Genomic DNA, 72,089 nt, shown 5'->3' on the forward strand with positions numbered 1-72,089 from the left:
GAGGATTAAGTGCCTTTGCACTAGCGCACAGACAGATTTTTCACCTTGTCTGCTCAGCTACCTTTTGGTTACTTGCTCAAAGCTCTAACCTCAATTATAGTACACATAAAAATGAGGGACAGCCAGGCACATGACATAAATATGCCACTGTGATACTAACACAGGGCTTCTTCCGATAAAAATTAACTGAGTAAAATAAAAATGGTGGCACAATACAGAATATGAACACAGGAATTGATGCCATTTTAGCTCCAGGTTGAGGAGTGGATAAGATGTATTGTAGACAAGTGTGTGGCTGACTGGAGCAGCACAAGCCATACTGGCAGCCCAGAGAAGGGGCAGCTACCAGTAATGATGTGCTGCTAACGCCAGACACACTGGGGGAGAGGAAGAGACCAGCATGCTGACTAAAGGAGAGCCCAACAGCCACACTTGGAGAGGACAGAGAGGGGATGCCAGCCAGGTCGACCACCCGGCCTTAGTCTGGAGAGCCCACCAGGCAGACTGACAGGCCTCTGTCACTGCATTGGAAGGACCACCAGGCAGACCAAAACCCCTTGGTCTCTCCTACAGTATGCCTGGCTACAGACTGCCGGCCAGCAGGACCATCAGGCTCCTCTGGCTGACGCCAAAGGCCTCGCTCCAACATTAGGAAGAGACGCCCGTCTGGACTGGCGTCAACACTGATGAAGGGCTTGCAACAACTGAAAGTTATGTCTTTATAGTCATTTTATGGCACCATATTTTAACATGTTCCCCCTCCAGTAATATATTCAAAGGAAGCTAGTAACTATGAAACAAACCGAAAGCTTCAGAAAGTATTCACACCACTTTACTTTTTCCACATTTTGTTGCGTTACAGCCTGAATTAAAAATGTATCAAATTGGCCAACACACAAATTCACTGCTAGACAGAGGCCTTACAGATAATTTTATGTGTGGGGTACAGAGATGAGGTAGTCATTAAAAATCACGTTAAACACTTATTGCACACAGGGAGTCCATGCAATGTCAAAGTGGAATTCTGTTTTTAGAAATTAAAAATGAAAAGCTGAAATGTCTTGAGTCAATAAGTATTCAAACCCTTTGCTATGGCAAGCCTAAATAAGTTCAGGAGTAAAAATGTGCTTAACAAGTCACGAGTTGCATGGACTCACCGAGTGTAATAATTGTGTTAATGTGATTTTTTTATGACTAAATAAATGTAAGGTCCCCCAGTCGAGCGGTGAATTTCAAACACAGATTCAACCACAAAGACCAGGGAGGTTTTACAATGCTTCGCAAAGGAAGCGCACCTATTGTTGGTAGATGGGCAAAAAACATTTTAAGCAGACAATATCCCTTTGAGCATCATGAAGTTATTCATTACACTTTCAATGGTGTAGCGATACACCCAGTCACTACAAAGATACAGGCGTCCTTCCTAACTCAGTTGCCGGAAAGAAAGGAAACCACTCATGGATTTCACCGTGAGGCCAATTGTGACTTTAAAACCGTTACAGAGCATAATGGCTGTGATAGGTGAAAACTGAGAATGATCAACAACATTGTAGTTACTCCACAGTACTAACCTAAATAACAAGAGTGAAAAGAAGGAAGCCTGTACAGAAAAAATATTCCAAAACATGTAATATTTACATCATTTAGCGAACGCTCTTATCCAGAATGACTTACAGTAGTGAGTGCATATATTTTCGTACTGGTCCCCCCCGTGGGAATCGAACCCACAACCCTGGCGTTGCAAGTGCCATGCTCTACCAACTAAGCCACATGTTTTGACATGCTTGTCATTGGCAAGGGAGTTTTCTTTTGTTGATAAAAAGAAACAGAGCTAAGCACAGGCAAAACCTGGAAAATAGGAAAACCTGGTTCAGTCTTCTTTCCAACAGACACTGGGAGACAAATTCACATTTCAGCAAGACAATAACCTAAAACACAAGGCCAAATATATACTGGAGTTGCTTACCAAGATGACATTGAATGTTCCTGAGTGGCCTAGTTACAGTTTTGACCTCAATCGGCTTGGAAATCTATGGCAAAACTTGAAAATGACTGTCTAGTAAAGATCAACAACCAACTTGAGAGCTTTGACAGAACATTTCTTAAAAGAATAATGTGCAAATATTGTACAATCCAGGTGTGCAAAGCTTTTAGAGACTTACCCAGAAAGACTGACTGCTGTAATCGCTGCAAAAGGTGATTCTAACACGTATTTCTGTATTTCATGTTCACTAAATGTGCTACAATTTCTAAAAACATGTTTTCACTTTGTCATTATGGGGTATTGTGTGTAGATGTGTGAGAAAATCAATTGAATTCATTTTTAATTCAGGCTGTAACAACAAAATGTGGAATAAGTCAAGGGGTATGAATACTTTCTGAAGGCACTGTAAAAGGGGCAGAAAACATGACAGTGTGATAAGTGATAAGATGACAACATTACAGGTTATACAAACACTGACAACTGCAAGTGCAGATAAGGACAGTCCTCCTTCGGAATGGAACATTGATAGTCAGAATTGGAATGGCAGAACTGTTCTTTTGGAATTGCCGTGATTCCAAGGGCTCCCAGCGGCAGCACATAATGATTTGGAGTTGCTTTTAGATACCTTCAAAACATGATGTGCTGCTAAAGGGTACCCCGGAGAGATGGCGAGAGAGAGGATTCTTCATGGTATAGAGCTGTGGAGATGAAGAAGAAAACAGATAATTAACATAAGTCTGACAAGATTCTCTCTCTCATACTTCAGTGCAAGAGATTCTTGTAGAACTTTCTTTCAATAACACCAAACCAAGATATTACATATAGGCCTATAACATATTTTAAAGATATGTAGTTTTTACACTCTGGTGGCAAATTGCTTCTAGAGTTTTAGAAACATGAGTTGTGAGTAGTAGAACAATAGTTATGCTTTCTTAAGAAAACAATAAGAGACAGATGGTGAAATGATTTTCTTGGCAAATGCAATACCAAGTCAATTCTATGTAATTCATAGGAATTTAAATTAAACTGCAATTATAATACAACTTTATATACTTCAAGTATTTGAGACCACAAAATGGACGGTGGGCAAGTGGACAAAATGGTGGATGAAGATGAAAAAAGAGAAGAGAAGTTGAGGAAGAGAGAGAGGACACTTTCTGAACAGTTCACTAACTACACCAAAATACACCAGGTGCATAAATGTATCTATTCAAATACACATTTTAAATCGGAATGTTAGAAACAAAGTCTGTAAAAAATATACTTAATAAAAAAATCACTATTTGTATAATATATAGTCTTAATATTTAAAGCCTTGCCTTTTTGCCTGTTTGACCCTTTTTCTAGGTTTTACAGAGGTGGAATACTGATATGCTACATGCAGAAGAAAAATGTATACAAAAGAGCCAAACAGGACAACATCCTCATACATTGAAAATAATTCTGATGATTTTATCATGGTTTTTGGTTACTAAATAAAATATACATGTTAATTTCCCCTTTGCCTACAATACACCCCCCCCCCACCCACCCCACCTCACTGAAACAAAGACCTTATGTCCTGCAGATTGCCAAACAGATTCCCAAAAATTATGTGATGAAAAGAACACAATTAACTCGATATGTAGAATAATAGTTATAAATTGTGCCATTTTGAAAACAGTGCCCATTCTAAACCATAGAGCATGAGGAGTCAGTTATTCTCATCAAGACAACCTCCCCACATCTAAAACTCTATCCCAATAGTAAAAACAGGAATACGAGAGTTCATTTTAAAAAGATTTGACAGAACAGAAAAAAGGCCAGTTAAAACTAATAATAATTTATATCATTATACTCTAAATCATAGAAATTACAGACATCACCACAATAATCACCCTATATGCAGCAGAGACCAATCGAACGTTTGGGACTTGTTGGACCTCACCGTCTTCAAAACAAGATTATCTTCAAACATGACTGTGCGGGTGTGTGTGTGAGTTTGTGAAAGGAAAATTAGGGAAAAGAGGGAGAGAGAATGGAAAAGGAGGGACAAAAAAGAGAAGAGAGGAAAAGGAGGGAGAAATAGTAGAGGAAAAGGAGGGCAAAAGAGAGAAAGAGCCCCCATAGAAGGTGTGACCTTGACATTCACGAGCAGCAATGCACCTGAGCTCCAGCTAATGTAGCAACCACAAGACACACACACCCCTCAGAGAGAGGGAGGGAGAGAGGGATGAAAATAGGGGGAAGAGGCACAAGAGACCTCTTGACTGTGTGACTACAACAAGGGGTCAGTTCTTGGCACTAGCAGTTGAAATAGAACTGATGTGGCCCTCGAATAAGGCTAATCGTACACACAAGGTGTTCAGTTGAATATCCATTTGATCCAAGTAATACATGAACGACAGTACATTTTTTGTGTTATCAAGATACAGAAGAGTCACTTAACCATTTAAATAGAACTGATGTGGCCCTCAAATCTGTCTAAGCGAACACGATTCCAGTTGCAGAACACAGATAAGAGACACCTCATACATAAATTACAATAGGTTTTTAGTTTTATTAACACACGCATATTTGGAATTTGTTTTGTGATCTGTCTAAAAAAAGTAGAGACAAAAAAAGTCTAGGAACAGACAGTGAAGCAAAAATATGCAAAAATCTGTAAAAATTTAGAAAAACTATTACATAAGTAGTGATTTAAAAAATGAATCGTAATTGAAGTGATCGCTGTTGTGTCAAGTAAGAACAATATGTTTTTTTTAGGAGGGGCTGATCTTGCTTAAACTTTTTAGACATAGAAAAGTTGGATTTCCAAGGCATAAAGTCGACCGAAATGAAACTTTTCACCAATATACTATTGATATGAATTCATATTAACCGAATGAACACCAATTGGCCATACTTTAAGACTTTAAACAAAATCACCACCACTTTAACCCTACAATGTGGAAGAGAAAAAAAACACTTCAATGTCAAATAGCATTTGTCCTAGTACGGCCAGACTAAAACCAAGACAGTATTAATTAATGCCAAACTAATTCACAACATTCATGCAATTAGAACTATGGAGACTAGAAGATAATGACATAGCCTATTAGCCTATTTCAGACTAGTGCCAAACGACCACATTGATATTATTATTCATTCAGGAAAAGCAGGATGACATTATGAGTAGCTTATTAGAGATTTTAAAAAGCCAGTGATCACGTCAGAACTCAGGCAGCAAGCATTTGTTCTCTCTCTCTCATTGCCAGATAGGCTCATTCAAAATGAGTGTGGAGGGAGAGAGGGAGGGGTGCAAGAGAGAGAACGAACGAGAAAGAGCGAGGCAGAAAGAGTGGTTGCAGAGGGACAGAAAGAGTGAGGGAGGGTAGGGGAGAGAGAACGAGAAAATGTGAGGCAGGGAGAGCGACAGACGTACGAGGTAGTATAAAATCATTTTCAGTCTTTCTCTCTGGCCTAGGCTTGTCTCTCTCCATTCAAACCAGAGGCCATTTTAAAAGACCTGAAACAGAGAGGAGAAAAGGAAGTCGAAAGAGAAGGGATTCACTTACCTTGGGTTCTTGTTCAAAATAATGGGAAAAAAGGGGAATGGTTGGGGGCCAATAACATCATCTAAACGCCCTCTTCAAATTAAATCTAGCTCACACCTTGTGTAGTAGCCTATTTCTCCTTATATTGATGCACCTCTGAAGGCCAATGAACTCTCTACACCCTCTCTCTCTACACACACAAACTTCAACTTCACCCATAACTCAGAAAATACATAAAAAATGAGGGAAAAAAATACATAAATTACTCAAGGAAATGATCACTTGGGGGAATAACACAACATAGCCTAATTTAAGAAGAACAACAAAAAATGTCAAAGAAGCTTTGGGGGCTCCCTTTCCTAAATGGGGAGGTTTTCTGAACCAAATCCTAAAATTTGCCCAAAAAACCTTTTGTCCCCCTAGTACCCCAATACCCCCTGTCTCTCCATACACCCCCCTCCTAAACTCAGGTCTCCCTTGTAAAAAGAGGTATTCTGACCTCAATGGGACTTTTTTGGATAAAGGTTAAATAAATACAATTAAATGCCCCCTACTACACCCCAAGCCATAGTCACAGTTACCCGCCCTCCCCCCTATTCACCTCCACCAGGCCCCAAGGCAGGCTCCTGTGCTGTGCTGTGTGGTGTGTGCAGTCTCTCTCGGCTCTACGCTGAAGCTAGTGAGGAGGCTTGGGGAACTTAGTAGGCATAAAAAGGCAAGGGGAGCTGTTACTCTTTTTCCCTCAGAATCACTTTCTACAATAAAAATTGTCATTTTCGGAGGGTGCGAAAAATCAGGAAAAAAATCAGGGGGTCGTCAAGGTATCGGGGGTGATGGGTGTGAAATTTGGGGCTTGTGGAGGTAAAGACCCGGCGGGAAAAAATTAATTTGCAAGGGTACGTTTGTCTAGTCTGGGCTGCACCAGTGCAAGCAGCAGCAGCCGCCACTCGCTTCGATTTTTTGTTGTCTTGCCAAGGCAGGGAGAAAGAGAGCGGGGGGGGGGGGGGGGGGGGGGGCAAAAGAAGGAACAGGCTAGACTGCGGAAAAGCACAGAGAGAGCGAGGGAAATAAAAATTAAGGAAAGTGTTGTTGCGAGTTTGTGTGGTGTTTTTTGCCACAGCGACAATTCTGAGTTTTCGCAGCAAAAAGTCATCAGCCACAAACCACAAATTAATGTCCCCGAGCTGAACAAAAAAATAAGACACGACTACTTTCCAAGCTTGGACCCAGTTCCATTACGCATTTAACAGAGAAGAAAAGGACGAGCAGGCGGGGGAAAAATACAAAAAATTGCATATCCGAGTCTCACCGACCCTTTGGGGTCTCTGGCCAACATCATCGTTCGAACAGAAAAGCAGCAATTAAATTATTTGACTGGGTTCAGTGTGAGGAGTGGAAGGAAGAGAGCAAGCACACAAAGTAGAGAAAATTGAGTTCTGGATCTACAGATAGATTTACCAGGGACAGAAGGCCTCAACCATCCACACACACACACAAATGAGTGCATGTACAAACACGTTCGCGCACACACAATACGAAAATAAAGACAAAGAGCTAGAATGCCATCATCATAAATAGAATGTTTAGACTTAACACATAATTCTGAAATTCTGATTCTAAAGTAAAACATCTCATAGTTGACATGGCAAAGCCCAACTACCTCTGAATAGGCACTGTCTGTCTGGTTATTCTGGTAAATGTAGACAACCCAGTACAAAAGCTTAATCATTACATTATAGCAGTGTTTCCCAAACTCTGTCCTCTGGGCCCCAGGTTTTTGCCCTAGCACTACACAGCTGATTCAAATAATCAACTAATCATTAAGCTTGGATACTTTTAATAAGCTGTGTTGTGCTAGGGCAAAAACAAAAAAACCTGCACCCCTTGGGGTCCCGAGGACCGAGTTTGGGAAACACTGCATTAGAGTCTAAAAGAATACCACACATTTAACTGGCAAGCACAAATGAATCCAGTCACATAAAATCATTATTAGCCTACCGGTATATGCCACAGGGTGTAAGCTAAGTGGATAATAGCCACTATATCCAACCTCAGAAAAAGTATAAAATCCTACCCTCAGCATGCCAAGCACACAACCAAAATCCACTCAAACATGAAAATAGCTTCAAATATGATACACACAAACCTCACAAAATGTACTGTGACAGATGCTTCAGAGAAAGACACTACAACTATTCAGACAGTCACCGGGGAATAACGTGCATGGGCCATGATACAGCAATGCTCTCTGTCTTAAATTAGGCCATGTTAAAATATGAGATATATTCATCCATTTATAGAATGTTTTATGCATTTAAATCAACCTTCATTTGAAAGGACACCTGTTTCATAGCAGTGCCATATGATAGACTGATTATATTGTGGTTTATTAGCAGACATCAAAAGACTGAGCAGACTCAGATTGTATATTTCTGTAGGTTTTGTGCTAAAATGACACCCACACACACATGCACTAGATAGAAGATACTGGTAAGATGGCAGATGTTTTAGCTATAGTACACAGGAATCTGATCTTCACTTTACAAATACTACTGATCAGACACCAGATTGTAGATCATGCCTTATATATGCATGAATAGAGTTTAGATTAAAATATTTGGTAGGGTCAGGGTGTCATTCCGCAAAATCGGTGGCATATTGTGAAGTAAAGTAAATGCTTATTCAAAACCTAGGCGCCTTGTTTGGGGTCACTATAGTATTACTTATTTTTTTATTAATTGGCATGTATACATTTTTCTTTACCATAAATCGCACCAGAAAATACATTGACAGTACATGAATGATTTGCTCCACACAATATGAATCTATACTAGAAAGCAGTTGAATGAATGGGACTATATGATGTTCTGAAAAGGAGCAAAGGACATTTTTATTGTACAGTGGCAAGTACAGTACGTGGCATCAACTATGACGCAGTTACAAATGCAAGGTTCGATATGGTGGTCTCTCGTTTTCACTAGTAACAATTCAATTAATATTTTTACATTGACCTATTCAACATCTCTTCCTATGCATTATTCTAAATATTTTGGAGACATTTCATGAAACAAAATCAACTGAATGTATCTATCAACCAACAAATGAAAAATATTGAGAACGTGAACTTATGGCAAGAATAGAGTGAGAAATGTTGAAATTGTAAAATTATACACCGATTTAAACATTATTTACGGTTTTAACTAAAACTTGATGGTTGAACGGCAGTTTATCAGAGCAATCTTAGCTAAAAGTAACGAGATGGCTATCAACTTTGGAAACATAGCTAAAGGGCAATGAGCCAGACAGGCAACAGTCGTCAGCTACAGGGAACTTTAAGTTAGATTGCTACTTAGTATAAATTGCACATCAAAGAAAGTAACAATGTTGCAAGTTAGCTAATTCAAACGAACATATGTTAGTTACAATCGAATCAAGGCAACTTTGTAACGACGTTGGAAAAAACATCGACAAATGTTCTGTCTATCCAAATGAAGTATAGTGTTTAGCTTGATGGCAAAGTACGGGGGTTGGGTCGACAAGAAAAATGCTGATTCAGATAATGTCGTTGCGATTTCCCACACACAGTTGACCGTTTATTCTACAGATGTAATTAATTTGAACGTTTTATTCAACCTTTTGCTAACATTTTGTAACTTTACGAATCCGTTTTATAATTATTTCCTAGTTTAGCGAATATTTGATTTGAACATATGGGGGTGGAGTAGATTCTCGAGGGGGGGTTGCATGAGCGGATTTTGGGGAGGGGTTCGCGAAGTAAACCTATGGCACTCACACTGAAACGGGGGTGTGACACCGACGTAGCAAAACTCTGTCCTATCGAAATAAAACAATTTACTAGTTAGCTACCAGTAACTTTGAATCAACTTACTTCAGCAACTAGCTAACTACATCGACCTTGTTTAAGGTACTTTGCTAATGTTAAAAGATATTCACTTGCAAGTCGCCTCAATCTTACTGTAGTGTAAAACAAACTGCCATAAAGCTTTCAAACGAGCTAGCAACGTCAGCTAAACGTGGCTATTCAACCAAAGAAACTTACTAACTAGCTAGCCATCCTATATAGTTAGTAATCTATCTTGAGATTGAGTGAAAAGGTGTTTTGAAATACACGACGAAGGTTGAACTCGCTGAAAATGTAGCTAGCTATATTTCCTGGCTAACGAACAAAGCTAGCTACCGGTCCACAAAACTTAGTTGAAAACGTAGCTAGCTAACGTTTGCTAACTTTCATGTTTCTTTTTAGCTACCATTAGCTAAATGAAACTAACGTTAGCTAGCCTGCTAAACAAGGCAGGCTAAAATGCTTACCTTGAGAAAATAGGTCCTCGTCCCATGAAGAAACGACCATTAATGCAACAAAATCCCCGTGTAGATGCAATTCAGAAAATATAAATTAATTCGTTAAATATATTTTTTCAACCAAGACATTCATTCTCTTGCAGCAGAAGTTTGAAAATGGCGCCAACACCTCGCCTCGGCAGCTCTACACACACTGGTGACACGAAGAAAAAGGGGAAAAAAAATAAATATAAATTTAAACGGTCGAATTATAATTTTTAACTAAATGCATGAGGTGTGTGATCGTTAGCCTAATTCATATTGCTATTCACTTTTGCTTAAAATTGCTCCTATGATTTTATTTTATTTTTTTTGTTCAATTTTAATAACCGTCAAAGATTGTTCTAGTCGTAGTGCAGCACGGGAAATTACATAATCGGTTTTGTTTTGAATTTCTAAGCCGGGAAAGGGTGAAATGGGAGGATTTGTCGCCCCCTTGAGTTCACCAATGTATGCCTATGCATTTCACTCCTCAACTAGGCCAGAAGATATAGTAGGTCTAGACCCTAGAGGACATAAAACATATTTGACTAGTATGGTAAACTATTTGTTTAACCACCATGTAATATGCATTAGATATATTTTCAGATAAGAATACGCTGTCTTAAAAATGTGTAAGCTACTGACATTACGTAGTTTCTCTCTCTCTGTGTGTGTGTACATAGATGGAACTAAGCCCTTCAGTTGGCACCCTGCCTGCTACATTCTGCTACATTCTCCTGTTTCTTAGATACCTCGTTCAAATGATGGACAATAAATAGCTCTTCATCCAATGTTGATACTTTTTTTTCAGGAACAGAGAGTGGAGGGGGGGGGGGGGAGACGGAAAGAGAGGGCGAGACAGAGAGAGAGAGATAGTTGCACTGTTGGGAGTTTATTTTAGGAGCAATGAAAACATAAATGTCATAAAAACATGTCTGATAAATCTATATATGCTCCTGTACAAGACCTCTAACAGTCCCGTATGTTAGGCCCCTGTAATGAGTCAAATGACAATAAGATTATCTGTTTCAAAGAGATGGAATAGGGGTTGTGAATTTGTGACCATAGTGGATCGAGGGGATAGATAGTCAGCAACATAGGTAATTCCATAGGGAAATAGTATGTTATTAAAAATATGTTTACACAAGTAGGTTTCCATCCATACAGCAGATTCTATGTACTTACACAACCCAAATGACAGCTTAATAATTTACCCAGAGCTCAGAACTAAAGGCAACAACAATCTTAGGTCTTTACGGTCCATCAGTCTCACCTCACTGTCATTTGAGCAAACGGAAGGACAGAGTAGAGTAGGTTGCAGGATCCATAGTTCCTGACAAGTGCTTGTGACATCACAATAGTCTAGATTCTAGAATGTACAACCCCATTCCATGTTAAGTCAAGTGGGTTGTTTTTGTGAATGAGTGGAGAGTATTTCTCAGATTTTAGGGTGTTGTACACCTTTTTCTCTCTCTCTCTGTGTGTGTTTAAACACTCAGCACTACATTAGTTAGGTTGACCTTTGGGTTGTGTTCAGGTGAATAGGGAGATTATTAACATTATTGCTAATCCAATTTGTTTACAAAGGCATGACCATTCTTTTACTATTTTCTCTCCCTTTCACACGCATTTTGTTCTTCTATCCTTGTGGGGACCTAAAATGAATTTCCATTCAAAATCCTATTTTCCCTAAACATAAACCTAGCCCTTACCCTAACCTTAAACTTAACCCTAACTTTAACATGTATCCCTAACCCAAAACCTAAACCTAACTCCTTACTCTAACCCTAATTCTAACTTTAACCCTAATTGTAACTCTAACCCTAAACCTAACCCCTAAGCTTAAAATAGCCTTTGTCCTCATGGGGATATGGGAAATGTCCCCACGTGGGAGAATTTTCCTTGTTTTACTATCCTTGTGGGCACACACACACACACACACAATTCAACAACACAATCTCATTGGACAGTAGGATTACATTAAACATGTTTAATTCAGTCATATTTTACACATTTTCAAAATGTCCGACACAAGATATAACAGGAAATAGTCCGATACAATTGTCATCAAGGGCTGTCATCAAAAGATACAATAACAGATACCAAGTCTGTCTCTGAGTTTTGTTTTCCTGAGGTATAACTTCCTTCAACTCAACAAATTTATAAAAACAAAAAAATTTAACAAAACAACTATATAACAGAGTCCATCATTGTTTTTTTATGGTACAGTATCATAATCATCATCCAGATCTACTCATCAACATTTGAATACTGCCAATGATAGTAAGATCATCTCTAATGATCATCTCTAATGTCCTTTGTGTCTCCAAACCGTTCTTTTCACATCCTGAATTCTGCACCCAACCATTTATACTGTTCACAAGGGTATGCTTCTGAATGAAACACATGGAATGCAGAAGACTTCCACCACCAACAACAACTCATCCTATGCCTGCCAGCATTGATCCCCTCGGGATGAATAAAGTCTATCGAACTTAATTGAACTTATTCCACAGTATATCTCACTTTGGATTTGGTCATCCCTCTGAATAAATGTACAGGCGTTTTATTAGTCTCTTTGTTGTTACCCTTGTTATTGACCACGCCCCCCTCCTCGCCCCTGTTGCCCCCCTCCTCCTCGTCTCCTGCTCTTCCCAGCTTCCTCAGTGGCCAGAGGAGCCCGTGCTGCTGGTTGGCTGCGGTAGTGTCTGGCGGGGGGCAACAGCGGGCGCCACCCCCTTTCTCCTTGGTGAGGAAGTAGAGGAGTGCGTTGAGCCAGGCGTTGAAAGACGCCAGCGGCCGGGTGATCTTATAACACATGGATACCATCGTCATGGTGTGGCACGGGACACCCTTCTTCACTTTCAGGACGAGGAAGATAGTCCTGGTGACGTGGAAGGGGAAGAAGCAGAGGGCGAAGAGGAGTGTGATGGTGATGATGGTCTTGATGGATTTACGCCGTCGGTGGGCGTATGGAGAGTGGGCGCCGAGAACTATCGACATCCCCTCTCCTCCTCCCTGAAGTGCTCCTCCTCCTCCAACTCCAGCTCCATTCCCTCTCATTCCTCCTCCACGTCCCCCACCTCCTCCTCCCTCTCCTCTGCCTCGCTGTGACTGGGGTTGGGAGCGCAGGGTCCGGAATATTGTCAGAACCACATGTGAGTAGCACCAGGCGATGATAGAGAACGGGAGAAAGAACCCTAGAAGATGTAGGATGATTCCATATGGAACATAGTCTTGGAACTCCTTATCGATGGCATCGTCCCAACAGTTCTGATACGTTTCCACCTCCCCAGTACCGTTACTACTAACGGTGCCGGTATTATTACCGTTAATCGCCATAGCCTCGCCCCCTACACCTCTCATCACGTGGCCTGTTTGGGCGAACCGGAATATGGGGCACGTAAGGGCGAAGACAACCCCCCACACCAACACACACGTCCCCTTGACCGCTCTCTTAGTCTCCAGTGTAATGGTCCTCATAGGGTAACATATCCCCAGGTAGCGATGGACAGATATACACGTCAGGAAGAATATAGAACAATACAGGTTGAAATAGAAAAGAAAACGGACCAATCGGCACATGTAGTCCCCAAAGACCCATCGGTCACGCATCACATAGCTAGCCACCAAGAAGGGGAGCGACAACCCATACATGAAGTCTGTGGAGGCTAGGTTGACCATGTAGATGAGGGAGGCGTTCCAACGCTTGGTGCGTCTGAAGGAACGCCAGAGAATGATAAAGTTGAGGGAGATAGAGAAGAGGAAGGTGAAGGAGTAGCACAGAGGGAGGAAAATGTACTTGTAGGACTCGTCGATGCTGCAGGAGGGAGGGAGCGAGGGATTGACAGAGAAGGAGTTAAGGAGGCGGTGTACTCCTTCGACAATAATGTCATCATTGAGCGCAGGGGCGTCCATCATTGTTGTTGTCATGGTGATGTTTGGGTGTTTCCGTGTCAGTTGAGATGGTGATGTCTCATCTTCCCATTCCACTGTTCCTTCTGGTTGCCTCTGTTTGATTTCTGATTATCCAATTCCCAGGTTCACTTATGTTGTCTTCACAATTCAAATTCTGTTTACCTGGAAAGAAAGAGAGAGATAATTGTTACAATCACCCATTCATTCATTGCATCTCATATCAATGAATTTTCATAGTACACTTCCCTGGACAGTGATATGATATGGATATACTGCCAAAATAATGGAAACACTTGAGCAAATGAGGGATACAAAGTACACTGAACCCAAATACAAATGCAACATGTGAAGTGTTGGTTCCATGTTTCATGAGCTGAAATAAAAGATCCCAGACATTTTTAGATGCACAATAAGCTTATTTCTCTCAAATTTTGTGCACAAATTTGTTTACTTTCTCATTAGTGAGCATTTTAGCCTTTGTCAAGATAATCCATCCACCTGACAGGTGTGGCATATCAAGAAGCTAATTAAACAGCATGAATTACACAGGTGCACCTTGTGCTGGGGACAATAAAAGGCCACTCTAAAATGTGCGGTTTTGTCACACAACACAATGCCACAGATGTCTCAAGTTTTGAGGGAGTGTGCAATTGTCACGATGAGTGCAGGAATGTCCACCAGAGCTGTTCATGTCCACCAGAGCTGTTTTCCACTACCATCAACAAAACACCAAATTATGGCATTTCTTGAGTAAGAATGGTGTGCCATCCCTCCAATAGAGTTCCAGACACTTGTAGAATCTATGCCAAGGTGCATTGAAGCTCTTCTGGTTCGTGGTGGCTCAACGCCCTATTAAGACACTTTATGTTGGTGTTTCCTTTATTTTGGCAGTTACCTGGACGTCTGGAGTTATAACTTTATAACTTTTAGCATACTCTAAACCAGGGGTATTCAACTCTTACCCTACAAGGTTCGGAGCCTGCTGGTTTTCTGTTCTACCGGATAATTAATTGCACATACCTGGTGTCCCAGGTCTAAATCAGACCCTGAATAAAGAGGAACAATGAAAAAATGCAGTGGAACTGGCTTTGAGGTCCAGATTTGAGTTTGAGGGCTCTAAACGGTAATCGTCTTCTTTTTAATTTCTTTCTTTCATTCATTCATTCAACATGCACCATGAGGTGTCTTCCCTTTGTACTCTCCCTCCCTCCTTCCTCCTTGCTGACCGGTGACTCCCCCCAGCTCCTTACACAATCGCCAGTGCTGTTTGCCCTCCTGTGTGTGTTTTGCCCTCCTGTACGACTATATGCTGCTGATTCAGTCTCTTCTCACTCCATTAACTCGACAATCAGTAACTACACTTCCCCTCGTCCTATCTGTCCATCCCTCCATTCATCTTTCGTTTCATTCCCCTCCACCCTCCAATGACTCCATATGCATCCATCCATCCATCCATCCATCCATCCATCCATCCATCCATCCATCCATCCATCCATCCATCCATCCATCCATCCATCCATCCATCCCACCTCCTTTTTGCCCTCCCTTTCATACTCTGATTCATTAACTTGTTGGTGTCATTTTCTTCCTCCTCTTGAGGCTGGTACGTCGTTCATGAACATATGTGGGTCGCTTCATATTTGTCCACTATCTACTGGACTCAAACTCATTCAAGCCCTACTATCCCATTATACTGTACCATCACCACATTGCTATCTCCTCCTGCTATCTCCCCCCCCCCCCCCCCCGACACACACACAAACACACGCAGGTGCGAATAGGCTACACATGATGTGTGTGTATGTCTGTGAGTGTGTGCAATCAGCAATAAGCATCACTTCACACATACAATATAGAGGATTTAGGTAAATAGTGTGCACCAACAGGTGCAAAAAAAGCAAAGCATCAATTAATCGGAGTTTTTAATATAATAAATCAGAGCCATGCATTTAGAGAGTTGGGCCGTTACAATAAATACGTTTGTCCTAAATATTTCAAAAACTAAAAGCATTGTATTTGGGACAAATCATTCAGTAAACCCTAAACCTCTACTAAATCTTGTAATGAGTAATGTGGAAATTGAGCATGTTGAGAAGCGTAAACTGCTTGGAGTAACCCTGGATTGTAAACTGGTCAAATTGATGCAACAGTAGCTAAAATGGAGAGAGGTCTGTCCATAATAAAGCGCTACTCTGCCTTCTTAACAACGCTATCAACAAGGCAGGTCCTACAGGCCCTAGTTTTGTCGCACCTGGACTACTGTCCGGTCGTGTGGTCAGGTGCCACAAGGAGGGATTTAGGAAAATTACAATTGGCCCAGAACAAGGCAGCACGGCTGGCCCTTGGATGTACACAGAGAGCTAACATTAATAATATGCATGTCAATCTCTCCTGGCTCAAAGTAGAGGAGAGATTGACTTCATCACTACTTGTATTTGTGATAAGTATTGACATGTTGAATGCACCAAGCTGTCTGTTTAAATTACTAGCACACAGCTCAGACACCCATGCATAACACACAAGACATGCCAACAGAGGTCTCTTCACAGTCCCAAAGTCCAGATCAGACTATGGGAGGCGCACAGTACTACATAGAGCCATGACTACATGGAACTGTATTCCACATCAAGTAACTCATGTAAGCAGTAAAATCTGATTTAAAAAAAACAGATAAAACTACACCTTATGGAACAGTGGGGACTGTGAAAGGACACACACCTAAACTGGTGACCTAAACTGGGATATGCTTAACACCCCGGCCAACCTACAATCTAAACTAGAAGCCCTCAATCTCACACAAATTATCAACGAACCTAACCTGACCAGGTACAACTCAAAATCTGTAAACATGGGCACCCTCATAGATTTCATCCTGACAAATTTACCCTCTAAATACACCTCCGCTGTCTTCAAACAGGATCTCCGCGGTCAAACGACCACCCCTCATCACTGTCAAACGCTCCCTAAAACACTTTAGCGAGCAGGCCTTTCTAATTGACCTGGCCCGGGTATCCTGGATGGATATTGACCTCATTCCATCAGTAGAAGATGCCTGGTTGTTCTTTAAAAGTGCTTTCCTCTCAATCTTAAATAAGCATGCCCCATTCAAAAAATTCAGAACTAAGAACAGATATAGCCCCTGGTTCTCCTCAGACTTGACTGCCCTTGACCAGCACAAAAACATCCTGTGGCATACTGCATTAGCAATGAACAGCCCCTGCGATATGCAACTTTTCAGGGAAGTCAGGAACCAATATACACAATCAGTTAGGAAAGCAAAGGCTAGCTTTTTCAAACAGAAATTTGCATCCTGTAGCACTAACTCCAAAAAGTTTTGGGACACTGTAGAGTCAATGGAGAATAAGAGCACCTCCTCCCAACTGCCCACTGCACTGAGGCTAGGAAACTGTCACCACCGATAAATCTACAATAATCGAGAATTTCAACAAGCATTTTGCTACGGCTGGCCATGCTTTCCACCTGGCTACCACTACCCCGGCCACCAGCTCTGCACCCTCTGCTGCAACTTGCCCATGCCCCCCCCCCCGCTTCTCCTTTACACAAATTCAAACAGCTGATGTTCTGAAAGAGCTGAAAAATCTGGCCCCCTACAAATCAGCTGGGCTAGACAATCTGGACCCTTTCTTTCTAAAATTAGCCGCCGAAATTGTCGCAACCCCTATTACTAGCCTGTTCAACCTCTCTTTCGTAACATCTGAGATCCCCAGAGATTGGAAAGCTGCCGCGGTCATCCCCTTCTTCAAAGGGAGTGACACTCTAGATCCAAACTGTTACAGACCTATATCCATCCTGCCCTGCCTATCGAAAGTTTTTGAAAGCCAAGTTAACAAACAGATCACCGACCATTTCGAATCCCACCGTACCTTCTCCGCTATACAATCCGGTTTCCGAGCTGGTCATGGGTGCACCTCAGCCACGCTCAAGGTCCTAAACGATATTATAACCGCGATCGATAAAAGACAGTACTGCGCAGCCGTCTTCATCGACCTGGCCAAGGCTTTCGACTCTGTCAACCACCGCATTCTTATTGGCAGATTAAATAGCCTTGGTTTCTCAAATGACTGCCTCGCCTGGTTCACCAACTACTTCTCAGATAGAGTTCAATGTGTAAAATCGGAGGGCCTGTTGTCTGGACTTCTGGCAGTCTCTATGGGGGTGCCACAGGGTTCAATTCTCGGGCCGACTCTATTCTCTGTGTATATCAAGGATGTTGCTCTTGCTGCTGGTGACGCTCGGATCCACCTCTATGCGGACGACACCATTTTGTATACATCTGGCCCTTCATTGGACACTGTGTTAACAAACCTCCAAACGAGCTTCAACGCCATACAACACTCCTTCCATAGCCTCCAACTGCTCTTAAACACTAGTAAAACTAAATGCATGCTCTTCAACCGAACGCTGCTTGCACCCGCCCACCCGACTAGAATCACTACTCTCGGCGGGTCTGACCTAGAGTATGTGGACAGCTACAAATACCTAGGTGTCTGGTTAGACTGTAAACTCTCCTTCCAGACTCACATTAAGCATCTCCAATCAAAAGTTAGATCTAGAATCGGCTTCCTATTTCGCAACAAAGCCTCCTTCACTCATGCTGCCAAATATGCCCCTACCGATCCTTGACTTCGGCGATGTCATTTACAAAATAGCCTCCAACACTCTACTCAGCAAATTGGATAAAGGCTATCACAGTGCCATCCGTTTTGTCACCAAAGCCCCATATACTACCCACCATTGTGACCTGTACGCTCGTTGGCTGGCCCTCACTACATATTCGTCGCCAAACCCACTGGCTCCAGGTCATCTATAAATCACTGCTAGGCAAATCCCCGTCTTATCTTAGCTCACTGGTCACCATAGCATCACCCACCCGTAGTCTGCGCTCCAGCAGGTATATCTCACTGGTCATCCCCAAAGCCAACACCTCCTTTGGCCGCCATTCCTTCCAGTTCTCTGCTGCCAATGACCGGAACGAACTGCAAAAATCTCTGAAGCTGGAGACTCTTATCTCCCTCACTAACTTTAGGCGTCAGTTGTCAGAGCAGCTTACCGATCACTGCACCTGTACACAGCCCATCTGTAATTAGCCCATCCAACTACCTCATCACCATATTGTTATTTATTTTGCTAATTTGCACCCCAGTATCTCTATTTGCACATCTATCATTCCAGTGTTAATACGAAATTGTAACTATTTTGCACTATGGCCTATGTATTGCCTTACCTCCATAATTTACTACATTCGCACACACTGTATATATATATTTTCTGTTGTATTTTTGACTTTATGTTTTGTTTACCCCATATATAAAACTCTGTGTTGTTTTTATCGCACTGCTTTGCTTTATCTTGGCCAGGTCGCAGTTGTAAATGAGAACTTGTTCTCAACTGGCTTACCTGGTTAAATAAAGATGAAATTATTTATTTATTTTTTAAACACAGACAGACACACGCATACACACACACACATAATAACATACGCACTATACACTCGTGGACATGGATTTTGTGTTGTAGATATGTGGTAGTAGAGTAGTGGCCTGAGGGGACACACTTAATGTGTTGTGAAATGTAATGTAATGTTTTTAATTGTATATAATAGCCTTAATTTTGCTAGTCCGCAGGAAGAGTAGCTGCTGCCTTGGCAGGAACTAATGGGGATCCATAATAAATACAAATAGATGGGGAACATTTAAACAATGCTATGTAAACGAAAGGTTGGTCCATCTCTCTAAATATATCTCTAGAATCATTAATCATGAGTAAATTGCAATTTCTCGGTTGTACTGTGTGTCAGGTCTGGTCGCCTGGTTGTACTGTGTGTCAGGTCTGGTCGCCTGGTTGTATTGTGTGTCAGGACTGGTCTCCTGGTTGTATTGTGTGTGTCAGGTCTGGTCTCCTGGTTGTACTGTGTGTGTCAGGTCTGGTCTCCTGGTTGTACTGTGTGTGTCAGGTCTGGTCTCCTGGTTGTACTGTGTGTGTCAGGTCTGGTCTCCTGGTTGTACTGTGTGTGTCAGGACTGGTCTCCTGGTTGTACTGTGTGTGTCAGGTCTGGTCTCCTGGTTGTACTGTGTGTGTCAGGTCTGGTCTCCTGGTTGTACTGTGTGTGTCAGGACTGGTCTCCTGGTTGTACTGTGTGTGTCAGGACTGGTCTCCTGGTTGTACTGTGTGTGTCAGGTCTGGTCTCCTGGTTGTACTGTGTGTGTCAGGTCTGGTCTCCTGGTTGTACTGTGTGTGTCAGGTCTGGTCTCCTGGTTGTACTGTGTGTGTCAGGTCTGGTCTCCTGGTTGTACTGTGTGTGTCAGGTCTGGTCTCCTGGTTGTCATAGGAAAGTATGGCACACAGAGTGGCAATAAATGTAACTGTAATAAATGTATAAATGTAAACAACATAAATACCTACATCTCTGCAATCAGTGACCTTTGTAAGCAAAATAAAGGACTTACCTGTTGAAATGATCTGCGGTTCAAAGCGCTCTTCCTCTATCCCTGTTCTCCAAGTTAGAAAAACGGAGTCCCAAAAAATTCAAGACTCTAAACTAAAAAGCCCAACTTTATTTATGTTTGAAGATACCAGTGAAGACCACAGGTAAAATGGTGAATATATAAGAACAAAATGACCAATCAAGAAACTCTGTGTTGGAAAGCCTATCTCTTTCTTGATATAATGAGTCACCTTCGGTCTGCCTCCTTTCTACCTGTTTTTGGCTCCTCTAACTCATCCCTGTCTGCCTTGTGTCTTTGGCGGTGTTACACAGTCCCTCCCTCCCCCCCCCCCCTCTCTCCTCCTGTCCCTCTATCTTTCCCTCCCTCCCCCTGTCCCCCTCTCTTCCTCCCATTCTGCTGATCTAGACATTTGGCTAAGGCAAACTCTAACCAGGGCTGGAGTCACACACACACACACACGGTAATGTATACAATTTACATCTGTGCTAAATACATGATGTAAATAGCTACTCTACATGTACACTTAATCCATCTCTAGATACAGGTACATACATACATACATACATGCATACATAGAAAGCAGCACTAGCACACCTACATACAGTATGTATCCTTGACAACCTGTTTATTCCATGTAAATGTATTGTAGAGTAGAACAACATCAAAAGTGACGTCAAACTCATGTAACCCCGCACACAATCCCAACGCTCCCTGTGTGTGTGTGTTTGTGTTGCCGTTTACTGTTTTATGACAACAGCACCAAACAGGTGAGGCTTGGTCAGGCACCTTGTCAGTCGGCTGGTAGGTACATTGTTGTCATATTACAACAGCATGCAGGTTGATATAATAATCCATTCCCTTTATGTTTCCCTCCATTTCAGTAGACCCAAGTCATTGAGTTGAGCTGTGCTCACATTACTGTGTGGGTCTGTTTGGTTAGTAATGTCCCTTTCTATTACTGACTCGTTCGACGATCATCATACATATATTCAAACATGCAGGAGAATAGAAGACATAGCTGTGTCCCGACAACATAAAATCTAAAATTAGACAATGGACATTAGAACTAGATTGATCCATGGGCAGCAATAGCAGCTTATTAATCCCTTATAATATGACAGTTATTTCCCCCCTAAAACACTACAACACAACAACATTAACAGTCCAGACATACACATTTCCCTTTATAAAAACACAAAAAACACTGAGCGCAAAACCGGTTGATATGATGTCATAATGAACGTGAAACTGGGTGTGATGACATCATTTCAACCAGTTTTGCTCACTGGGAAATAAAAACAAAACGCTGTGCAATTCAATCAAAAAAGTATTTAGGAGTGATGCAGTCTCTTCACATTGATTTGATTCGTCCATTAACTTCAAGCACCGGTGTCTGTCATTGACTGATTTTGACCTGATCTCTGACACCGGGATTCCATTTTATGTGACGATGACCATAGAACTTAGAATGATTCGAATGATTCTATGGGTGATGGGCCTTCTGATAGTGTCGTCCATAGAGTTATATAATACATAGATCTGCATAGCTCTAGATTGTGCTGATAATGGCAGCCATCTTGGTCAGGGTTCTATATGTGATTCTAAGGTGACGTCAGAGTGATGTCATATCCTGTACCTCCAGCAGCATAGCATCCTGTTCTGTCCTCAGCTGGTCCCGAGTCTGTAGGTGAACCACCAGCTCTGTGCTCAAGTCTGATGGGTGAGACACAGAGACATACACAAACAAAATGTGAGATAAAAAATGTAAGATCAAATGCAGAGTTGTACAGATCATTTGACAAAGGTGAAATAAAGGTAAAACAATAAGGTTGGTATAACTTATAAATGAAAAAGGTGAAATATAAAGTAGCCTACACCAGTGGTTCCCAACCTGGAGTCCTTAGGGGGGCGCCAGAGTTCACAGGGGGGGGCGCGTGATCTAATTTGCTTTGAGGTCAAACATGCATAAAATGTTCCACTATAATTTAATTGTAAATTTAATACATTTTAAAATGTTATTAAAAATTATATGTTTGCAATGCCAAGGCCAATCTAAAAAATAATAATAATGGCAGAGAAATGTAAAAGCGGTAGTGTACGACAATGACTCGCGCTCAATCAGTTTCAGCTAGCAGCTCGTTTTTCCTGCAGTCAGAGCATCACTATTTTATGAATAAAACAACATGTCTAAGAAACGTAAAAGTGCTGATGACTCATCATAAAAAAGAAAGTAAGGCTATATCTCGAGAGTTATCTTAACTTCGGTTTTATTGAAGGACACGACAGGACTCGGCCAGAATGTGTCATTTGTGGCGAGAAGCTAGCTAATGACATCATAAATCCAAGCAAAATGCAACGACACCAGGAAACAAAACACCAGGAGACTATTGGTGAAGGTCAGGATTTTTTTGAGAGGAAGAAGCAGTTGGCACTATCAAAAAGATCCACAGACATCAGAAAAGCATTTGAAATAGCAGGCAGTGATTTACACAGAGCTACGGAGGGGTCATTTGAGTGTTCACTATTAATTGCAAGGCTAAAACGCCGCACAATATTGGAGAGCAGCTAATCAAACCCGCCTGCCTGAAAATTGTAGAGAGGCTGTGTGGCCCACAGGTGGTGGATAAAGTGAGAACCATCCCACCCTCTGACAACACTGTCAAAGACAGAATTGATCAAATGGCTGGAGGTTGTCAAAACCAGCTGCACGAGAAGCTTAGGAATGTTCCCTTTGCCATTCAGTTGGATGAAACAACAACAGTGTCAGACGAATCGGTGCTCATCGTTTATGTGCAATATATTGGGGGGGCTCCAAGGGGCTCCAAGGAAAAAAGGTTGGGAACCACTGGCCTACACTACCTGTCAAAAGTTTTAGAACACCTACTCATCCAAGGGTTTTTCTTTATTTTTTACTATTTTCCACATTGTAGAATAATAGTGAAGACTTCAAAACTATGAAATAACACATATGGAATCATGTAGTAACCAAAAAAGTGTTAAACAACTCAAAACTTATTTTATATTTGAGATTCTTCAAATAGCCACCCTTTGCCTTGATGACAGCTTTGCACACTCTTGGCATTCTCTCAACCAGCTTCATGAGGTAGTCACCTGGAATGCATTTCAATTAACAGGTGTGCCATGTTAAAAGTTAATTTGTGGAATTTCTTTCCTTCTTAATGCGTTTGAGCCAATCAGTTGTGTTGTGACAAGGTAGGGGGGTATACAGAAGATAGCCCTATTTGGTAAAAGACCAAGTCCATATTATGGCAAGAACAGCACAAATAAGCAAAGAGAAACAACAGTCCATCATTACTTTAAGACATGAAGGTCAGTCAATACAGACAATTTTAGAACTTGAAAATTTCTTCAAGTGCAGTCGCAAAAACCATCAAGCGCTATGATGAAACTGGCTCTCATGAGGCACGCCACAGGAATGGAAGACCCAGAGTTACCTCTGCTGCAGAGGATAAGTTAATTAGAGTTACCAGCCTCAGAAATTGCAGCCCAAATAAATGCTTCACAGAGTTCAAGTAACAGACACATCTCAAAATCAACTGTTCAGAGGAGACTGTGTGAATCAGGCCTTCGTGGTCAAATTGCTGCAAAGAAACCACTACTAAAGGACACTAATAATAATAAGAGACTTGCTTGGGCTAAGAAACACGAGCAATGGACATTAGAGCGGTGGAAATGTGTCATTTGGTCTGGAGTCCAAATTGGAGATTTTTGGTTCCAACCACTGTGTCTTTGTGAGACGCGGTGTGGGTGAACGGATGATCTCCGCATGTGTATTTCCCACCGTAAAGCATGGAGGAGGAGGTGTTATGGTGTGGGGGTGTTTTGGTGGTGACACTGTCTGTGATTTAGGCTTAGTGGGACTATCATTTGTTTTTCAACAGGACAATAACCCAACACACCTCCAGGCTGTGTAAGGGCTATTTTACCAAGAAGGAAAGTGATGGAGTGCTGCATCAGATGACCTGGCCTCTACAATCCCCCGACCTCAACCAAATTGAGATGGTTTGGGATGAGTTGGACCGCAGAGTGAAGGAAAAGCAGCCAACAAGTGCTCAGCATATGTGGGAAGTCCTTCAAGACTGTTGGAAAAGCATTCCTGGTGAAGCTGGTTGAGAGAATACCAAGAGTGTGCAAAGCTGTCATCAAGGCAAAGGGTGGCTATTTGAAGAATCTCAATCTCAAATATAAAATATAAAAATAACACTTTTTTGGTTAAACCCTTGAATGAGTAGGTGTTCTAAAACTTTTGACCGATAGTGTATATCTAAACTATAAACTGAGTGTACAAAACATTAGGAATACCTTCCTAATATTAAGTTGCACCCCCTTTTGCTCTCAGAACAGCCTAAATTCGTCGGGGCATGGACTATACAAGGTGTCGAAAGCATTCCAAGCTGGCCCATGTTGCCTCCAATGCTTCCCACAGTTGTGTCAAGATGGATGTCCTTTGGGTGGTGGACCATTCTTCATACACACGGGAAACTGTTTAGCGTGAAAAACCCTGCAGCGTTGCAGTTGTTGACACACTCAAACCAGTGCGCCTGACACCTACTACCATACCCCGTTCAAAGGCACTTAAATCTTTTGTTTTGCCCATTCACCCTCTGAATGGCACACATACAGAATCTGTCTCAATTGTCTCAAGGCTTAAAAATCCTTCTTTAACCTGTCTCCTCCCCTTCATCTACACTGATTGAGGTGGATTTAACAGGTGACATCAATAAGGGATCATAGCTTTCACCTGGATTCACCTGGTCAGTCTATGTCATGGAAAGAGCAATGTTTTATACACTCAGTGTAAATATGCAATATATCCAGTGTAGTATCTGAGTGACCACTCACCTTGTATAGCCTTGTTGAGCGAGTTTTGATGGGCGTTGAGCTCTTTGAGACTGAAGGCTTGCAGGTCACTACGGTCCAGTCTTCTATTCTTCAACAGCGGATTACAACAAGCTGGGCTCTGAGACACAGGGGACAGAGTGAAGAACAGAATATAAGATAACACCTAATAACAAAACACTGTGGACCTCGAGGACAGTACTCCTTCCTAGCCACTCCTGTAGATATGACTGGGTTGTATCAGACGGCAAGGAGAAGCAAGTGCCTATCCTATACATTCAGAACTACAGGAGTGCAGAGGGGGTAGGGGCTAGGAGTTGATTTGGGATTCAGGTCCCTCCCTCCCTCACCTCCTGTTTCTGCTCGGTCCTCAGCTTGTTTCTGAGTGCGCTCAGTGCAGCCTTGAAGCCTGATGATTTGCTCTTGGCTGCAGGGGGGGCAGGGAACTGGGGCTGCTGGCGACCCTGCACACTGGGACCGTTCTTCCCAGCCATTTTGGAATTCTTGAAAGGACAGAAACAAAACAAAATGGCTTTATGATTGAGATCTGGAATACAACAAAACAAGTGTCTTTGACAATGATATGATACAGTGAGGGAAATAAGTATTTGATCCCCTGCTGATTTTGTACGTTTGCCCACTGACGAAGACATGATCAGTCTATAATTTTAATGGTACGTTTATTTGAACAGTGAGAGACAGAATAACAACAAAGAATTCCAGAAAAACGCATGTCAAAAATGTTATAAATTGATTTGCATTTTAAATGAGGGAAATAAGTATTTGACCCCTCTGCAAAACATTACTTGGTACTTGGTGGCAAAACCCTTGTTGGCAATCACAGAGGTCAGACGTTTCTTGTAGTTGGCCACCAGGTTTGCACACATCTCAGGAGGGATTTTGTTCCACTCCTCTTTGCAGATCTTCTCCAAGTCATTAAGGTTTCGAGGCTGACGTTTGGCAACTCGAACCTTCAGCTCCCTCCACAGATTTTCTATGGGATTATGGTCTGGAGACTGGCTAGGCCACTCCAGGACCTTAATGTGCTTCTTCTTGAGCCACTCCTTTGTTGCCTTGGCCGTGTGTTTTGGGTCATTGTCATGCTGGAATACCCATCCACGACCCATTTTCAATGCCCTGGCTGAGGGAAGGAGGTTCTCACCCAAGATTTGATGGTACATTGCCCCGCCCATCGTCCCGTTGATGCGGTGAAGTTGTCCTGTCCTCTTAGCAGAAAAACACCCCCTGGTCCTCTGTAGCTCAGCTGGTAGAGCACGGCGCTTGTAACGCCAAGGTAGTGGGTTCGATCCCCGGGACCACCCATACACAAAAATGTATGCACGCACGACTGTAAGTCGCTTTGGATAAAAGCGTCTGCTAAATGGCATATTATTATTATTATTATTATAATGTTTCCACCTCCATGTTTGACGGTGGGGATGGTGTTCTTGGGGTCATAGGCAGCATTCCTCCTCCTCCAAACACGGCGAGTTGAGTTGATGCCAAAGAGCTCGATTTTGGTCTCATCTGACCACAACACTTTCACCCAGCTCTCCTCTGAATAATTCAGATGTTCATTGGCAAACTTCAGACAGCCCTGAATATGTGCTTTCTTTAGCAGGGGGACCTTGTGGGCGCTGCAGGATTTCAGTCCTTCACGTCGTAGTGTGTTACCAATTGTTTTCTTGGTGACTATGGTCCCAGCTGCCTTGAGATCATTGACAAGATCCTCCCGTGTAGTTCTGGGCTGATTCCTCACCGTTCTCATGATCATTGCAACTCCACGAGGTGAGATCTTGCATGGAGCCCCAGGCCGAGGGAGATTTGACAGTTATTTTGTGTTTCTTCCATTTGCGAATAATCGCACCAACTGTTGTCACCTTCTCACCAAGCTGCTTGGCGATGGTATTGTAGCCCATTCCAGCCTTGTGTAGGTCTACAATCTTGTCCCTGACATCCTTGGAGAGCTCTTTGGTCTTGGCCATGGTGGAGAGTTTGGAATCTGATTGATTGATTGCTTCTGTGGACAGGTGTCTTTTATACAGGTAACAAACTGAGATTAGGAGCACTCCCTTTAAGAGTGTGCTCCTAATCTCAGCTCGTTACCTGTATAAAAGACACCTGGGAGCCAGAAATCTTTCTGATTGAGAGGGGGTCAAATACTTATTTCCCTCATTAAAATGCAAATAAATTTATAACATTTTTGACATGCGTTTTTCTGGATTATTTTGTTGTTATTCTGTCTCTCACTGTTCAAATAAACCTACCATTAAAATTATAGACTGATCATTTCTTTGTCAGTGGGCAAACGTACAAAATCAGCAGGGGATCAAATATTTGTTTCCCTCACTGTATATCCCTCTTTGTTTCCATTTTGATTCATAAGAGCTGTAGCACTCCATCTATGACCAGCCTTACCTTTTGAGTGTGTGTGTGCTTACCTTCACGCTAACTTTTTTGCCAGTATCCTCCTCCTCTTCTTCGCTTCCACTGTCATTGATGAAGCACAGCTGGAGGTTCATCTGATTCGAAAGACTGAGGAGGACAAAACATTTGTTGGTTAGTAAGTAGTAAAATGACCCTGGCATTGATACGCATGATTACCACTCCCCCAGGGAGCTAGCTTTCTTGGAGCTAGCTTTCTTGTAGCTAGCGTTCTTGGATTCTTTCTGGGATTATTGACCACAAGTTTGTGAGTTCGCTTCTTGCCTCGGACCTTATGCTTCTCCCTCGATTTCATTACACTGGTGCCAGAAGTGGAATTTGTTCATGATTCTATCTGTCTGGGTACTATACTATTACTACATAATTAATAACACTATCACAACATATAATGTTACGTAGACGACACCATGTTTCGTACCGAGAGGTTAGGGCTGTCACGCGGCTATTGCAGTCCTCCTCTCCTCCATCCTCCCAGCTCTCCTTATTCTTCCCTTGCTCCCTGTCTCCTGGCCGGTTCATGGACAGCGTCTTCCCTCTCTCTCTCTCCTCCGGCCGGCTCGCTGACAATTTCTTCCCTCGTTCCAGGACACTGGAAGACTGGAGATTAATCAGATATAGGTAGCACAAGTTATACAGAGCAAGTTATGGAGAGTATCTCCTGTGTGTAAGTTTTTTTTTTTTTTTATGAGCTGCCCTATTGGCCAGGTCTCCCTTGTAAAAGAGGTCTTCTGAACTCAATGGGACTTCCTGGATAAAAAAAGGTTAAAATGATAATGGATTTAAAAAAAAGTTACTATTGTATATTGTTTAGCAGTGCTGTGTAGTCTCAACACAAAACTAGCCACTGAATAGAGCAGCTGACTGACATTGCATTCATGGACACATTTCATGTTTGTTTGTACAACACTGTTTCCCTGACAGATGCACACTTCCCTCCCATAAATAGACAAATGTGTCACCTGTCTACATCCATAAGTAACAGACAGCATTCAACTATGACCCTTTACCTTCGTTCTTTCTTATCACTCCTCTCCCCTTCCCCCGCTCCTCATCTACCTCTCCTCATCCCCCTCTCCTCTCCACTACTTGTCCAAAAACACCTGTTCACAGCACTCAACTGTGACCTCTGACCTTTATTTTCTTCTCTCTCTTTTCTCTTCTTGTTTCTCCAGCTCTGCGATGCGCAGGCTCAGCGCCTCCCAATGCATTATGGGTAGGCCCAGGTCATCCTCTCCGTACGACCCCTCCTGCCACACCAACGCCGCTCCCTCCGCATCTTCATCATCCTCATCATCTTCCTCTTCAGCCTCGTCGCTCTGTTTCTCCTCTTCCTCCGTCTCGTCGCTCTCTTTCTCCTCTCCCCGCTCCCTCTCTCTCTCCTTCTCTCCCTCCATCTCTTGTGTCAGTAGGAGAGAGTGCCAGGGTGGGTAGACTTCACTCCGCTCTGGGGAGGAGGGGTTGTCTACTGGTATAAGATAAAGATTACATAGTTGTGTATTAATACTTAATAAACACGTTATAAAGAACTATAGTAACCTACTGGTTACTAAAGCTGTTATAACAACTATATTACACTACTTGGTGGTAGGCAGTGCTTAATTTGTAAATCGGGAGATGCCGAAACAAAAAGCAAGCGCGACGGGGGGTGACCTGGGGAGCTCTGAGGTGCCTTTATAATAAAGCATTGCCTGCATATCATCGCATTTGCGTAGTGGCATAGAGTAGTAGAGTAGAGGCACTTACAGAAGTTGCACACATGGGGAACATTTTAGAAGCCTAGGGTCCAGGAAAGATGTGGCCTTTTATAAACGCATTTCATGCTATTCTAAATCATTTGACATGACTGAAGACTTTGGCATAATTTTGTTTAATTCCGCACAAATGATCGAAATGACAGGCTACTTTGACACTGACAAACTGAGAATCTGAGATCAATCAAAATGACCTTAAATCCATCAATCACATAGGCCTAGGTGTGTGGAGGCTACAATATGAGGATGAAATTATAGTCCTAAAAATGCTATCCAGTTTCACTGACTCACCCAATGATGCGCAGCTCACTCGCCGGTGATGGCCAATGCGTTCGTGCCAAAAGCCTACAGTGCATTCGGAAAGTATTCAGACCCATTGACTTTTTCCACATTTTGTTACGTTACAGCCTTTTTCTAAAATTGATTGAATTATTTTTTTCCCTCAGCAATCTACACACAATACCCCATAATGACAAAGTGAAAACAGGTTTTTTGACATTTTTGCAAGTTTATTAAAAATAAAAAACTGAAATGCCTTATTTACATTATTATTCAGACCCTTAGCTATGAGATTCGAAATTGAGGTCAGGTACATCCTGTTTCCATTGACCATCCTTGAAATGTTTATACAACTTCATTGGAGTCCACCTGTGGTAAATTCAATTGATTGGACATGATTTGGAAAGGCACACACCTGTCTATATAAGGTCCCACAGTTGACAGTGCATGTCAGAGAAAAAACCAAGCCATGAGGTCGAAGGAATTGTCCGTAGAGCTCTGAGACAGGATTGTGTCGAGGCACAGATCTAGGGAAGGGTACCAAGAAATGTCTGTAGCGTTGAAGGTCCCCAAGAACACAGTGGCCTCCATCATTCTTAAATGGAAGAAGTTTGGAAACACCAAGACTCTTCCTAGAGCTGGTCACCCGGCCAAACTGAGCAATCAGGGGAGAAGGGCCTTAGTCAGGGAGGTGACCAAGAACCCGATGGTCACTCTGACAGAGCTCCAGAGTTCCTCTGTGGAGATGGGAGAAACTTCCAGAAGGACAACCATCTGGAGGAAACCTGCCACCATCCCTACGGTGAAGAATGGTGGTGGCAGCATCATGCTGTGGGGATGTTTTTCAGTGGCAGGGACTGGCAGACTAGTCAGGATTGAGGGAAAGATTAATTAAGCAAAGTACAGAGAGATCCTTGATGAAAACCTGCTCCAGAGCGCTTAGGTGAAGGTTCACCTTCCAACAGGACAATGCCCTAAGAACACAGCCAAGACAACGCAGGAGTGGTTTCAAGACAAGTCTCTGAATGTCCTTGAGTGGCCCAGCCAGAGCCCGGACTTAAACCTGATCGAACATCTCTGGAGAGACCTGAGAATATTTGTGCAGCAACGCTCCCCATCCAACCTGACAGAGCTTGAGAGGATCTGCAGAGAAGAATGGGAGAAACTCCCCAAATACAGGTGTGCCAAGCTTGTAGCTTCATACCCAAGAAGACTCGAGGTTGTAATTGCTGCCAAAGTTGCTTCAAAGTACTGAGTAAAGGGTCTGAATACTTACGTAAATGTCATATTTCCGTTTTTTATTTTATATACATTTGCAAAAAAATCTAAAAACCAGTTTTTGCTTTGTCATTATGGGGTATTGTGTGTAGACTGATGAGGGGAAAAAATTATTTAATACATTTTAGAGTCAGGCTGTAACGTAACAAAATATGGAAACAGTCAAGGGGTCTGAATACTTTCCGACTGCACTGTATATCTCACTCTTGTTATACTTTGTAAAACAATATTTGGAAGTTGATCAAACATTTTGTTAGCCTAGAGCAGACAGATTAGAGTCTTCTCTTTTCAGCAGGAGCCATTTGGTTTCCAACCTGTGTTTTCCCGCGATTGTATTTGAAAATTGCGAAAGGCCAGTTTTGTCTGCATGCTGTTCACTGACAGATTTGCCGCGCGTTCCCGACTGTAGGCTATGTCTTGTTATTGGGCTACACACAATCCACAGCTAGGCAATTTTTAAAAAGTCGCTATTGACCTATGTGGCTGAATTATGGGCATTTTCATGGTGTAGTAGTCTATTCTGAATTATTTCATTATTTTCATTGAACATACAGCAGTTATTCTATAACTTTGGCAAATGTATTTTAATTTATCAGGGGCAGTGGTGGAAAAAGTCCCCAATTGTCGTACTTTAGTAAAAGTAAAAGATACCTTAATAGAAAATGACTAAAGTAAAGGTGAAAGTCACCCTGTAAAATACTACTTGAGTAAAAGTCTAAAAGTATTTGGTTTTAAATATACTTAAGTATCAAAAGTAAATGTAATGCTAAAATATACTTAAGTATCAAAAGTAAAAGTATAAATCATTTCAAATTGCTTATATTAAGCAAACCAGACAGCACGATCTTCTTGTTTTTTTAAATGTACAGATAGCCATTTACAAATGAAGCATGTGAGTTTAGTGAGTCCGCCAGATCAGAGGCAGTAGGGATGACCAGGGACGTTCTCTTGATAAGTGTGTGAATGGACCATTTTCCTGTCCTGCTAAGCATTCAAAATGTAACGAGTACTTTTGGGTGTCAGGGAAAATGTATTGAGTAAAAAGTACATTATTTTCTTTAGGAATGTAGTGAAGTAAAAGTAAAAATTGTCAAAAATATAAATAGTAAAGAACAGATACTGCAAAAAACTACTTAAGTGGTACTTTACGCCACTGATCAGGGGTGCTGCAGCTCCTCCAGAACTCTTCACGCGGCTATGATTCTATAAATAAATAAACGATGAAGTGCAACGCTGGAGAGATACAGTGAGGGAAAAAAGTATTTGATCCCCTGCTGATTTTGTACGTTTGCCCACTGACAAAGAAATGATCCGTCTATAATTTTAATGGTAGGTTTATTTGAACAGTGAGAGACAGAATAACAATTTTTCCAAGATGGCGTAGTAGTGCAGTTCTGTTTTTGTCGTGCGTCTGTAAATAGCCTGTAAATACCCTGTTTTTTTGCATTTTTAGTACATATTTCCCTATCAGACTTTTCATCCTTCTACAAAATATACTTTCCTGCAACCCGCCTCACTCAATGTGGAACGGATTCTATTATTGACTTACCTTTATCTAGAATCTCCAGTTGAAACTAGCTAGCCAGCTAACTAGCTACTTGCTATTAGCCACAGCTAGCGGTATTTCACCCAGAACATTGGATTTTTTTTCTGCGGGATTAATTTAATCACTGGACATTAATCACCGGATATTCGGCCAGTCTGCACAGCGCGTTATCGACCCAGAACATATCAGTTTTTCCGCCGGAATCACTGAATCACTGGACGTTTAACTCCGGATTCATCGCTACCAGCTAGCTGCAACAAAATGGAGGCTGTGGTCTGGCTAATCATCCTGAGCTAGGCCCATCTCCCGGCTATCTACCTCTCTGTCAACCGGACGGGACCACCTAGTGTTGACACGGAGCCCCGCCGATCCTACACGACTGGTCTGCCGACGAAATCGTCTGATGTGGTTACGACGTTAACCACGAAGATTCCATCTGCTAGCCCCGGCCCGCTAGCACACGCTAGCCGTGGCCTCTTACTCGCTAGTGCTTTAGCAGCCTCCGAACTATCCTATTGCTGTTCACCGGACCTTATGATAACTCAGCTATACAGCTGATGTCTGCTGGACTGTTCCTTTTTACGGTACTACATCCTGTTTATGTTTAGCCTCAGCCCAAACATGGTTAGCTTATTGTTGTTTCGGTTATTTCTAATTGTACTATTTCACTGTAGACCCCCCAGCCCAGCTAAACCTGCCTTAGATAGCTCCTTTGTCCGACCCCCTATACACGCGGAGACCGACTCAATTGATGCCTCCAGCGATGCTATCTCTTTCATTGTTACCCAACGCTTAGGTTTACCTCCACTTTACTCATATCCTTCCATATCCTTGTCTGTACATAATGCCCTGAATCTTTTCTATAACACCCGGAAATCTGCCCCCTTTATTCTATGTACCCAACGCACTAGAAGACCAGTTCTTAAAGCCTTTAGCCGTATCCTTATTCTAGTCCTCCTCTGTTCCTCTGGTGATGTAGAGGCTAACCCAGGCCCTGCAGCCCTCAGTATCACTCCTACTCCCCAGGCGCTATCATTTGCTGACTTCTGTAATCGCAAAAGTCTTGGTTTCTTGCACATAAATATCAGAAGTCTACTTCCTAAGTTTGAGTTATTCACTGCGTTAGCACACTCCGCCAACCCTGATGTTCTAGCAGTGTCTGAATCCTGGCTCAGGAAGGCCACCAAAAATTCTGAAATTTCCATCCCCAACTATAACATTTTCCGTCTAGATAGAACTGCCAAAGGGGGTGGAGTTGCAATCTACTGTAGAGATAGCCTGCAGAGCTCTATCATACTATCCAGGTCTGTGCCCAAACAGTTTGAGCTTCTACTTCTAAAAATCCACCTTTCCAGAAATAAGTCTCTCACTGTTGCCGCTTGCTACAGACCCCCCTCAGCCCCCAGCTGTGCCCTGGACACCATATGTGAATTGATTGCCCCCCATTTATCCTCAGAGTTCGTACTGCTTGGTGACCTAAATTGGGATATGCTTAATACCCCAGCCATCCTACAATCTAAACTAGATGCCCTCAACCTCACGCAAATTATCAACGAACCTACCAGGTACAACCCTAAATCCGTAAACATGGGTACCCTCATAGATATCATCCTGACTAACATACCCTCTAAATACACCTCAGCTGTCTTCAACCAGGATCTCAGCGATCACTGCCTTATTGCCTGCGTCCGTAACGGGTCCGCGGTCAAACGACCACCCCTCATCACTGTCAAACGCTCCCTAAAACACTTTAGCGAGCAGGCCTTCCTAATTGACCTGGCCCAGGTATCCTGGATGGATATAGATCTCATTCCGTCAGTAGAGGATGCCTGGTTGTTCCTTAAAAGTAATTTCCTCTCAATCTTAAATAAACATGCCCCATTCAAAAAATACAGAACTAAGAACCGATATAGCCCCTGGTTCTCCTCAGACTTGACTGCCCTTGACCAGCACAAAAACATCCTGTGGCGTACAGCATTAGCATCAAATAGCCCCCGCGATATGCAACTTTTCAGGGAAGTTAGGAACCAATATACACAAGCAGTCAGGAAAGCAAAGGCTAACTTTTTCAAACAGAAATGTGCATCCTGTAGCACTAACTCCAAAAAGTTTTGGGACACTGTAAAGTCCATGGAGAATAAGAGCACTTCCTCCCAGCTGCCCACTGCACTGAGGCTAGGAAACACTATCACCACCGATAAATCTACAATAATCGAGAATTTCAACAAGCATTTTGCTACAGCTGGCCATGCTTTCCATCTGGCTACCACTACCCCGGCCACCAACTCTGCACCCTCTGCTGCAACTTGCCCATGCCCCCCCCGCTTCTCCTTCACACAAATTCAGACAGCTGATGTTTTGAAAGCGCTGCAAAATCTGGACCCCTACAAATCAGCTGGGCTAGACAATCTGGACCCTTTCTTTCTAAAACTAGCCGCCGAAATTGTCGCAACCCCTATTACTAGTCTGTTCAACCTCTCTTTCATAACGTCTGAGATCCCCAGAGATTGGAAAGCTGCCGCGGTCATCCCCCTCTTCAAAGGGGGTGACACTCTAGATCCAAACTGCTACAGACCTATATCCATCCTGCCCTGCCTTTCGAAAGTATTTGAAAGCCAAGTTAACAAACAGATCACCGACCATTTCGAATACCACCGTACCTTCTCCGCTATGCAATCCGGTTTCCGAGCTGGTCATGGGTGCACTTCAGCCACGCTCAAGGTCCTAAACGATATTATAACCGCGATTGATAATAGACAGTACTGTGCAGCCGTCTTCATCGACCTGGCCAAGGCTTTCGACTCTGTCAACCACCGCATTCTTATTGGCAGACTAAATAGCCTTGGTTTCTCAAATGACTGCCTCGCCTGGTTCACCAACTACTTCTCAGATAGAGTTCAATGTGTCAAATCGGAGGGCCTGTTGTCTGGACTTCTGGCAGTCTCTATGGGGGTGCCACAGGGTTCAATTCTTGGGCCGACACTTTTCTCCGTGTATATCAATGATGTCGCTCTTGCTGCTGGTGACTCTCAGATCCACCTCTACGCAGACGACACCATTTTGTATACATCTGGCCCTTCATTGGACACTGTGTTAACAAACCTCCAAACGAGCTTCAATGCCATACAACACTCCTTCAGTAGCCTCCAACTGCTCTTAAACACTAGTAAAACTAAATGCATGCTTTTCAATCGAACGCTGCTGGCACCCGCCCACCCGACTAGAATCACCACTCTCGACGGGTCTGACCTAGAGTATGTGGACAACTACAAATACCTAGGTGTCTGGTTAGACTGTAAACTCAACTTCCAGACTCACATAAAGAATCTCCAATCCAAAGTTAAATCTAGAATCGGCTTCCTATTTCGCAACAAAGCCTCCTTCACTCATGCTGCCAAACATGCCCTCGTAAAACTGACTATCCTACCGATCCTTGACTTCGGCGATGTCATTTACAAAATAGCCTCCAACACTCTACTCAGCAAATTGGATGTAGTCTATCACAGTGCCATCCGTTTTGTCTCCAAAGCCCCATACACTACCCACCACTGTGACCTGTACGCTCTTGTTGGCTGGTCCTCACTACATGTTCGTCGTCAAACCCACTGGCTCCAGGCCATCTATAAATCACTGCTAGGCAAATCCCCGCCTTCTCTTAGCTCATTGGTCACCATAGCAGCACCCACCCGTAGTCTGCGCTCCAGCAGGTATATCTCACTGGTCATTCCCAAAGCCAACACCTCCTTTGGCCGCCATTCCTTCCAGTTCTCTGCTGCCAATGACTGGAACGAATTGCAAAAATCTCTGAAGCTGGAGACTCTTATCTCCCTCAATAACTTTAAGCATCAGTTGTCAGAGCACCTTACCGATCACTGCACCTGTACACAGCCCATCTGAAATTAGCCCACCCAACTACCTCATCCCTATATTGTTATTTATTTTGCTCTTTTGCACCCCAGTATCTCTATTTGCACATAATCTCTTGCACATCTAGCATTCCAGTGTTAATACTATTGTAATTATTTTGCACTATAGCCTATTTATTACCTTACCTCCATAACTTGCTACATTTGCACACACTGTATATATATTTTCTGTTGTATTTTTGACTTTATGTTTTTTACCCCATATGTAACTCTGTGTTGTTTTTATTGCACTGCTTTGCTTTATCTTGGCCAGGTCGCAGTTGTAAATGAGAACATGTTCTCAACTGGCTTACCTGGTTAAATAAAGGTGAAAAAAAATTAAAATAAAATAAATAAATAAAAATAACAACAAATTCCAGAAAAACACATGTCAACAATGTTATAAATTGATTTGCATTTTAATTAGGGAAATAAGTATTTGACCCCCTCTCAATCAGAAAGATTTCTGGCTCCCAGGTGTCTTTTATACAGGTAACGAGCTGAGATTAGGAGCACACTCTTAAAGGGAGTGCTCCTAATCTCAGCTTGTTACCTGTATAAAAGACACCTGTCCACAGAAGCAATCAATCAATCAGATTCCAAACTCTCCACCATGGCCAAGACCAAAGAGCTCTCCAAGGATGTCAGGGACAAGATTGTAGACCTACACAAGGCTGGAATGGGCTACAAGACCATCGCCAAGCAGCTTGGTGAGAAGGTGACAACAGTTGGTGCGATTATTCGGAAATGGAAGAAACACAAAAGAACTGTCAATCTCCCTCGGCCTGGGGCTCCATGCAAGATCTCACCTCACCCTAGTCATAGACTGTTCTCTCTGCTACCGCATGGCAAGCGGTACCGGAGTGCCAAGTCTAGGTCCAAAAGACTTCTCAACAGCTTCTACCCCCAAGCCATAAGACTCCTGAACAGCTAATCATGGCTACCCGGACTATTTGCACTGCCCCCCCACCCCATCCTTTTTACGCTGCTGCTACTCTGTTAAGTATTTATGCATAGTCACTTTAACTCTACCCACATGTACATATTACCTCAACTACCTCAACTAGCCGGTGCCCCCGCACATTGACAATGCAACGGTACCCCCCTGTATATATAGCCTCCCTACTGTCACTTTATTTTACTTCTGCTCTTTTTTTTCTCAACACTTTTTTTTGTTGTTGTTTTATTCTTACTTTTTTTGTTTAAAATAAATGCACTGTTGGTTAAGGGCTGTAAGTAAGCATTTCACTGTAATGTATGCACCTGTTGTATTCGGCGCATGTGACCAATAAAATTTGATTTGATTTGATTTGATTTGGAGTTGCAATGATCATGAGAATGGTGAGGAATCAGCCCAGAACTACACGGGAGGATCATGTCAATGATCTCAAGGCAGTTGGGACCATAGTCACCAAGAAAACAATTGGTAACACACTACGCCGTGAAGGACTGAAATCCTGCAGCGCCTGCAATATATACAGGCCCGTCTGAAGTTTGCCAATGAACATCTGAATGATTCAGAGGAGAACTGGGTGAAAGTGTTGTGGTCAGATGAGACCAAAATCGAGCTCTTTGGCATCAACTCAATTCACCGTGTTTGGAGGAGGAGGAATGCTGCCTATGACCCCAAGAACACCATCCCCACCGTCAAACATGGAGGTGGAAAGATTATGCTTTGGGGTTGTTTTTCTGCTAAAGGGACAGGACAACTTCACCGCATCAAAGGGATGATGGACGGTGCCATGTACCATCAAATCTTGAGTGAGAACCTCCTTCCCTCAGCCAGGGCATTGAAAATGGGTCGTGGATGGGTATTCCAGCATGACAATGACCCAAAACACACGGCCAAGGCAACAAAGGAGTGGCTCAAGAAGAAGCACATTAAGGTCCTGGAGTGGCCTAGCCAGTCTCCAGACCTTAATCCCATAGAAAATCTGTGGAGGGAGCTGAAGGTTCGAGTTGCCAAACGTCAGGCTCGAAACCTTAATGACTTGGAGAAGATCTGCAAAGAGGAGTGGGACAAAATCCCTCCTGAGATGTGTGCAAACCTGGTGGCCAACTACAAGAAACGTCTGACCTCTGTGATTGCCAACAAGGGTTTTGCCACCAAGAACTGTCATGTTTTGCAGAGGGGTCAAATACTTATTTCCCTCATTAAAATGCAAATCAATTTATAACATTTTTGACATGCGTTTTTCTGGATTTTGATGTTGTTACTCTGTCTCTCACTGTTCAAATAAACCTACCATTAAAATTATAGACTGATCATGTCTTTGTAAGTGGGCAAACATACAAAATCAGCAGGGGATCAAATACTTTTTTCCCCTCACTGTAGATGAGCGTTACCGAAGAGGCAACTCGAATGAACTTTGATCGCTTTTACTTGAATTGTTATATTGCAAAAAGTTACACTTATTTTTCATGCCACAAGAGGTACCGGATCCGGCCAAATAGGTTCCGGAAAGAAACAGTCCAAAACGGAGGTGATCCTGTTACGGCAGGATCCGGCTCATATTAAACACTGGCAGGCCTACGACTTCAAAATGATATGCAGGGAGAACATTTTACTTTAAAGAATCTATCAACATTATTCAAAGGATGATATTTTAGGACGACTTGAAGTTAGAGTTCAACAGAGAGGAGAGAGTTTCAGCAAGTTAATATTTTGGTTAAATGGTAAGGAAACACATGGAATGCCTGGAAACAGAATATAGAGCGTTTCAACTTTATAATGTACCAGTGTAAGTACAGCATAAGTTACCAGTGGGTCTATCTATGTGGCTATCCAAACTGCACTCTGAAATGTGTATAGATCAACACAGACTGCAGAATATAATTGAATAAGAAATAGAAAAGAAAGAATGTTACGTAAATGCTTTTAAGGAAAAGTGTTTAAGACTGAAGTAGCCTATAGTGACAGTAGCCTATAGAGTGATTATAGGCCCAAGTGGTAGCCTAGAGAAGAAGGGAAGTCAAATAAACACATGACACGTGTCGATAGATTTAGCATATTGTTTAGTTAGTCAGTGGTCGATCGTGTAACCCAATAGCTATTTGGAATCGCTTACCAATTTCCCCGGGCAGTAGAAGTCACCGTTTCTTGCGCTGAAAAACCGGGGGAGAGGATTCTTGTGTCCACATAACTTTCTCTCTCTCTTCCTTGAGCGAAAACTCTTCCTAGTTTCCCTTTATTCTCCTTCCTTTTCCCCCTCCTTCCTGAGTTTCCACACTTTTTTCATTCCCCGGTTCCTTTATCTCAACTTCTCGCGCACTCTAACCGGAGTAGGGTGTTGAACAGCAAGACTATGGGAAGCGTGCGGCTTTGATTTAATAATTTGTTACAACCAGTGGCAAATGTACTTTAGTACCGTTAGCCTACTGTTATAGCGGGTTAATATCCGAGCATCTCCAAGAAATCCACGAATTCTTGCGCCAAAACAATCGAAACAAAAGCGTAAACCTTCAAGAATTTCACGGCTTTTCAGTAGGGACACAAAGAGAGGAGGGGTGGAGAGAGACGGGCTGAATTAGTAACGAAAATTGCCAGGTGTCATATTTCACCGTTTTCTAATAAACTACTGAAATTCAAATGGTAGAAGAAAGTAGGATTTGATTTTGTAAATTTAAATTATGATTGATAGGGAGATGATTACTAAGAGAATACAATTAATGATGTTAGTAAACTTAATTTAGGCTATGTTCCCCCTTGTCGTGTTAGTAGTATTTGGGACTAGTATTCTGCCAGCAGCACAAACAATAACGTCACTTTGTATGGTAATGAGTAATCCTTAAAAATAAAAGCCCGCATTTCTAAACCTTGCAATGTGGCTAACTCATTCAAAAGATATTACATTTGAATCAATGTCCATTTGTATTGTGCTTATAAGCAAATACAATAAATTATTTATGGAAACAATTACAAATGTGCTTCTAAAAACATTTCAAGACCACTATCAAAAAATACAATGTTCAGACTGGTATGTTCACAATATTGGGCTGTAGAGAAAAAACTATTCTATGTGCAGAGGTAAAAGTGGGGCTGGGAATACTCTGTAAGGTCTGTAGAATCTATATGGGGTTATTTATTGGGGGACTGCAGTCTAAATACCCAGCAGCACTCTACTCCACCCATTCCATTGGTCCCAATGCAATACACTGTAGGCTTATAAAAGACATATTGATTTATAGAGAAAAAAACTATTCTATATGCCAAAGTAAAAGTGGGGTTGGGATTACTCAGTAGGGTCTGTAGAATCTATGTATGGTGTTATTTCATAGGGGACTGTGGTCTAAATACCCAGCAGTACTTTCTACTCCACCCATTCCATTGGCCACAATGCAATATACTGCATTTGAAACACTGAAGACATTTTGGGCTGTAGATGAAATATTGGTCTGAAATTAGTAAAGATTAACCCTATCAACAACCCTCAGTATTTCAACTACTTAATATAAACAGTGCAGGTTAAACCACATTAATTTACTACTGTCACCAATTTCATAAAATGAGTCAGTTAATTCATGGTCTAACACACTATGATACATTCATTCATTTCAGTCCCCACTTTTCATAAAATGTTTTGGCTTAGAAATTCATGATCTGACACACTCTATGATACATTCATTCATTTCATTTCCATTAAATGTGTCAGTTAAAAATTCATGCTGGTGTGTTCTGGTGGCATGAACCTACATAACCAGTTAATACAATGGGAAGCCCATCCACAGTTGATGGCCCATCAGCAGGCAATTAAGTATGGGAAGCGCCTTGTTTTCGTTTTATTTGTATTTTTATGTATGCTAAGCAGCCTGTGAGAATGTCTGTGAGAGGTTTGCTTTGTGCATGCAGGAACAGGCATGTATGCCTTTTTACAGAATTTAAGAAGAATAAACCAATATCACGATATGCCTTTCTTATATCGATATCAAACAATACTGATATCATATCTAATTATCAATATTGGTGCCCAGCACTACATTAAATGAATAACACATTTATATTTAAATATAATTTCATTATTAAGCATATAGATTAATTTAATCAATCTGCTGTATCCTTCAAGCTTAAAACCTTAACTTCTTTCAACTAAGTAATTTCCTCTCTGATAAGTCATGTAAAACATCGTCTCGCTTGCCATTGTGAAAAAGTGTATTCACATTGCCCTTTAATAAGACTGCTTTAGAGAACAAGCACTCATAAACACCACAACTGCTACCATCTGACTGTTTTCTAAAATGGGGACACTGATGAGAAAATTCATAGCTTAGTGTCATATCCACCACAACCCCATACATTGCCAGATACTGTAGTGCCAGGTATTTCTGAATTGGAAGTAGTGTATCATTTAATTCTATTTCATACTAAAATCCATCATCTTAAGATTGAATGTAATGCAATTACTACTACGAACTTTATGTTGTATATCTATGGCTATAACTGTCCAATGTGACTTTAAGTTCACAGGCACAATCACATGCTCAAAACCCACCACTTATGAGTCGTTCTAGGCAAATTTGGCATAACCTCTTTGCGCTCAAAAAACTGACTGTAATTGCTGACTCGTAAAAGATGCAGGGATATGATTGAATGTGCTGATGGATATCTAGACCACATCCCCATGACATAGCACCATTCTACAGACCCTACTGAGTAATCCCAACCCCACTTTTACTTTAGCACATTTAATATTTGTTTCTCTATAAGCCGATATGTAATCTATTGACCTACTGTGTAGCTGTAGCAGAAAGTGATATTAGTTATTTAGACCTCAGTCCACCATGAAATAACACCATATACACTACCGTTCAAAAGTTTGGGGTCACTTAGACATTTCCTTGTTTTCGAAAAGAAAATCATTTTTTTTTGTCCATTAAAATAACATCAAATTGATCAGAAATACAATGTAGACATTGTTAATGTTGTAAATGGCTATTGTAGATGGAAACGGCTGATTTTTAATGGAATATCTACATAGGCGTACAGAGGTCCATTATCAGTAACCATCAGTCCTGTGTTCCAATGTCACGTTGTGTTTGCTAATCCAAGTTTATCATTTTAAAAGGCGAATTGATCATTAGAAAACCCTTTTGCAATTATGTTAGCACAGCTGAAAACTTGAGACTAGTTGAGTATCTGGAGCATCAGCAATTGTGGGTTCGATTACAGGCTCAAATGAAAAAATATAATAATGTATGCACTCACTAACTGTAAGTCGCTCTGGATAAGAGCGTCTGCTAAATGACTAAAATGTAAAATGTAAATGGAGCTATAGAGGGGGCGGAGTAAAAAGCCAGCAACAGGCTGTGCGACACAATCCCACTAAAAAAACAACATATTTGGTTAGTAGAGACCATACTGAGTATTTCCCATCCCACTCTAGCTGAGCCAGGTGGAAAAGTTATCTCTACAGCCCAAATTTCTCAACATACCAGTGTCAACATAGTTTTTTGTCATTATTGGTCTTCCCAAAAAAATCTTAACCATATGTTTTATTTGTTTTCATAAATTACTTATTGCCTTTTCTTGTTGACACAATAAAAGTGACCACTTATTAAAAGAACATTTATTTTCAATGAGTTATCCACATTGCAATGTTTTGAAATGCAGGCATTTATTTTTGAAGGTTTCCTCATTACCATTCAAACTTGATGTCATCATTTGTGCTGCTTGCAGAATACTAATCAAGAAGTCACGCCAGAAAGTCCTACGAGTTGATAATATATGGAAGAGGGACTCCACAACACATTCAGAAAAAAATATTGCAAGCTACAATGGCCTAGGCCTACTGTAGCCACAAAATAGTTCGACATTTTAGGTAGGCTATTTACTGTAGGCCTATTAACAATTAAATGCATTGTGAAAGTTTGCCTCCATGGAGTTCAGCGCAGACTCAAGTTTTTGAAATGAACCTCCGACTCCTTAGAGTCGCTATGCGTCGATACTTCAAAAATGTAAATTCTTAATCCCTTACCATGTACCCATGTGTGTCCCCCTGTTGTTGCATACCTTTCTTTGTTTGCTGAAAAACCATACTTTTTGATAAAACGTTAATCATTGCTTTTGCTCTAAGATGGCAACTCAGCAAATGCCCCTGTGCCAATTGAATCTCAACATGGAATCAGTCGGTGGTTGTATTTGATTAACGTTTTTTTCAAAAGTATCCCACTGGGCACAGTCCGTTCAACGTCTAGTTTTGATTTACATTCGGTTGAGTTGCCAACTAACGTGAATTCAACATGAAATCAACAACAAATGTCACCATGTCATTCAATTTAGGTTAAAAGCTGGGTGAAAGAAAGTTGAAATGCCCTTAGGTTGATTACTTTTTGCAAATCCAATCAGTTTTCCACGTTGATTCAACGTGATCGCTTAGATTTATTTGGTTGAAATGACCTGGAAACAACATTGATTCAACCAGTTTTTGCCATTTGGGATGGATTTCAGAAAACAAGGGATTAGCTAGCGACAAAATCTAATTAGCGTAATAATAATAAAAAAACATCTAAATCTGCCTGTTATATGCCGCGTTCACGTGCTAGTCAAAACTCTGAAATTTCAGGTCCTCCTGAGTGTCACAGCGATCTAAGGCACTGCATTGCAGTGCTTGAGGCATCACAACAGCCCCGGGTTCGATCACAGCCAACCGTGACCAGGAGACCCATGAGGCGGGTTAGGGGAGGGTTTGGCTGGCCGGGATTTCCTTGTCCCATTGTGCTCTAGCGACTCCTTGTGGTGGGCCGTGTGCCTGCATGCTGACTTCGGTCGCCAGTTGGAAGGTGTTTCCTCTGACACATTGGTGCGGCTGGCTTCCGGGTTAAGCGAGCAGTGTGTCAATAAGCAGTGTGGCTTGGCAGGGTCGTGTTTTGGAGGATGCATGGCTCTCGACCTTTGCCTCTCCCGAGTCCGTAGGGTAGTTGCAGCGATGGGACAAGACTGTAACTACCACTTGGGGAGAAAAAGGGGTAGAAGTACCAAAAATAAACTCTGAAATTTCCGACATGCTAACTGGTATGTGGCACGTGTATAACTACAACCAGTTAGGAAATGTTTCCTAGTTCCGACTAGCACGTGAACACGGCATAAACCAGAGATATCTGTTTTTTTGCATGGGCTGCATCTCAATCTACTGCATCTGTCAATATCGGCCTTCCGCATCTGCGGTGGAATGTGGCAGAGCTACAGCAGTGTTTGTCAGACCAGGAGACATCTCGAAAATCGGACTTCTAACGAAAACGTCTGTACAGTCAGAACGGTTTGGGCTACACACTAATATGACCCATATATGGAAAGATGAGACTCACAAACAAGATGGTGTTCTGTGTTGTTGTTTTTTTTAGAAAAATGAATGAAAGTGAATAGGGTATTTCTACGTCAAAGGTATACGGGGAGTTTCTTATATCTCTCAGATATAGGACAGACACTTCAAAACATACTTCCTTTAGATTTATTTTTGGACTATCTGTTTTTCCATATATGAATCTGTTATTCAAAGCGTTTCTATGGGCATATAGCAGTAATGCCAAATTCAATGTTTCATCAAATCAATTTGTAGATCTGTCCGCTAATACAGGACTAGTAAAGCCCCAGTGAACTACTTTTTTGAGAGAAAAAAACAAATCACTAAAAATAATTAATTGCCTGTGCTACAGACTGCTATATCGGTCAGTAATACAGTACTAGCAAAGGCCCAGTGCACGCAAAAAAACAACAACCTTAAAAAAATTATTCATATATCTTTTTACGTTCTGATATTTCAGAGCAGCACCCTCAACACCTCTACTTCCTGTGGCTATGCTAGTGGAGATGATTTACGATGATTGGTGTGTCTCTGTGTGTGTGCTTGCTTCCCCTATTTACTCACCGACACATTGCACGACAGGAACACACCCAGTGCTGCCCAGTTATAAGCCTAAAGATATGGGCAATTCCCGAAGTCATACTCCATTCTGTGTGCTTACACTCCACTCTTGTGGCCAAACCAATACACTACAACCTCCTTTGACATTTACTTGTTATTTTATTCCCCCCATAAATTATCCTCTGTAAATATATGAATAATTCAATATTATAGTTAATATAATATACATATAATATGATATGACTCTGTATGACAGGTAAGAGGGAAAGAGAGATAAAGAGAGAGAGGAGAGAGAGAGTGAAAGTAAGGAAAGGGAGAGAGAGAGAGAGAGAGAAAAGAGAGAGAGGGAGAGAGAGTGAAAGGAGAGAGAGAGAGAAGAGAGAAAGAGAGAAAAGAGACATAGAGAGAGTGAGTATTACGAATTCCCTGCATCTCACAACCCTTTCAAGTTGCACACTCCACTCTCCATCCCCCAGAAACGAAGCCTGAGATCTTAGGCCAGGGGTACCATAAACCGGCCTCTCAATCTCTCTCTGACTTGTCTGAAATTGCCCAAATTAGTTGCTGGGGCAGTTGCTAGGGCAGGTCACACACTTTTCTGTCTCCTTCAAGCAGTGGCAGAGAGAGCTGCAAGCTCCTAAACCTCTGCCCTGCCCATCACATCTGGATTCATATCTCTGGACTGGGATGGTGTGTATGGAAGCATTTTGATGCCGAAACTCAATTGGAAATGCAAATGGGAAAATCATAAATCAATAGCATGTTTGCAAATCCTTTTCCTTAATAGGTATGCATTTTTTGTGACAAAATTCTAATTGAAATAGCAAAGTGTGTTTGATATTTCATTTCCATGATACTATCCAGTACAATGCTGACATTTAAAAATATAATGTAAATGCTTAAGAACAAATCACTCCTGGTCCGTGTACTTTTTGATTTCTGAGTCAAAACGGAGAATGGAAAAAAGGAAAACTGCATTTTATTAATTTTTTCAGAATTTGAAAAACGACTTATTTTCTCATTTATTGGACATGGAATAACGGAAAACAAATAACAACAAAATGTATTCTATTTGTTTATTTTCGTTTTTTGTTTTGTTCATACCCGGAAGTACACGCCCCCTCATAGAATATTCACAGGACTAAGGAGTGTGTTTACAGCCTAGGTTGGCAGCACAAAGAAAGGGTTAGTCTGTGTGTGTGACAGGAAGATACAAATACTCATTTTAGCTAAGATGCAGAACTTATGAAGTTAGCATGCCAATAGAACAAACTCAACAACAACTGAACGAAGTTGGCTTGCTGGCTAGCACAAGCTGGCTGGCTGGCTAGCAATGTAGGTCATGTACAACTAATTATCCCATATTAGGTACTACTACTTGGATAGATAAGAGGCAGAAGTTGCAAGCATAGTTGTAGATGCTGTGTACTGTATGCTTGCGTCTTTAACAGTATTGAGTCAAGGAACAGCTTTAATGCTCAAGAAAATATGGTGTCACAGTGCTGATGGGAAAGAGCAGGCAGTGGGCTTCCTATCTCTTGTGGGGATACCCTGATGGTGCAATGACATATATGACAACCAGCAGTTTTTGTAAAGACTGATGGCCAAAGGGGTCCCTCTCGCTCCACACACAGTCACTGTGTCAAAATATATATACACTGAGTGTATAAAACTTTAGGGACACCTGCTCTTTCCATGACATAGACTGACTAGGAGAATCCAGGTGAACGCAATGATACCCAAAACATGCATCCTGTTTGCAATAAGGCACGAAAGTAAAACTGCAAAAAATGTGGCAAAGAAATGATCTTTATGTCCTGAATACAAAGCGTTATGTTTGGAGCAAATCCAACAACACATCACTGAGTATCACTCTTCATATTTTCAAGTATGGTGGCTGCATAGGGAGGTTTTTAGGATACAATTAAAGGAGACAAATAAACAGAATAGAGCTAAAGCACAGGCAAAATCCTTGAGGAAAACCTGGTTCAGTCTGCTTTCCAACAGACACTGGGAGACAAATTCACCTTTCTGCAGGACAATAACCTAAAACACAAGGCCAAACGGACACTGGAGTTGCTTACCAAGACATCATTGAATGTTCCTGAGTGGCCTAGTTACAGTTTTGACTTAAATTAGCTTGACAATCTATGGCAAGACTTGAAAATGGCTGTCTAGCAATGATCAACAACCAACTTGACAGAGCTTGAAGAATTTCTAAAATAATAATGTGCAAATATTGTACAATCCAGGTGTGCAAAGTTCTTAGAGACTTACCCAGAAAGACTCACAGCTGTAATTGCTACCAAAGGTGATTCTAACATGTATTGACACAGGGGTGTGAATACTTATGTAAAATACATATTTTTGTATTTCATTTTCAATACATTTGCAAAAATGTGTCATTATGGGGTATTGTGTGTAGATTGGTGAGAGAGAAAAAAATCAATTTAATCCATTTTGAATTCCGTCTGTAACACAACAAAATGTGGAATAAGTCAAGGGGTATGAATACTTTCTGAAGGCACAGTAGTACACCTCTCTGATCCAGAAATACTTTAAGAAATGAAGAGTACCGATATTTCTGTCTGAGCATCGCTAGCAAGCCCAGGAAACCTCTTCCGCCTCACGTTACCAAAACCCGGTCCACCGTGTTTGATTGACAGGTCTAACACGCCGAAAACGCAAAGGAGCAATACATAAAAAATTAAAAAAGCAAAATTAAGCATTGTGGTTGATTTGTCTAATTTTATTGATCATTTGAATTTTGACAGTCTTAAGTATGTAAAAGCGTTGTCAATTGCTAATTGAGATTTTTTATTTTTTTTTGTCATGATTCATGCATCACAACAAGGAAATTAAATGGCAAACACAAGAAATGATTTGTCAAAAGCATTTACTTTTAATTATCCACTTTGCTATTTCTTTTTCAAATTGGCAGACAATATGCATACTAGATCATGAAAATCATAATGCAATATATTTTTTTACATTTCAATTAGAATTGAAAAATGCATACCCAGTTTGAAAAAGTAATTGCAAACATGCTATTGATTTATCATTTGCCTATTTGCATTTCCAATTGAAATGTGTAGATTGTTCTTTGTACTTTGTTACTATTGCCTATTGTATGTTGCCTGTGTTTACGGTGTTGTGTAATGTGCAGGTAGCATATACATTAATACAGTCCTTCCCTTGTTAATAGCCTTGTTGCTCTACTTGTGCTATCAGTTATTGTATTGTGTAGTGTATTCATTACCCCCGTTTTCTGTCCATTAAGAACCACTAGCATTCCACGTCCTTTCCACATACATCCCCTTGCACATTTCTACATTCCTGTGTGTGTGTGAATAAAATTCCATGTGCGTTAACTCTTGGGCTGCCTTATTCCCCTCTAACCGTGGGCGGTGTCAGTGGGTCACAGACCATCAAACACGTAAAGCCGTGTTGCGCTCTTTCAGTAAGGAAAGGAAGAGAGAGAGAGCCTCGGTATTAGAGGTAAACAAGCAAGGTGTCTTTATTTTGTTGCAATTTGACAAACAACAAGCTGGCATTCATGAATACATACTTCTACAAAGCCATTCTAATGTATTATTTAAAGTACTAGCGACCGTAACAAATGATGCAGAAGTAGTAGTACTGTAATAGTACAGTAGTGTTACTAGTATAGACTGTATATACTATATACAGTAGATACTATGCTGTATATACCCATGATACTGTATATACTCTATATACTGTTTAGACTAGTATACTGTAGTAGTATTGTAGTAATACTGTTGGATTGACAATAAAAATAATATAACAATTCAAATAAAAATATGGCACTCTTTATATATATTATATTGCTTTGTCAATCTTGATCATCATAATCACCTTTGTCGTACAATAAATGTCATATATTTAGTAATCAATGTGTTATATTATTGCTAACATCAACTGTAATTTCAAAGCTATAATAATTGTAATAATAATCAAAGTACATCAGGGGTATTATATTGTTACAGAAAATAACGGTCATAAATCTGGAGCAGAATACAGAGATGGGGGTGGGTGCTTGGCACATGCACAAAGGGATATTATTGGAGGAGAAAGGGTAAGCAGGCCCTCTTATTGGAAAAGAGGTGCTTGAGCAGCTGTCACTCAGTCATCATCGGAACACTCACGCAGCCAATCCATACATACACACATGCATTCTTTTCAGTCAAACAAAGTGGATGCGACCCAAATGGCAACCCTTTCCCTATATAGTGCACTACTTTTGACCAGAGCCCTATAGGCCCTGATCAAAAGTAATGCACTATGTAGGGAATATGGTGCCATTTGGGACTGAACCAGTATCTAAATAATTACAGATAGTCTTGGAACTTTTTTTCAATTATTGTCAATATAAGTTACTTTTTTATTTTAACTAATTTTTTAAAAAGCTAGACTACTCTACTCCAGTCGTTAAATAGGAGTTGTACATGCCGGTAAATAAATCAATCATAATGCTTTACTGAAAGACCCACTGACCAATCACTAGGCTGATCCAGATCCCTTCCACAATGTCAACGAACGCAAGTTCAAATAAATATGACATTACACATATGACATCACAAAAGTATGACATCATACAAAAACTGTATAGAGACGGGCAGATGGACACACAGACAAGTAGACAAAGACAAGCAGAGACAGAGGTGGACACAGATAAACAAACAAACAAAAGGTAGACTCACACTGACAGACAATTAGACACACAGAGATGGACGGACAGACGGAACACACAAAGACAGATAGACAGACGGACGGATTTATCATGTCAAAGTCCCCACGAGAGCAGCCAAACTCAGAACAATCTCAACAGATAGATAAACACTCCAGACAGTCTCTTATACTCTGACATCTGTAGTTGGTTTAAACCTGAAGAATGCAACTGCAAAATAAAATACTGAAAAAGATGAGTAGAAACTCACACCTAGATAGTACGTATATGTCACATTAATAATAAATAACCTTAATATAGACGAGTGGAGTACGTAACCCTGTTTTATTCTTTCCCTCCATCTCCCTCTCTCCTTTTATCTTTACCCTCTCTCTCTCCATTTCCCACTCACCGTCTCACTCCATCTCTCACCCCCCTCCCTCTCTCCTCCCTCTCTCTCCATCAGCCCCAGCCACTGCAGCAGTACAGCCCAAGCAGGCCTGTCAGTCTCATAGCCAGTGAATGGCTGACGCAGCATCCTGTCGTTTTAGTGGAGCACTGAGTGAATTACACACACACACACACACACACTGAGTGAATTACTTCAGCCTCCATTAGACTAACGAGAACCGTTCGTCCTCTGGGGACACGGAGAGATGGAGGATGGGGGGGGGGGGGATGGTTGAGACGGGAGAGAGTTGGATAGGACAAAAGAGAGAGATGGAGGGGAGCGAGACACAGACAACATCAGTGGTATGCACATCCACAATATATAATACTTTACTGCATTCTGACGCTAGAACAAACAACAGTGGCTGTGACTGACATTCACGAGTGCTTGGCTACATATAGGTGATTGACAGAGGTATGTGGATATACACTGACAAGTGCATACAAATTTCACATCATTGCTCTATCACACAACGACACACACACACACACACACACACACACACACACACACACACACACACACACACACACACACACACACACACACACACACACACACACACACACACACACACACACACACACACACACACACACACACACACACACACACACACACACACACACACACACACACACACACACACACACACACACACACACACACAGAGTGGATTGAAAAACGTGCACTGAGGACCAATACTCACAAGTTCAGCGATCAACAAGATAGACGTGTGACATATAACATGACTACATGTCTATCTTGTTGATCACTGAACATGTGAGTATTTGTCCTCTGTGCACGTTTTTCAATCCACTCTGTGTGTGCGTGAGCCGGTGTGTGTGTCAGTATGTGAGAGAGCGATAGTGTGTGTGTGTGTATGAACTTTGTATGCACTTGTCTGTGTATATCCATGTAGTGTAACTCACACAGACACACACACAGTCTAATCGTTTTTTTTCAGTGTAGTTCTTTTCTAACCCAGCAAACAGGGATTTACATGGCTCCAGATTCCTATAATAATTGATCAAAGGTTTTAGGTTTGGACCCACCCAGACTACATCCCAAACCACACCCTATTCCATGTACTACTTTCGACCAGAGCTTAGTAGTGCACTATGTAGGGAATAGGGTGTAATTTGAGATGCAAAAGAAGACGCTCTACAGACCCAGATTGTATTCCGAATCCCACCCTTTTCCATATGGAGTGTACTACTTTCAACCAGAGCTTAGTAGTGCACTATATAGGGAATAGGGTGTCATTTGAGACAGAAGAAGACACTACACAGATACAACAACAGATCACCTAACTAATACAGCCAGAGAGAAAGAAAGAAGGAAAGAAGGAAGGTCAGATAGACGAACGACAAGTGAACGGATACATAGATAGACAGTGGAAAAGTGGTCAAAATAGCTGTTTTAAATAAAAATAATTAAAAATAAGCAGATAACGAGATTTGTATCAACTGGAAAATAATAAAGTTAAGTAAAAAAAAAAAAAAAAAAAAAAGTGATGTGGATCACAGAGGTTCAGTCGTACCACACTTCCGCACGCACACACACACGCATGCATGCCCACAGATGCATGCACGCACACACACACACACACAAACACACACACACACACACACACACACGCAGTCTTCAGAGGTACTGTATTGACACACATTTGAAATGTTCACCTTTTCACAGCCTTCATCAATGACCACCTCCTTCCATAATAAATCTGATGCTGATAAAATGTCAGCTTATGGACGTGTTATAGGTAGCCAAACATCCGCAATGGAAACAAAAACAAAAAACACAGAAAATATGATTTGTGATACAGTAAAATGTGATTTTGTGGGGGAAAGGAATCCACTGTTTGGCCTTCATCAAGTTAAATGCAAGCCTTAACAAATCATATCACATGAAGAAATGTAGGAAACTATGGAAGGACATGGTCGTCATTATCTCTTGCTCTCCTCAGAGGTCAGTGCAGCGCTCCTGCTTGCTGTAATGGTCGAACTGGCTCTTCCAGTGCATCATGTAGGAGGACCAACGATGGAACTCCACCTTCCACTGACGCTCCGCCTCGTCTATGTTATCTGGGGAGGAGGAGAGAGAGAAAGAGAGAGATTCCCACAAGTGAAAGACAGAGTCACCACTGTCACCTACAGATGGAATCACACAATATCAGACACATTCAGAAAGGAACCCGGGAGACAGCGGGGAAGACCCAGGAAGCGACATCATCCCTGTTTATCTGACATGGGGTCATAGGTCAGGAGACTAACTAGAAATGTTTCACACAGACCTCTAACAGTAAAACACAGTGGCTTTTTGGGTTTGGAACATTTCCAATGAAAAGTTGGCATTATACTCATGTTTGGGTTTTTGGTATACAAACATGGATCACACACACAGTGAGTCAAGTGGCTATCGACATATGTTCCGAGGTAAAGAAGGAGGGATGAAATAGAATTGTTGTACATTACAAAAATATGCAAAATAAAAGGATAAAGGAGAGAGAAAGGGAGTTTGAGGCTTCTCACTTTGCCAGCCAAGATAAAACATATATATATATATATATATATATATATATATATATATATAACTTTAAAAATTGCGAGATAAAACGATATTAGCAAAAAGGACTTCAGATTGAAAGGAGAGCAGATGGTGAAATCAAAAATAGAAAAAAGGTCTACGCTTGGAGAGAACAGAGAAAAAGCACAAGGCCCTAGAATGAGCTAAATAAGGACTTTGTCATAGAGGAGAAATACAATTAGGCATGGAGTGGAAGGCCCAGAGGGGTTCCGTGATTCCCTTCATCCTGCTAACCTTTCTGGCTAAGTCTTAACATTTTCTGATCTGATAGTCTATTTATTCAACTTAAAGATGAATTGCAGACAAATATAAAAAAGGTGATAAAAGTTAGTTCAAGAAGAAAAAAAAGTATGGAGAGTGAAGTCTTGACAGGTTCGGATGGTGCCTGCTCTTCTTGGTGAAGGCCTCTATTCTTCTGGTAGTTGAGTTGAATGGTACTAGGGAGGGACAGGTTTGATTATGATGATGGTAGTGCTGGAGTTGACTAGCCAGTCCTGACGTTGTTCTCAATCCTCAGCTCTCTGTAGCAACTGGACGACTCCTCCACTAGCAATGTGTAGCACCCACTTGGGTGATGCTTCTTCTGCTTACGAAAGAACGGTAAAAGCTCACCACACATCAGCCCAGTGTATAAAGTCAAGCTCACCACGAGGGAGCGTTCTGCCATCTCCACAATTCAGTCCTCTCACTTTTGGGTGGTTGAAACTAGAAGCCGGTGCTGAATGATTTTATACAAGATGAAGCTGTACCGTATGGCTGCAGTCTTGAGAGCTCCGGCCCAACTTTGCTATTTTGTGACTATTTTGGCGTTTATCTTGACTTTTTTTGCACTAAATGTATCTGCTATCATTTCATATGATCAACCAAAACTTTTGAACATCAGATCAGAAGTTGCTAACCTCAATTCCGGCTTCAACTTTGACTCATCCGCCCTGGGCTCTTTATGTACCTCCAATCCAATCTTCGGGCTACCCAAGAGGAAACACCAGCGAAAAAGAGGCAAGAGATCGGGCGTCCTGTTGAGACTAAGGCAAAGGGAAAACTGGCCACATCTTCCGTCCATTCTATTGGCTTATTCACTTAAGAATAAGATTACCTCAGATCGTGGATTTGCTATCAACGGGACTCTCATTCCTGCAATATTCTCTGTTTTTCTGAAACATGGCTTTCGGACAAGATACCCCCATGGCTATCCAACTCGATGGATTCTCCATTCTTCGAGCAGACAGGTCATTGATTCAGGGAAATCCAGAGGGGGAGGGGCATGTCTCTTCATCAACAACAGATGGTGTGCAGACTCTAGCGCAGTGGAAGTCTCTACCTATTGTTCACCCATCTTGGAATACCTGATGGTCAAATGCCAACCCTTCAACCTCCTAAGAGAGTTTTCATCTGTTATCGTGACTGCTGTACATACAAACTATGAAATAACACATATGGAATCATGTAGTAACCAAAAAAGTGTTAAACAAATCAAAACATATTTTATATTTGAAATTTTTCAAATAGCCACCCTTTGCCTTGATGACAGCTTTGCACACTTGGCATTCTCTCAACCAGCTTCATGAGGTAGTCACCTGCATTTCAATTAACAGGTGTGCCTTGTTAAAAGTTAATTTGTGAAATGTCTTTCCTTAATGCGTTTGAGCCAAATCAGATGTGTTGTGAAAAGGTAGGGGTGGTATACAGAAGATAGCCCTATTTGGTAAAAGACCAAGTCCATATTATGGCAAGAACAGCTCAAATACGCAAAGAGAAACGACAATCCATCATTACTTTAAGACATGAAGGTCAGTCAATACGGAACATTTCAAGAACTTTGAAACTTCAAGTGCAGTCGCAAAAATCATCAAGCGCTATGATGAAACTGGCTCTCATGAGGACCGCCACAGGAAAGGAAGACCCAGTTATCTCTGCTGCGGAGGATAAGTTCATTAGAGTTACCAGCCTCAGAAATTGCAGCCCAAATAAATGCTTCACAGAGTTCAAGTAACAGACACATCTCAATATCAACTGTTCAGAGGAGACTGCATGAATCAGGCCTTCATGGTCAAATTGCTGCAAAGAAACCACTACTAAAGGACACCAATAATAAGAAGAGACTTGCTTGAGCCAAGAAACACGAGCAATGGACATTAGACGGGTGGAAATCTGTCCTTTGGTCTGATGAGTCCAAAATTGAGATTTTTGGTTCCAACCGCCGTGTCTTTGTGAGACGCAGAGTAGGTGATTGGATGATCTCCGCATGTGTGGTTCCCACCTTGAAGCACACACCTGTCTATATAAGGTCCCACAGTTGACAGTGCATGTCAGAGCAAAAACCAAGCCATGACGTCGAAGGATTTGTCCGTAGAGCTCCGAAACAGGATTGTGTAGAGGCACAGATCTGGTGAAGGGTACCAAAACATTTCTGCAGCATTGAAGGTCCCCAAGAACACAGAGGCCTCCATCATTCTTAAATGGAAGAAGCTTGGATCTACCAAGACTGTTCCTAGAGCTGGCCGCCCGGCCAAACTGAGCAATCGGGGGAGAAGGGCCTTGGTCAAGGAGGTGATCAAGAACCCGATGGTCACTCTGACAGAGCTCCAGAGTTCCTCTGTGGAGATGGGAGAACCTTCCAGAAGGACAACCATCTTTGCTGCACTCCACCAATCAGTCCTTTATGGTAGAGTGGCCAGACGGAAGCCACTCCTCAGTAAAAGGCACATGACAACCTGCTTGGAGTTTGCCAAAAGGCACCTAAAGGACTCTCAGACCATGAGAAACAAGATTCTCTAGTCTGATGAAACTAAGATTGAAGTCTTTGGCCTGAATGCCAAGTGTCACATCTGGAGGAAACCTGGCACCATCCCTACGGTGAAGCATGGTGGTGGCAGCATCATGCTGGGGATGTTTTTCCGCGGCAGGGACTGGGAGACTAATTAGGATCGTGGGAAAGATGAATGGAGCAAAGTACAGAGAGATCCTTGATGAAAACTTGCTCCAGAGTGCTCAGGACCTCAGACTGGGGCGAAGGTTCACCTTCCAACAGGACAATGACCCTAAACACACAGCCAAGACAACACAGGAGTGGCTTCGGGACAAGTCTCTGAATGTCCTTGATTGGCCCAGCCAGAGCCCGGACTTGAACCCGATCGAACATCTGTGGAGAGACCTGAAAATAGCTGTGCAGCGACGGTCCCCATCCAACCTGACAGAGCTTGAGAGGATCTTCAGAGAAGAATGGGAGAAACTCCCCAAATACAGGTGTGCCAAGCTTGTAGGGTCATACCCAAGAAGACTCGAGGCTGTAATTGCTGCCAAAAGTGCTTCAACAAAGTACTGAGTAAAGGGTCTGAATACTTATGTAAATGTGATATTTAAGTTTTTTATTTGAAATAATCTAGCTGTAATGTTTTAATGTTTCATGTGTGCATGTGGTAAATAAATGAAACTTGAAAGCATCTTTTGAATGCGGTAGACAGTTAGCTATAGCTAACTAACTAGCTAGCTAGCTAGTTTAGCAAACTAAACAAATCGATCTGCCATCAATTCTGCCACTCTGTTGGTCAAGGCAACTAGATACTGTATATTCGATAAAAATGTAATGAGTTATCAAACACACCCCAAAAAACAACAACACGTAAATCAACTAAATGTGCACAATAATTTGACAGAAGCTCTCAGATAACACTGCTATTACAGCCCCATGGCTATGGGCCCATGGGCTATGGTCAAAAGTACTGCACTACATAAGGAATAGGGTGCCATTTGGGACGGCAACCTCTGGCTCCCAAGAATGCAGGCCATAGATTCCTGGAACTAACCTTAAAATCTATGACATCACGGTCCTATCCTTCTTGATCCAATCTGACCCTGGGTCAGTTTAGTAAGGAAGTGTTGTAGCTACTGTAGAGTGTGCTATATGCTTTACTGACCATGCACAACTTTCCATTGCAAAACCAAACAAACCACACCATCTCACTCTCTCCCTCTCCCTCCCTCAGTTATTTTTATAGTTCTGTCGGTTGATTGAGCCCTTTTCCCTGTAAAAGACTAAGCCGCAGGTAGCTATCTCTGAATATTTCTAGCCATTAACCCTCTGTATAAATCATTTGAATATATACTTGCAGCCAAATAATGAGTTTAATAATTAATCTCCCTTACAAATAATTGTGATTACAATAACCATATATGGTTGTACAATCTAAGCTGAGGGAAGAATATGAGGAAATGGTGTTGACAGTATGTTTGTACTGTCATGTGCATTGCTTTGATGTCCTTAATGTACTGTTAGAGGTCCAGATAGTGTCATCGTAGTGTGTGTGTGTGTGTGTGTAACCCTATTACCGGTGATGTTGAGGAGGCGTGGCAGGAAGCGGTTCCAAAATGCACACAGCTGATTCCGCAGGCCCTTGTGGATCTTCAGGGATTCCGTGTTCAGACCCACGTGTTTCTGTTCACTGTTGGTGAACTGGGGCCACTTCCGCCTGCTATCCACACTGCCATCAAAGTTGATATTGGGGTTACTGGAGAGAGAGGTGAGAGAGAGTGGGAGACAGAAAGAGAGAGAATAGATTTGATTAGGGTTGGACAGCTTTCAGTGTGCTTCGATAGACAACACACACAGACCCACCCATACCCTTTTACCACGTTATCTCCCTCTCACTCCCCCCCTCTGTCTTACCCGGTGCGTGCAAAGTTGGCCCAGTATCTCATCATGCGTCGGCTCAGTTTCTCCTCCTCTGCTGTGTAGTTCAGTCTCTTCTCCAGTGGCATGCCGAACACAAACTCTATCTCGTAACCATGGATAACGCCCATCCACTCAGGCCACGCCAGGTTAGACGCACGGTGGTCAAACAGGTACAGGTACACTCCACCTAGAGAGTTTGAAATAGAGCATTGAATGAAATAGAACATGTATCCCTAACCAGGATGGCTGCCATTTTGAGCACATTCTAGAGCTATGCATGTCTATGACATCAGCCACTGTGTTGTATATATCTCAAACAGGTACACTCCACCTGGGAACAACAGTAGGATAGGAGAGACATTGACATGGAATATTGACACAGGACTTTTGAGTTAGACTTTTTGTTTGCACCTAGTGGAGCAAAGGGCCTTAAGAACCAACCATTGTATGACATGAAATAACATCTTTGAAAAACATTCATGAACCATCCTTACCTTGTGAGTTCCCATCCTTCGTGGCCCCAGCGTTGCCTGCTTGTTGGCCATTGTTGGCACCCTGGTTAGAGTGAAACTGGGCATAGCTCCTGGCAAAGTGCTGCAGGGGGCAGATGACATTATGGTCTCCGACCACATCATCCAGGGCATCACGGTTCTTTGCCCCATTGTTCTCATCGAACCAGTCAGTATACTGCAACACAATACAACTGAATTAGTCAGTCAATCAATCATATTTATTTTATACAATAATTTGTACCTCCACGGTTGTCACAAAGTACTGCAACACAATACATGGTAAGACATTTGCGGTTACCCGGTTGCCCTTGCGAGGGCAAGTAAACTGAACAGTCAGGCAAGTGGAGTGTGCTCTGGTTGCCCTGATTGATACAACTGTATTAGTCCATATGTTACAGCGAACAACTAGAATCTGTTTTCTAGCTTGCCAGATCAATTCCCCTTTTTTTCCCCCAGCACCCGGCCCAACCGGGATTCGAACTGGCCACCTTTCGGCTACAGGTCCACCTCCTTAACTGGCTGGGCTACTTACCTGCAGCACCACGGCCTCCTGGCCGATCTCGTTGGCATGCGGAACACTCAGCTTCACGCTTTCCAGGAAGTCCTCGCGTGAGATCAGTGACTCATTGTCCTATGGAGAGTCAATGGAAGGTTTGTGTGAAATTGTATCAGTGTCAGTGGAACACACACACAGGCATGAATGTACAAACACACACCCACACTACACATGCACACACAGAGAAACACACACAGGCACACATGCACAAACGCACACATGCAGCCGCCCCTCTCCGCACATTTCACCCCCCCCCACCTTGCTGAAGCCGGGGGCTCCATAAAGGAGGAAGAAGGACCCCTCATCCTGGTTGACCCCCAGCAGGATTTGGGTGTCCTTGAAGTTGCCTGAGCTGAGCATGGCCTCGGGGTTGTCTGGAAGGACCACGCCATCGATGACGGGCACAAAGGAGAAACGGAAGATGGCAGACCACGGCATGACCTGAGAAGACAAAACAAAATGTATTTATTTCGCCTTCATTTAACCTGGTAAATAATTTAAAACACATTCCTTACATTACATGTAAATGCATACGTTAAATGTGAACGTAAAACATAAATGTAAACTTAAAAAGTAACAATGTAAATGCACATTTTAACGTAATATTTTTTCAAACGTAAGTAGAAAATTTAACAAATGTAAAACTTAAACGTAAACATAAATGTAATGAATTAATGTACCTGCCACTCCTGGTCAATGAGCTCCTGCGGGGGCTTGTTGCGAAGACAGTCCACCAGCTCCGTATCGTTACCCCCAGAGGGGCAGCCGACGAGCTTCCCCAACATGACGGCCCTCCGGTGGGCTTCAGCTGGCGTAACAGTGGCCCAGGGGCAGTTTGGGGCTCCACTCTGGAGGATGGCTCGGGTGAAGGTGGGACGACTGTCGGGAGACAGGAGGTGCATCCCAACAGAGACTGCTCCGGCACTCTCCCCAAAGATGGTCACCTAGGAGTAGTGATAGTAGTAGTTAATAACAATAATATTGAATTTATAGAGTGCACAAACTTGCTTTATTATCTCCCGAGTGGCGCAGTGGTCTAAGGCACTGCATCGCAGTGCTAGCTGTGCCACTAGAGATCCTGGTTCGAATCCAGGCTCTGTCGTAGCCGGCCGTGACCGGGAGACCCATGGGGCGGTGCACAATTGGCCCAGCGTCGTCCAGGGTAGGGGAGGGAATGGCCGGGATGTAGCTCAGTTGGTAGAGCATGGTGTTTGCAACGCCAGGGTTGTGGGTTCGTTTCCCACGGGGGGTATGAAAAAAAAAACAATTATGTATGCACTCACTAAAAACTGTAAGTCGCTCTGGATAAGAGCGTCTGCTAAATGACTACAAATTTAAAAAATAATTATCATTACCTGTTTGGGGTTTCCCCCAAAGAAGTGTATGTTATCCTGGACCCACTGGAGGGCCATGCGTTGGTCTAGGAGCCCCACGTTCCCAGGGGCCTCCGAGGAGCCGTGGAGAGCCAGGAACCCAAAGGCGCCGATACGGTAGTTCATGGAGACCACCACCACCCTCTCCGAGTGAGCCAGGTAGCGCCCGTCGTACACATCCAGGGACGAGGAGCCGCTGTAGAATAGAATACAACACAACTTTATTGTCCATATGTTACAGCGAACAATGAAAATGTGTCTCCTGCTCAATTCTCAACCTCCCAAAACAGCACTTGCATGCATACACACAAACTTGAAAGAAGCACAGGGTCCTAGCCACAGTGCAACACCCCTGGACACAATAGTAGTTAGGGGATTATTGTTAAGATGTAAACCAAGCAGCCTTCCACTTGTCAGATCAATTCCCCCCTTTCTTCCAGTGCCCTTCCTGCGATTCGAACCGGCGACCTTCTGGCTACAGGTCAATCTCCTTAGCCCACTGGACTACCTACCTGTAGAACCCCCCTCCGTAGATCCATACCATCACGGTGAGGTTGTGAGGTCTGGGGGAGGCGGGGACCCAGACATTGAGGTAGAGGCAGTCCTCGCTCATCTCCCTGTTGAAATCAAATCAAACTTTATTTAGTAAACATCTAGCTAACACCTGGTATAATGAAACTTTATTTCAAATCAAACTTTATTTAAAGTGCATTTAAAATCGCAAACACACTTTAAAGTAAAATAATGAAATGAAGTAAAAGCAAACAAGAAGCAATAAAACAGATTAATAATTAAAACAAAAAAAATGGCACCCTATTCCCTACATAGTGCACTACTTTTGACCAGAGTCTAATGAGCCCTGAGGGGGACACTACGAAGCAAGGTAGATCTACTCAGGCTTTTATGAAGCTAGCCAACTTCACTTAGCAGCTTCACATTACAGCTCAGGCTATATCTGTACTACGAAGGTGGATATTGATCGTGCACCCACTGCTTCCTTGAGCCTGCTCGAGCAAGGCTTGTAACTGCGCGTTCATGTCGCACATGGCTAATCGAACGCCGAACTCTTCATTGAGACAATGCTGAAACGTCAATCCATGGGCGCGTCAGTGCCACATTTTCATTTGTGCCAAAATCAAAATGAAGGAAACGTTATCTTGCAAATTCAGCAGGCTAAGCAGTGTGAAATAGACTTTTATATTTTATTACCTATCGTTAATGCCATCTTTGGTGTGCTTATCAAGGATCTTTTTTCCCCACCTATGATAATATTATTGTATTAAGTCATGCGTGAAGTTTAAAATGCATTCTGTCATTACTAAATGTGTCATGTGATACATGACAATTTTTTAACACACAAAAAATATTTCATTAATCAAATATTTAATCAGTCATCTTCTTCAAATGAAGGGGATGATGACGCAATCTTTGCGAGAGGGAGCGAATCTGATCAATTCATGGCTCAGTTACTTCATTCAGGATAAATGGAGTTAGCTCTGAGTTAGCCTGCCCCAGAGGCAGGTTAGTGCTGAAGGATTCGTTGCCATAGAAAATGACCTTGCTAAAAGGTGAGTCACTTTCGTGGTACCGGTTATCCTAAATTAAACTCAGAGTTGACTAAAGTTACCTCGCTAACTCCTCAAACCTGATTTGTAGTATACCCCTCTGGAATAGAGGGCAATTTGGAACCCAAACAAAGGATGTCTAAAACAATAGTAGACTTCTTAGAGTTTCGCATCTCGGAAACCTGGAAAATGTCAACGTAAAATAAATGTCAACCTGTTGGGGTTCCACATCTCGCTTCCCTGGAACCCGGGGAAAGAGGTGTCAACGAACTGGTAGCAGGCATTTGGGTAGGAGCTAGCTTCTAACAAGTCCGACCACGGCTTCTTGGGCTCCGCCTTTCGGAAGCGCTTCTTGCCCAGTGGGGGCTCCGCAAATGGGATTCCGAGGAAAGCGGTCACGTGACTCCGGTCCGGCGTCGGTAGTCGGACGCCGCGGACGCGTCCTGCCAGCATGGTGACGATGAGTTCCGGAGAGTCGCTCTGGGAAGAGGAAGAGGCGAGGAGAGAGAGGAGGAAGAAGGGGAGGAGGAAGACGGTGGAGGTATGCATGGCGCTGTTGTTGTTGTTTGTTTACTTCTCGGTTCTGATGTCAGGTAGTCGGAGGTGTGTGGTCTCTGTTCTGTCTGGTTCCTCAGATCTGTAGGAGAGAGGAGCAGAGGGAGGGGGAGAGAGAGAGAGAGGAAACGTGATTAGGAGAAAGAGAGTGACAGAGAACAGATGACACAAAGGAGAGAGAGAGAGAAGGGGATATAAATACAAGCAGATCTATATGGAGGAAGAAAGAAATGGAGTTGCGTGTTGGAAAGAGGGAGAGCTTGGAGAAAAAAAACAGTGGGGCTTGATAGTATTTACTAAGCAGGTATTTACTAAGCAACAGCGTGAGGTCGGTTTTAGAGAAAGAGGACAAGAGGTGAAGGAAAGGAAAGAACTTAAGCAATATTAAATATTGAAGGAAACTCTACACCACAAAGGACCCTATAGTCGTAGGAGTCAAATTAATCAAACCAACTGTGCTGATACGACTGTGAGGATCTCTAAAACACACACACACACACACACACACACACACACACACACACACAGCCATGCAAGCGCAAACATGCACTCACACACACACAAACCTCAGAGGTTGTAAGTTGTTGTTTTTGTTTTGCGATGTGTGGTTGCCATAGCAACAGGATTAGTTTGGGAGTCACAGTCGGGAATAGGGGTGCATGACTTTCACTGCAGCTGTGTGCTATTTCAGTTCTCTTCCTGCTTCGCTGTATTTTGTTCTATTTTTGGTGGTGTCACCTCTCTCCCGATCACCTCACACACACACACACACACGAATGCACACACGCACGCACGCACGCACACACAAACAGTCACAGACACACACACTGCATCCTCTCCTCATGTAGGCCAACTGTACGCTTATATGGCATCATCACATACAGTCAGGTCCAACATTATTGGCACCCTTGATAAAGACGAGCAAATAAGACTGTATAAAATAAATAATACAAATACTGAGCTATATTGTACTCTCAAAACATTGGGAAATGATATACTTTTTTACTAATACAATTGCTCAGAGAAATAGATTTAGTTTAACTAAGTAAAACATTTAAAAATAGCGGTCAAAATTATTGCCACCCTTCCTTTAAATACTTTTTCTAAGATTTTATGAGGTTGGAGAACATGTTGGGAGGGATCTTAGACCATTCCTCCATACAGAATCTTTCCAAACCACAGGTTTTCAATGGGGTTCAAGTCTGGAGACTGAAATGGCCATTGCAAAATGTAGATTTTTGTGATCGATTAACCATTTCTTTATGAATTTTGATTAGTGCTTGGGGTTATTGTCTTGCTGGAAGATCCACTTGCGGCCAAGTGTTAGCCTCCTAGCAGAGGCAACCGGATTTGTTTTTTCTCTAAAATGTCCAGGTACTTTAACAAGGGCCCCAGGATCAGTGGAAACAAATTAGCCCCATAACATCAAAGATCCACCACTATATTTTACGGTAGGTATGAGGTACTTTCCGGCTTATGCTTTTGTTTTCCAACGCCAAACCCACCACTGGTGTGCATGGCCAAAAAGCTCTATTTTCATGTAATCTGACCATATCACTGGTTACAATCCAAATGCCAATGCAGTTGATCAAACTACCTGTCTGCATCTGCCTGCCAATGGCAGAGATGAAAAGACAGGAAAGGACCCACTCTCTGCCCCCTTCCCCACCACGTTCAGGAAAGACTACACCCCTATTGCCACTAAACAGCGGGACATTGGAAATCATCCATTTCAAGGGGCACCCCAAATGGCTCCCGCCAAGCCGCAACAAACAGAGCTGGGACTTTATGATTTACGAGAAGACTTTTCGGAAGTATAATCATTACATGAGTATCTAGTGTGGTATGCGAGAACATGTACTGATGCTATGATTATTGTGTGTTGTAGAAATGTTTAAGTGATGCGTGTATCCATTGATCTTGCATCGATCTCAGTGGATGAAAACTGATATTCCCTTGTGGATTATTGGCTATTATTAGTGCACGAAAGGACCTGGAGCCACTGCAGAATTTACGTAAGCTGCATTCACTGTTGTCTTCCTCATCCCTAGAATCCCTGCTTGGTTTGAGTGTGTAAATCTGGGTGTACTTCAGTAGATATATTTCAAATAGGAAGGTAAGTGGAACAACTGCACATTTTGGGAGGAAGGAGAGATAATTGGGACATAGCCCATGTTGTCTTGAAGGAAACTCAACTACCTCAATATATACAATACAGTATATACACTGAGTATACCAAACATTAGGAACACCTTCCAAATATTGAGTTGCACCCATTTTTGCCCTCAGAACAGCCTCAATTTGTCGGGGCATAGACTCTGCAAGGTTTCGAAAGCGTTCCCCACAGGGATGCTGGCCCATGTTGACTCCAATGCTTCCCAGCGTTGTGTCAAGTTGGCTGGATGTCCTTTGGGTGGTGGACCATTCTTGATACATACGGGAAACTACAGTTGAGCATGAAAACCCAGCACCGTTGCAGTTCTTGACACAAACCAGTGCTCCTGGCACCTACTACCATACCCCATTCAAAGGCACTTAAATATTTTGTCTTGCCCATTCACCATCTGAATGGCACACATACACAATCCATGTCTCAATTGTCTGAAGGCTTAAAAATCCTTCCTTAACCTGTCTCCTCCCCTTCATATACACTGATTGAATTGGATTTAACAAGTGACATCAATAAGGCACCATAGCTTTCACCTGGTCAGTATGTCATGGAAAGAGCAAGTGTTCTTAATGTTTTGTATACTCAGTGTATAATACTGTAGTAGGCCATAGGAGAACCACGTTGAGGGAATTCATCGTTACCCACATAACCATCTCAAGATATTGACATTAGAATGAGACCACACACAGCAAACAATACAGGCCTTAGTGTGTGGTCACTGTGTCTGTGTGTGGTCACTGTGTGTGTGTGTGTGTGTGTGTGTGCGTGCGTTAGGGATGGGCATTTTACATTAATATTGGGATATCCAGATAAAGATCTTGACTCTTGACCAATCAGTAGTTTTTACTAAAAGCAACAGTGATATATTTTAAATGTCATGGTATTTTAAATGTCATGGTATATCCTAGGTAACAATATCACAAGGATCATTTAATTTATAACAACGCTTTTTCATTGTCAAAATAGACCTACAATTGTTTTTCTATAAAAATGATCACTGACTCAAGTAATCGAATGCCAATGTCCGTTCTGATATCCAGATATTAGATGAACCGTGTCTAACCCTAGAGTGTGTGTGGTCACTGGTTAGGCTACAGTACACTGATGATGTCTAGTCAGTAGACTGGACACCTTATACGCTTCTCAAATGTAGGATGAGCTAAGTGAGGACTGACTTAAGCTTGGGGGGGGGGGGGGGGGGGGGGGGGTGAAGGAGTGTGTTTTATTTATGTGTGTGTAAGACTGTGTGTGTGTGTGTTTGAGAATGCATGTGTGTCTGGAGAGACAGTCTGGGTAGATACTAGGGAGCGCCAAAGAAAGACGAGAGGATGCAGGTTGGCTAGTCTGCAGTTACATATCGGGATATTATCTTTGACGATGTATATCGTATAATTTGGACAATATCGCAATATTATTTTTGTACCTGCACCATAACTTTTCCTTCATAGCTTGTTCTCCATCTTTTTTTATATAGGGAGGCCATTTGTTTTCAGCACTTTTATTTCCATGACTGACAACTCGTTTTCTCATGGCTCTCTCTTGTCCCTCTGCAGCAGACATATGGTGAGCAATATGTTTGGAACATTGAATCGCAATAAAAACACAGTATTGAATTGCAATACATATAGAATCGTGAGAATCGCAATAAATATCGTAATGGCACCTAAGTATCGTGATAATATCGTATCGTGAGGTCCCTGGCAATTCCCAGCCCTACTATTTAGTACACTATGTTCCACCAGAACCCAATAGGACTCCAGTGAAAAGTAGGGGAATAGGGTGCTATTTGGGATACAACCTGGGTGTCTCAATTGAGTTATTAATATCTGAAAGGACAGCTGAGGGGCGGAAGTGGGGGAGGGAGGGGTGAGGAGGAGGAGGAGGGGGGAGAGAAGGGGGAGAGAAGGGGGAGAGGGGGATGAGAGGGGTGTCCGTTCTAGAATTAGCTCCTGGAATCTGTGTATGAAGTTCACAGGGGGATATGTTTCAGTGTGGGGGTTTACACCGCCGTCATATATACGTTATGCGTACGCGCTCTTCTCTCTCACTCCCTTTCTCTCGCTCTCTCTCTCTCCCTCTCCATCGCTCTCTCTCGTGTGAACTCTGGCTTGGTTGCTGTGGAAACGCTGGGCCCACACCACCTACTGCATCCTCTGTCCATCTCTTTACCTCCTCCTCCTCCTCTTCTCTTCCTCCCTTTTTCTCTCTCACCCTCTCTCGTCATCCCCCTCTGGCACTCTCTCTTCCTTACTCTCTTTTTATTTTTCTCTCCGTCCATCGCTCTTTCTGCTAATGTAATGTCGGACTCCCGGTTCAACCAATGAATCCTCTCTCCATTCTATACCCACACTCCTCTCTCTCTCCGTCTTTCTCTTTCCTTCCCCGATCTCTCCTTTATCTCTATCCATCTCTTTCTGCTCCATTATGTTTTCCCTCCATTATATGTGTTCTTAGAGCTTTTCCTGTATGTCTCCCTTCATGTGATCTTAATTCAACTCCACACACACACACACTGTCATAGTATATATCCCTTAGGGACCGAATACATTCCAATTCCATCCGCCCAACACACACACACACACACACGAGAGATCAAGTGCCACTAGCAGCAATGGCACTGGTGACATCATTGGTCTAGTAGTCCCACTGTCTTGCTTTTGAGAAATCGTGGATAGGCCCATATAGGCCTACTATAGAGAGACACTGTGGCCTACTAGTATACTTTACTGTAATGTACAAGTTAGGCAATAGAGCTACTATATAGGCATTATAGAGGGAGACAGTGGCCTAGTACTTCTATACTACTCTGTACTGTAATGTAGATCTAGGCTTATTTCAGCTTTGTTCATTTGTAATGAATGACCATGCTGATGTTGATCTATGTCAGGGATGGGCAACTTTGATGGGGATGGGGGCCACAAAAATCGGAACTCCACGATGGGCCGCAGTTGCTCGTGGGTCTGCGTCCTCACACACACTCAAACGCACACGCGCGCACACACTCGCTCACGCACACACAAACACACAGTCATCTTTGCCTTTTAGTGACGAACACGCCCTGATCTGTCACTCTGGGTGACATGGAAGATGAGCGGCACAGGAATCACTGGAATTTTCCATTTCGTGATTTGCACGGCTAATGTTTCACCCACCAGACTCTTTACACACACACACACACCGGGTATTGGAGGCAGGCAACCATGCATTATACTGTACAAAGAGTCTATTGGCTATCCAATATAGGCCTATTTCGTTGAAGATAAAACTGGTTATGGGATCAGATGGATCAGAGTAGATTAGAATAGAATAAAATAGAATCTGAATATGAGCTTGCCTACTCATCACAACAAATACTAGCCTACTAGATATGGACAGGCTGGGTCCTGGGTGGTGCGCAATCAGGAGGAAAATACCATTAGGCCCAACCACCTCTCCAGGGAGTACAGTGGTTGCAGCAGCAAATGACAGAGTGGGCTTATCTAGATTGTATCAACATGTAGTTGAATGATTGAAGATAGATTTGGGTCTGTGGGGGGTGGGGGAACATCACAAGTGTGATGTTCTACAAATAAACATGCTTCCCAAAACAAACTAACAACAACAACTGTTGACCCTGGGGGCTATTTATTTTTATTTTTACCTTTATTTAACTAGGCAAGTCAGTTAAGAACAAATTCTTATTTACAATGACGGCCTACACCGGCCAAACCCGAAGGACGCTGTGCCAATTGTGCGCCGCCCTATGGGACTCCCAATCACGGCCGGTTGTGATACAGCCTGGAATCGAACCAGGGGGGCTGTAGTGACGCCTCAAGCACTGAGATGCAGTGCCTTAGACCGCTGCGCCACTATAAATTAGTTAAGTTTTAGCCCAATGGATGATGTCATCTTTTGATGACATCATTTCCATAATGAAACTGTAGGCTTATAAGTGATTAAACAATGTAAAGTCTATTCAAGGTTAGTTAACATTTTACGCCCAGTAAAGTTGAATAGTCTATACCACAGCCAACCACGCTTACTAATATTGTGATATTTTAAGTGTTCACGTGAGTCCGTGATATCTTCTGGGGTGCGTTTTTTAGCGATTCTAGGGGCAATAAATGGACAGTTGTGGAGCGCGGGTATAATGTAGCGGGATACCTCAAGGAGGGGATAGGTGACAGATTGTGGTCGAGGTAAACAAAAATACTTAACTTAAGTTCATCCCTCTCCCTCTCTCTCTGTACGCACGCCCCCTCGCGCTTTTAATCAAATTATAGAGCTATCTACCCGTCCGTCCGTCTGTCTTTCTCTATGGAGTAGCTTATGGGCATTTCCATCGAAAAGGATCCATGAGCACCAACATGTGAAGTTCATAGGAGCATAACAACTTGGGTGTCAAATGAAAGCTAAGAGTCTATATTTTTGGGAAATGAAGGCAGATACATTTTTCAACCATTTTCCATCTTAAGAATGTGGCATAAGTGAAGTCTTTGATTTCTGGATAAAAACAGATATAAAAGGGGTCTTAGGAAACATCTACCAGCAAAAGTCTTAGAAGGTATCAGAAATACATCAAAACACAATCATGTTTATGTAAAGAACCCTGCCAACTAATATTAACACACATATCTTTTTGGAGAAATTGTTAACCTTCTGTAAGTATAAGAAATATTGCCTTGTAATTATGTTACCAAAAACCCACATATCTTTATGTGGAGGGAGGATAATCAAAGTTCACAGAAGTAACAAGTAATGGTAGACCTACCAATTAGTTATAGTGATTTTACTGATATACATTTAGTTTATGAATTATTAAGTGATTAAAACTCGTATTTCTGTTACAAAATTTGTAACGGAATTACCAAAAATCAGTAACGGAATTACTGCAGCTGAATTGGCTACAATGGGAAATCATAATAGTCACAAACCACAGTTTGGTCACCTGCTACTGCCCTCCCTTCCACTGGCATACTGTTATGTTCAGCTGATAACAGTTTTCTTTCTGTTTCTGTCATCTGGTGGTTAAACCAAAACAGTCTGAGTCTGGACAACCTCTCCCTCTCTCTCTCTGCCTTTCTCTCTCACTCTCCCGTTAATGTCACCTCTCCCAGCTCTTACTGCCACCTACCCATGAGCCTCCTCTCTTTCCATTTACTGTAACCAGCATCCTCGCCCACTGAGCACCGACCGACACCGGATGTTGAAAAGTAGTTTAAATTTGGTCAGTCAACCCTGGCCTTGATGTTAACGTCCACAGACAAACCGGACCAAATCTGAACCTATCATAGACATATGTTTCACAAGTTTGGATAGCACAGTACAGTACAGTACAATACAATCCAATACAGTGGTACAGTACAGTACAATAAAGTAAAGACAATGTAGCATAGTATAGTAGAGTACAGTATATTGTACTGTAATTTACTGTACTGCTATACTCTACTATACTATAATGTACTCTTCTACTGCACCGTACTGAACTCTACTCTATCCTACTCTGCTGTGCTGTATTGTGATGTCCAAACTTGTGAAACATGAGGAGAATTACATTCATATCCATAATTATGCATTTCTGTATAGTACAGATCAGGGACCCAAGATGTAATTCCGTTACCGGGTGTAAAGCCACTTCACTTACTGCAGTTCAGTAACCAAAATAGATTTTTTCAAACCCAAGGTGCCATGTCATAGCTGACACCCTATTCTTTCTGCAGACATCTTTTCATCTTAATTCAGAGCAGATATTTAACAGAGTCTTTGGAAGATGTGGTCGCATAGAAACCTGAGGGAGATTTTACCGTAATTCCGTTACCAAAGTTTGCATCTGCACAGTTCTTCCACTAAATTCGTTTTTGTAAATGTTTCAGTGGAAATTGTTAAAAGTAGTCCTTGTGCATAGAGTTGTATGGTTTGTTCTACTTTGAAATCAATGGTTTTGGTTTCTCATACATTTTAATTCCGTTACCATGGAATTGCCCCTATACATTATCTGCTAATAAGGCTATAACATGATTCCGGCATATAGGTAGACTAGACGTATAGTCTAGTCTGAAGATGATATGGCATTATGGCAGGAAACCATGCCATCTTATTTTGACAGCAGTGCCACAGACAGTCGTTATGCAACATCAAGGAGAGAGCATCTCTCTCTCGCACACACACACACACACACAGGATGGCTCCGGTAATGGTTATCCAGCTAACCCAACCAGCCAGCTGAAGTAAACAGACATCAGACATTTGTGACATGGCCAGGTCAGGAAATCTCTCTCTCTCTCCCTATCTGTGTGTGTTGATCTGTCCAACATGGCACAAGATCACAGCAATTAGGCTACTAGGTCTAGGCTATGACATTGGCTGCCATAGTCGCCTAATAATGCAATTACAATAATTATAACAATAATAATACTTATTATTATTAACAATAATAATATACCTATAATAAACACTGATTTGGCCTACAAATGCCATGTTTCTCAACAAACTGGTTGCACCCGATTTGCCACAATTGCATTTGGTGGCTAGTTCACAATGTTTTGCGTTTGAATGTAGTGTCCATGTTCGTGTAAACACAACGTCGTCCACTGTACTGTCTATGAAATCTATTAAAAACATGATAGACGAGACATCGGCTACCTTCTGCGGCCCCAACCAAAACGGATGTGCGCGAGGCGAGGAACACCAACAAACACACATGCGTCTCGCTCTGTGGCTCGCCATGGAAGGCGCGTCACACACGCAACAGCATCAGCACAGTAGTCTATACCCCACCACCACAGACACACGCACTGTCAACCACTCTCCCTCTCCCCCACAATATCCAATTGCATGATCATGATGCCTGGTTTAATTTAATTAATATCCCCATTCGAATGTTCCAATTCCATTTCACTCACTGGCGGGACTGACAGAGGCGCGAGACTAGATCGAGACATTTCGAGCAAAATTTCTATAAAAGGACAGACACAGCAGCTGCTGATGCATGCACAGACGGAGCTCGAAAGGAGCCGAGCGCATGGCTGGGTTCATGCTGTGCGTTTTACCTTACCCGGCTAGTTAGTGGTGGGTCCTCCAGTGGTCAAAACCAAATCAACTCTGCTTCAGCTGCTGCTTCGCTGAATACCCCGGAAGGCAAGCTTCCCTCCTCGCCCTGTCACCGTCTTTAGAGGACGTTAAACCCCGTGTCACCGGCACCGTTCATGGGGTGAGGAGGGTTTCTACTTGGGGAGCAAAGACGCGCGGTTTAAATTACGGTCTTCGCTGCCTCGCTGTCAGACATAGATGTCTTCTGTTTATTGTGCCCCTCTCTCTCTCTCGGTAGTGTCAGAGCCGTACTATGGTGCTATGACGACAGGGGGGGACTGCCAATGATAAAGCTCTTCAACGAATGGGGAAAAAAAAGGAAAAGTGGTAGGCTACTCAAAGAACTCTCGCGAGAAGAAACGCAGCTATCCATACTTGTCTCTTCATGTGTCAACAAGGGTTTGCTTGCCAGTACACTTGCCAATACACTGACCAGACTTTGTATGTAGGCTGATATGATGTTCTGATATTTGTATTTCTGATTTTAAAAAATCTTTCAAATTCAAATTGCTTTATTCACATGACATACTATTAGTAATAATAAGACGGTGGTTGGCCTGATCACCGACGATAATGAGACAGCCTATAGGCAGGAGGTCAGAGACAACAACCTCGCCCTCAATGTCAGCAAGACAAAGGAGCTGATCATGACTACAGGAAACGGAGGGCCGAGCACGCCCCGATCCACATCAACACACACCAACACAGTCGTGAAGAGGGCACGACAACGCCTCTTCCCCC

At 42.3% G+C, this 72,089-nt stretch overlaps 3 protein-coding genes across 3 annotated transcripts; all 3 read right to left on the reverse strand.

Moving 5' to 3' along the window:
* Positions 1-12,345: 12,345 nt before the first annotated feature.
* On the reverse strand, positions 12,346-13,773 carry LOC311131668 (P2Y purinoceptor 3; the record flags this gene model as incomplete). The annotated part of the gene is made up of 1 exon (XM_084164781.1): positions 12,346-13,773. One exon carries the CDS (start codon positions 13,771-13,773, stop codon positions 12,346-12,348), a length of 1,428 nt encoding a protein of 475 aa, XP_084020907.1.
* A 6,548-nt stretch (positions 13,774-20,321) lies between these two features.
* LOC311132268 (schwannomin-interacting protein 1) lies at positions 20,322-39,790 on the reverse strand. The gene is made up of 7 exons (XM_084165503.1): positions 39,358-39,790; positions 28,662-28,995; positions 27,949-28,127; positions 27,527-27,620; positions 25,436-25,588; positions 25,089-25,206; positions 20,322-21,938 (listed from the first exon to the last, which is right to left on the reverse strand). The coding sequence occupies exons 3-7, from the start codon at positions 28,047-28,049 to the stop codon at positions 21,838-21,840; spliced, it is 567 nt and encodes a 188-aa protein (XP_084021629.1). The 5' UTR covers positions 28,050-28,127; positions 28,662-28,995; positions 39,358-39,790; the 3' UTR covers positions 20,322-21,837.
* Positions 39,791-52,248: 12,458 nt separating this feature from the next.
* ache (acetylcholinesterase (Yt blood group)) lies at positions 52,249-71,477 on the reverse strand. The gene is made up of 11 exons (XM_084164811.1): positions 71,314-71,477; positions 61,770-62,192; positions 60,503-60,607; positions 59,973-60,186; positions 59,298-59,561; positions 58,876-59,058; positions 58,594-58,692; positions 58,044-58,236; positions 57,544-57,736; positions 57,207-57,385; positions 52,249-52,375 (listed from the first exon to the last, which is right to left on the reverse strand). The coding sequence occupies exons 2-11, from the start codon at positions 62,102-62,104 to the stop codon at positions 52,254-52,256; spliced, it is 1,887 nt and encodes a 628-aa protein (XP_084020937.1). The 5' UTR covers positions 62,105-62,192; positions 71,314-71,477; the 3' UTR covers positions 52,249-52,253.
* Between the last annotated feature and the right edge of the window lie 612 nt (positions 71,478-72,089).

This window comes from Coregonus lavaretus (genome assembly GCF_964263955.1).
Source record: "Coregonus lavaretus genome assembly, chromosome: 7".
In the NCBI taxonomy this organism is placed as follows: domain Eukaryota; kingdom Metazoa; phylum Chordata; class Actinopteri; order Salmoniformes; family Salmonidae; genus Coregonus; species Coregonus lavaretus.

What these genes read in the sequence shown, in the direction of transcription:
- LOC311132268 (XM_084165503.1), bottom strand. Translation starts at nt 28,049, where the DNA reads ATGAACCGGCCAGGAGACAGGGAGCAAGGGAAGAATAAGGAGAGCTGG. An exon ending in GTGACAGCCCTAACCTCTCG is followed by an intron (nt 27,621 to 27,948) that starts GTACGAAACATG and finishes TGTCCTCCTCAG; the next exon opens with TCTTTCGAATCAGATGAACC. An exon ending in GGACCGAGCAGAAACAGGAG is followed by an intron (nt 25,207 to 25,435) that starts GTGAGGGAGGGA and finishes CCTGTGTCTCAG; the next exon opens with AGCCCAGCTTGTTGTAATCC.
- ache (XM_084164811.1), bottom strand. Translation starts at nt 62,104, where the DNA reads ATGCATACCTCCACCGTCTTCCTCCTCCCCTTCTTCCTCCTCTCTCTC. An exon ending in GAGATGTGGAACCCCAACAG is followed by an intron (nt 60,608 to 61,769) that starts GTTGACATTTAT and finishes TGATTTCAACAG; the next exon opens with GGAGATGAGCGAGGACTGCC. An exon ending in TTGGGGGAAACCCCAAACAG is followed by an intron (nt 59,562 to 59,972) that starts GTAATGATAATT and finishes CACTACTCCTAG; the next exon opens with GTGACCATCTTTGGGGAGAG.